The sequence below is a fragment of the Hydractinia symbiolongicarpus genome, chromosome 1, assembly GCF_029227915.1.
Source record: "Hydractinia symbiolongicarpus strain clone_291-10 chromosome 1, HSymV2.1, whole genome shotgun sequence".
Lineage (NCBI taxonomy): Eukaryota > Metazoa > Cnidaria > Hydrozoa > Anthoathecata > Hydractiniidae > Hydractinia > Hydractinia symbiolongicarpus.
In genome coordinates this window covers 11591509-11654276 of record NC_079875.1, presented here as the reverse complement: position 1 = coordinate 11654276, position 62768 = coordinate 11591509, and the positions used below count along the sequence as shown (strand labels likewise).

Here is a 62768-nt window from a genome sequence, read left to right as displayed (position 1 = left end):
GCCAGGCAGACCATGCAACTTTTAGTTAAAGTATTGCTCCTAATTTTAAACTTGTGTGGTGGTAATAGTTGTTTACATACGCGACATCATCTGATATCCATTTAGTATTTCGTCCCGAGCACTTGACTCCTTCCATAACTCATGCTTGTATACTCTGTTTGGGCTTCGGCACGATACTTACCGGCAACCATCCGTTGGAGACGGCCATTTCACGACTTGCTCTCCCCGAAGTATGCAACCATTTTGAGGATGGCTTCGGTGTCCATTTTTGTAGAGGGCCTTGTTATATTCAAAAAATATTTACCCATAGGCAAAGGTGAAACCAAGGTCTACAATTGTCTCATAGAGCATATCTGAAATTTCTTTTTCCTTTGGTGTAGCGTTGCTTGTGGTCATTATTACTACCGCATTTTATCATCATTTTATCATCATCGGAGATCCTTCTCCCGATGATGGGAGAAGGATCTCCCGAAACGTCGCCTACTAAACTATCATGTTCAAGAAATGATAAACTTCCACAGTAATATGAATACTGAACAGACAAACCGAAATTATATCTTCAATAATAATCTTTATTAGTAGTCGTTTATAACGAAAAAGAATGTAAGCGATCAGGATATAGGGTAGCATTACAGCGATATACAAACACACTTCCATTTTATTCCCTTAAACCACAAGCGGAGAGATATGTGCACCATCGTCATGTACAACTCGCTTGTCATAAAACGCCGAGAACCCGAGCTTGTTTTTCTCTTATGTGATCATACCCTGCTCATGTACCCGAAAACCTACGTTTTTGTCCACGTCTAAACCACCCCTCAGCGCACCCAGGTATCTACTAATTTTGTCTCTTTGACATGCCCTTACATGAAATTTCGTACCCTTTTTTCCTTCAACGAAGTAGCACTTGGCTGTCAGGACAATCATCAGAAACCCAATAAATTCAAGTTTGAATAGTCCTCCTGTTCGACTCGAGTACTTACGACATCCCTCAACTCTTCTCCGGAGATGTCAAAATAGGCACTGTCAGTGTCCATGTAAATGTACTCAAAGTCTCGACGATCCACGTACTTGTCCAGAAAATCGTAGTAAAATTCGAGCATGTGAAGCTTAGCTAGTTGGTACACCGCAATACCACACTGGTAGGCTCTATCGATAGTACACTTGTGTTTTCCCCTTCTTACCTCATATACATCCCCAATCTCTTCAAGGTCCTCAAGGTACGGGCTTCGGAGAGCGGCATTTTCTCCTTTTCATCCCTCGTAAACGTAGTATTTGCGTGCCTCGCCAAATCTTCATTAATCTTGCCGTAGAACGAGTTGCCTTTCAGCTTGATCGCATCCGCCGCAATACGCTTGTCGGGGTCTTTATCAGCCTGTCGTCGTGCATCAGCAACCTCCTCTGGGAACCAGGCAAAGGGCTTATCCCGGGCGTACTTGAGGAACTGGTGAAAGGCAGTCACTTTCAGCCCATGGTTAATGTACCATTTTAGCACAGGGGTATACAGTAGGACTTTTTCAGCTCTCACCCAGAAGCTTACGTGTACCTGGAACACGCTTGCAGCGCGTATTTTTCAAGTACTCGTGCATGTGCTTGGGGATTTGCCCATCAGGTATCTCCTTGACGACAAACAGGGGATCCATATCACTAAACCTTTCGCGCAGATCCTCGGGTACCTCGATATCAACCTGGGCAAACCCAAACAACAATCCATCCATCACACCCCGCGCCAGTAGCTCTAACTTATGTGCCGATGTCGATGTGGCCACCACCTTAATCAACTGTTCCTTCCCATAAGGAAAGTCTTGCATCAAGGTACTCGGGTAGAGCATGTTTGCATCATACTCTAGAATGGTCTTGCACTTGTGGGTTTCCTTGTACACGTGAGATCTGATACCCGTTACGTCCCGTTCATGATATCTACAGAATACAATCGCGGGTTGCCTCCTGTTCGATCTCGTCGTGAAGCGTTGTCCCTTCCGAAATTTGTTCCCTTGCCTTGTTATAGTAGAAGGCAACGGTATCCCTCACATTCTGTAATCGAACGGCAAGAGCGTCGCAAGTTGCCGCTACTGGTGCCGACACGGTGCTATATAGTTTGCTGATTGCATTCTTAAACCAACTCTTTATTATATACAGATTTCAACAAAGTTCGAAGATTACAGAGCGGGTTGGGAATTCCCCTACTCATTTTTGTATGATAGTGACTCAACCTTGATATGCATGACTCAGCACCGCTTAGGGATTTTACCCCATTTGCGTATGATGTTATAGCGCATGCGTTGATGAACAGTGGATTTATGCTGATGATCAGCGCACTTTTGTGCAATGCAGCGTGACGAAAAAATCCTGATTATATTCCATCTCTACTCTAGCTATACTAGCCAACTCTGCTAAGAGTATTTCTCTAATTCTTGCGCATGATAAACTCTTTCCTTTTCTTAAAGATCCTGTGACTCATTGCTCCGCAAATAAATTCCTCTGATCTCTCGACCTTTTAACTTTGCAAGTTCTGAATAGTTACTTAGATTCTTAACTGGGCAAGATTTATTGCCAGTCTTACTAATAAAAACCCAATTTCCTTCCCTGTACACGTCCGTTTTATATTTTTCTTTAAAAATAGATTCATGTAGGAATAAAAAATTGATACATCACAACGTCTGAGGCCTGTTATCTCCATAGATCTCATACAACCTTGCATAGCCAGTTAAGCATACTACTGGTCCTCATTTGTTAATGTTTTACTCTAAAAGCTTTGTATGTTTCAGGGTCGGATCCAGGATTTTTATGTAACTAAGCAAAAAAATTTTTTGGGAGATAACCGCCCAGAATGCGCGTTAAAATACGCCAAATGGGCGGACCTAATAGTAACAAAATTTATCGCCTTGTTCAGGCTTTTTCCAGCGTTAAAAAGTACAATAAGTGACAATATACATAAAAAAATATACAGCTAAAATATATAAAACATGTAAACTATGTATAAATCAATCAGCAAGTATATGTATTTCAAAAAGCCTTTATCTCTTATTCTGTTCAGCAAACTCATCTATCATTTCATCAGAGATCACAGTGATTGACCTGTTAAACATGATAAGTGCTAGGCTGCTTAACCTTTCTTCCGACATCATGTTTCGCATCTGAGTCTTTGGACGCCTTATTCCAGAGATACTTTTCTCACAAGTGCATGAGGTTACAGGAATTGTAGCCAAAATTCTAAAACTTCACGGATTGATGGAAATGTGTACCTATTTGTGGTTTTAAGTAAAGAGGTGATATCTGTTGGTAGAGCACCTTGATAGTTTTTCCAAAATATCCCCCACATATCTAACTGGACATATGTTACTAAGGGCTGGAATATCACTCACAAACAATTCCAGAAATTCTTTACACTTAACCTTGGGTTAACCCGGGCTATGGTAACATTCACTCGCCCATGTTGAATCGCCGTCAAGAGGAATCGAACCCCGGTCTCCCGCACAGAGTACGAGAGCTATAACCACTAATCTACGGCGCCACAAAGAGGATTAAAAAAAAAAAATATTAGTAAGATTGGTAAGATTTTTTCTATCCATATTGTTATAGCTATATCACATATGTCAAGTAGTCTTGGCAGAGGGCACCACTACGATGACTTGGCTTGAAAATGGATGGATACGTTTTCCATCGTTTTCCATCCTTAAGCTCTGTTTCCACTCATCATACTGGCTCAATATTCTCTCAAAATCCAACCACCAGTGTATCTTGCTAGGTATAAAATAACAAATGAAGCACCACATGAACATGAACACTTCAGAATTATTTTGAGTGTATTTTTCTCTTGATTTATTTATTTGTGTGGTGGGGAGGTTTGAGTATAGAAAATAAAGCAGTAGCTACAAACTCATTTTGTTAAAAAAATATAGCCCCAGAAGTTTCATACAGAACAGGATCAGTGAAAAAACTTAGTGTACACACATTCTCAACTACTATAGTGAATAATAAAGAAGTATCTCATTCACTATAGCTATATAGCTATATAGATATTTTTGCAGAGAGAAACCTTTTAACATAATCTTCTCAAGCCAAAAAAAAATTCTGATATTTTAGCTTAGGGAATAAACTATACACACTATTACACACTGAGTACTTGAAATTTATAAGAAATAGTAAAAAAGACATCCAGAAACCTAAAAGTATCACACTACCTCTACCGTCCATCTTTGGCTGATTGGTTATAACCACGAACAACGTGGACTGTTTGCATTCATTTTGCTACGGTTGAGAAATTCTGTCTACCTTGCCTTTTTTTTTGCTTATTTGCTTATACGCGATAGCAAAGTAGTTTTTCATCACCGCATTCTCTCCATGCAAAAAAGCAAATATATCAACTTTGACACGCTTACTTGCTTATTCTTAAATAAGCGAGAAAGCAAAGTCTTTTCGTTTCGCTTGCTCAGAGGAGTTACTATCTACTTTGTTTGGGAGAGTGAATAAGCGCAATAAGCAAAAACACAACTTCCTTACCAGACTTCTTAAAAAATACAAGGAAAACTACACACGGGAAACGCGTGCGGGCTTTTTCTCTGCGTTTTTGAAAGTAAGCGCGCGCTTATCTTGCTTATACCTCCATCCGACCCTGTGTTTGTAAAAATAATTAGAAGCCGAAAAGATTTCAGTTACAACAGCATTTCGAGTTCGAACTTTCCGAGAAGATGAAAAGACCAAACAGCAAATGTAGAGAACTTCAAAGGGGCCATGTCTTCAAATATTCTCAAAATTATGCATGGGTCGACTAAACAGTTTTTTGTAATGCATCTGTAAAAAAATTAAGACGCGTAATTAATCTTTTGCTTAACATTAATTCAGAAAATTTCAGTTCTCTCTTGGTTAAAAGTTTTCTCTGGTAATAGAAGCGCATAATGTGAAATATGTCCTACTTTTAAAAATAGCCATTTTTTTGCACAAAACCTTAAATCGTGTGATTAGTAAAACTTCCTGTTAAAAAAAAGGGAAAATAGTTGAGAAAAAGCTGTCTTTTCGAAGTTATATTCAATAAAAATCTTCAACTCTACCACGTCCATGTACAAAACCCTATAAATAGAGACAACTAGCAGGCTAGCTTAGATGAAACATGACTCCCATTATGTATTTTCTTCATAAAAGTAACCAATAACTAAATTAATGTGATTATGGGTTTCCTTCAATAAATCCTGGTTCCCACTGGTTCCATAAGCATATCAATACAAGCACAAGTATAAGAAAATCCCCGTGTGAACTTTATCAACATAAGCTAAAGAACAATGTGAATAAGATATCAAAACTTTTTAATATTTGTATGTGTCTGTTATGCTTGCAGGATGCTTTCTGCCATGGAAACTAGAAGAACGGAAGCTTAAACGTATAGCCATTCCTCTTTCTCACGAAATAATCAAGAACTTTAACAAGTCGTTAAATAATTCTAAATAAATCCTCGTGTATTTATGAAATTAAATATCGTGAATTGATTAGAAAGTGATTCTACGAAAAAATATCAAAACTGCCTTTTAAGATAACATTCGCAATTAGCTAAAGAGAACTCATAAATTTACAGAAAATTTTGAGCGATTTTTTTAACAAGTCTCTGAATAATGTGTTTTATTACTCATTTTTAACCTTTTCTTTAACAATAGCAATGATAAAAGAGCCCAAAAGTCCCCTCTCATCTTTATGCTTATAATACTTTACTTATTTATATACTGCGCATGCGCATGTTGCTTATGTTTATGTTTATGTCACCAGTGGAAACCAGGCTAAACAATTTGTGGCAGCAAACACAAATCAACAAGCAGCAAAAAGTATATACTAGCTTTTCGGAGTCGATACGAGATAAAAAAAAACTATTTTTGTTTGCTTAAATATCCTTGTCAACAGTTCCAAAGTTATTTTTAGCCTTCTTTTATGCGTATATTAAGGAATTTTACACATTTGAAACGTTTACATTTATCTTATTCCAAAGTTTACGTTCCGCTGTTTTAACCCTTTTACGGGATCTGAAATGTCTGTTAACGTCATCCCCATCACTGCCAAGAAGTAAGCTGGTGATGCGCAAAGTGGTTGTTTAATTCCAATTTAATTTACACCGATTATACTCGCCCGTCATGATCGGAGACCTGATCGAAGACATTCTCAGAAAAAAATGGACACAAGGGCGCAATGATAAATATCCACCTACGTAATTATTCTCGTTCGTTTTTTCGAATATTAAATTCTTCGATGTGGATGAACAATCTGATAGCTAGACCAAATAAGCCAATATTTGGTGGCGAATTTGCCGGCAAAATGTATCCGAGCTTGCACAGGTCCGTTTCCTTTAATTTTACATTGTAACAACATTCACATCGCTAAAATGTAGGAACAGGTACTACTTTTAAGGGCTGAAATACATCGTTGTAAACTTTAATCAGTCTATAAAACTTAAGTCTCTTAAAAAAGTTTACCAATAAACCTGTTTTTAATACCAAAATAGAAAGCTTATAGTCATTATTTCAAATTCACTGCAATCACCTGTTAGGGAATTTGCTTAAGGCGATCCAACGACCATGCTAAAGTAGGAGTGTTTTCTACTCTTTGGCAAACGGGTTTCAATAAGTTATAATAGCAGAACTTGAGCGTTGATATTGCCTTCCCCGTTAAGATAAGTAAAATAAAATAAAAAAAAAACAAGGTAGCTATCGGGTATCAGGTATAGATATCAGGGTATCAAGTCTCGGCTCTGATTTCGGGTGTTGGTTAACTGGTCCGGGGCTTCACCTGCCTACAAAAAAAGTTAAAAGTTTTAAACTAGTCGAAAATATGATTTTTGTGATATATCAGATAATATATCAGAATTAATTCGACTTTAATTAACTAGCTACCTTCAAAAAGCCAAAGTAATGTTTTAGCTTCTTCAGTTCTAACGAAAAATTCTATAGCTGGGTAATATGGTACTAACGATATCGAACAAAATCATTACGGATAAAAAATATCACACGCCCGCAACTTTATGTTGCAAAATGTGTCTTGCATGCTTGAAGTAGCTAGATCTATAATAACTATTGTTTCTAATGTTTGAATGCTAAATTTTGTAAGGCAAATACAGAGAAAGTGGCATCCATGATTACCTTTTGCGTGAAAATTTATTGGCGAATGGCAAGAATTTTGCTGGAGACGTGATAATTACACTGATAAATAACATTGAATTCAACAGTAAGTGCACAATTAAATTTTTCATTCCAAGGAAATGGAAAACTATTAAACCAAAAGACTCCTCCGTAAATGGACAAGTGTAGAAACATGCACTAGCACCATTTTGGATATCTCCGATAAGGGTTAAACATGCAGAGCTGTCTGAAACATACAATGTTTATGCTTTTTATTCTTAAAGCTGTTTAATTAATGGCTTATAAATCGATTAGCTGGGCGCTACAAAACCGAGGTTGTGAATGCAAACAACCGAGGTTGCTTTTAGCCCACGTAGCACCGGGTAAATGGTCTATTAATGGCTTATAAACCGTTTAGCGGGGTGCTACGGGAAAATAGCGACCGAGCTTTTGACGTCATAGACCTCACTGCGTTCGGTCCATGTAAACAACCGATTGAGGAAATCACTATTTTTATGGCCATTATGTTGCTTTGACAAAACTTTTTAAAGGTATTGCTTCCATGTTTCGTAGCATACTTCGTTTTCAGATACTATTGGTCCAGTATAAATTGTTCTATTTCATCGTACCGCTATATGTTTAAATCAATTATTTAAAACTTGGATCTTATTTGGAGGTTTGACAGCGTTTAAATTTCACGAAAGTTTGTTTAAATCGATATGGGCCAAAAAAAAGTCAGATAAAAAAAAAGAAATCACACTGTCAGGTACTAATGAATCATAGAAACTAGCGCGGTTGATCTCTGCTATCTGCTGATCTGTACTATTATGTTACGTGATTAAATAGTTATAATCCTATAGAATGAGACGGCTAATTCTGTTAAATTTTTTTTAATCCACACCACATATAAAGCAAAACCATTGTTTGTGGCAACCACAGGCGGCAAACTTAAAAGTGCAATGAAATGACTTCTGTGTTCTCATTGAATGCATTAATGCATTATAGTTGTGCCGTAACATCTAGGCAGTTGCCAAATGAGACATACTTTTTTCGGCTAGATTGAAGGTTAATGTACACATCCATTTTGCCTGTCGCAGACAGTTGGACACATTCTTCGTATAATAATGACGAATGTGATTACCCCTTAAAACTGCAGTCAAGTCTTTGCATTATTGAACTTTCATTGATGTTTACTTATAAATTTTTTCTTATATTCAATTCTTTATATAAAGCAGAAGGAATGGGAGGGTCTTTGAACGTATATTTTCTACTACAAGAAAAATTTTCTGCAAAAGAGAGTGGGCAGGAATAGTACAGTAAGGAAAACATTCTGCTAGCCATTTCCACTTCATCTTAACCTTATTCGGCCCGGGGGGGAGGAGAGGGGGGATTCCGCCCCCCTTGACGGATTTTTTTAATAACTCCTTATTGCTATGTTATATGGCTATGAACCTTACTGAGTTTCAATATTTATCTATTAGACACCTAAATGCCAAATTTTTAGGTCCCATACCTTTCAGAGGCTTTGATATTGGCCATTACTCGAAACTACCCCTAGAAATCTCTATGAAATCCTTGAAATGGAGAAAATTTAATAACTTCTGTTAGGATTATCCTTACAACTTGAAACTTGCAACTCAACTTTGTTCTATTAGGTAGATTCATTTTGCATAATTTGGACACCCCCCAGTCATAGTATGTTCGAAAAACCCCGGACCGAGTAAGGTTAAGCACTTTTAATACCGAACGTAATACAATACGGCATAATAAGTAACCTGATTGGCTAATTAAACGTGAAAAGTTAGATAGCGTCTGTGTGTGTTTTCTACAACAGCGTCTATAAAACATGCCCTAAAACAACATTTTTAATTGGTTACAAAAGATTATGTATCTATGACTTGACTCATAATACATATCAAAGCAATCAAAGCCCCACCCTAAAAACTGCAGTAATAAGCTATTTTCTTGTACATCGAACGTAGCAAAGTGCATCTGACAGATTTATACTTCCTAATTTCGCATGAATATTCAAATAGACAGTAACGTAATCCAGAAAATAAATCAATTCAATTTTATATAATTAACTTATTAAATTAGTAGTAATTGGCGAATTAACATATATCTTAAGATATACCTCCTTTGACTAACATTATAAGAGATAAACACATTAGGAAAAGATATCTGCAAGTACTTCTTACCATGATGGCGAACTTTTTCGTCAAGGCTTTGATGTTTGCAGCAATATTCACAAAAGTGTTAGCGTTACCACTTTCCGATTTTTTTCAATATGGAGGAGAAGGTGATACAGCAATAATTGATAGAGAAAATAACATACAACTTTTGTCCATAGATGATGGTGTTCTGCAAATTATAACACCTCACATTCCGTTTTTTGACAGAATTAATAACACTAATGTTCAGGTAAGAGCATTGTCCATCTACATTATCCACTTGTCTTTTTATGCATGATTTAACGTAAGTCTTCTTGGAATCACAAACATTTGATCCCTTCATTTGTGTCTTGCATACATAATAAAAGATATTACAAAAAGCCAGAAAAACTCACGAAATAAGTTTGGAAATATAAAATATATGTTATTGTTATTCATTTTCAATTTTTTACTATAAATAGACTTGTTACTTTCAATCAAAAGGGGAGGATGAAACAAAAGCGAAAATCTAAAGAGATAAATGAAGTCAAAAAGATATTTAAATAACTTAGTTTATTCGTTACTCCTGTTATGTAAAGCTCTAAAAGGTGAACAAGGAAATGTATAGGACTTTAAAAGTTAAGTGCCATGTTAAGCGCTTAAGTTCAGGAAACTCGTGTCGCATATTCAGTAAAAGCATTTCAGATGCATTTTGTGTTCCGAAAAAAAATTGCCCACTTCTTCCCTTTAAAGCTGAAAAAAGAACACATGCTAAAGAATAATCGTCTAACTTCCGATAAGAGTTCAGAAATTAATTGTGAGTAACACCAAGATGAGCGCTACAGGTAAACCATGCACCACATCTGTGTGAAGTGTTTACAGCGTCGAATTTATGTCCTTTCTTATAAAATCATTTCTCCTCGCGAATTTGTTTCAAAAAAACCCACATGTAACAGCTCGGTTCAGCTAACAAGTCACCCAGGAATTTAATAATACATACTAATTTTTCCGTAAAATATTCCTATTAGTCATACAGCTACGGTATATCTTTGGTTAAAAGAAAAACACAGGCTACAGCCTATAAGTTGTTGTCAAACTTATTGTCAGTTTAAGTAAAAACACAACATACAATCTGTCATTGCTAATTTAATTGTCAGTAAAAAAATAATTAAAAGTATTTACACCCACGTAAAGGAACAAACTACCTTTCTATCTTAACGTAACACCATCTGTACTTGCCTACGTTTAGTTTATAGCTATACTTAGCTAGCTAGCCACAACCCAAACTGTAGCTCAGGTAAGGTTAGATAGGTAAATCATACCCCCATGGGTGAATATAACGCAAAGAAAACAGCGTTCTGCTAGGTTAAACAGCACTCCCACCAAACTGAATGAAAACCAAGTGAAAACAGCATAAATATATACAAAACTAGCTGGAGTCTGTTTCTCACGACGTAGTCTGCAGCTATAGCCACAGTTGCTTGTAGTCTTAGAACTGATTTGTTTCGTCGCGTAGAGTATTTCGAAAAAGAGTCAAGATAAGGGGACTTTCATGCAGTAGAATGACTTTGCGAGTAAGAAAATATGTTCAACTGTAAAAACATAAGTAGAATCACACAGTGACAAAAAAAATATTGGAAATATTTTCTAAGTTTTTTACGTTCTCAATTACATAAAATATACAAGAATCTATATTATAATACCCGTATACGTCTTTCCGTCTGTCACGCATAATGGTAGGTTAGTTGCGCAAGTATAAAAAGGACGAGCAAACCCGTGGATTTTCCCACGGGCTAACGACTAGTTAATAAATAAATATCTTTCGAGAACAAGTGCGATAACTTGTGTATAATATAAACCAAGCATAAATCATTGTATTTGATCATAATAACTAGTTATTCAAACCCGTGGAAGAATCCATTTAAATTAGTGTGCTGTTAACAATTTAATTAAGAAGGCTGAAATAAACATTTTAAACGAAATCGCGTGGGGGAATCCACTCAAAAGCATTTAAAATGTATTGTATGCTTCTTATCACAGAATGATTTGTTGTCAATTTCATTTAAAAGAGACGAAAAAAACTATAATAAGGCCGAATCTCCACTGGACGATATTCGCGACGATTTTTGTGACGAAAAGTAGAAACCAATTAAACTTTTCGTCATGACGAAAATCGCGACCAATCAAATTCGAGTATTTATGACGATCGTCATGGAAATCGTCCCGTGGAGATTCGCCCTAACAAAGTTGTAACCCTTTTAAAATCGGAATTTTTTTTTACACAATTAGTTACGGAATGTTATTTTCAGACTATATATCCATATTTTTTCTATTATAACACACTTGTTATGATTTTTTAGCTTAAATACTATTACCTTTCACCCAAAAAATTTGACCTCAACAATTTCTCTTTAAATTAAAATTCATGTGGAATTATTTATTCTGCCGAATATAGATTAAGTCTACGCGCTTGCAAAATTGTACAGAAAGAAATGACGTAATTATTAAAGAGAAACGTTATTAACAACAAATATGGTGCATTATGTAGAAATTTAGACGATCTTCATTATGCTACACTGCACGAGCTTTAACTTTCGATAGCATTTTCGTTTTACTTTAAAATTTTCAGACAACATTGGTGAACCATGCAGCCATGATATTGTGTGCGGAAATTTTTTTATTCGGAATATGTTCTTTTAACAACGCTCGATGCATATCAGGGGATGCTAACAAAGAATCTTTTGAAAAAAACAAAGGGCTATTATTAAAAAAATATGAATAAACAAAAAAACTCCGCACATTGTTTTAACAGGGCTAACCCGAGGTTCATTTAAAAGCAAAAGCTGATGAAAAATAACGAGATTGTAAAAAGTTGGAGTTCGTAGAAGCTGATTTTTTTCTTGTTTTTAAAAGTTCATTGTCCTTCTTATCACAAAAAGATTTTGCTGATAACTTCATTAAAAAGGCTGAAAAAATGTGTTAATTGTTGTTGACGTCAGCAGGAATTTTGGAACATCGAGTGCCCCAAAGTGGATTATTTTGTAGTGCGGCGTGTTAGGAAATGCAAATATCACATTATGTGTGCCTACGTGTGTGCAAAAGTAGCTGCTGTACAGCCTGCCGGGTGCAAAGCATTCACCGTGTGAAGCTGTCCATATATGAAAAAAAGGGCGAAAAATGTCCTTTGTGTCAATATTTTGGTCTAGGATTGCAGTTATCAAAATATACTATCCAAGTTCAAGTGTTCAAGTGTGTTTATATCTGACTTAATTTTACAGGAGAAGGGATGATGGATTAACACGTTTCTTTGCCATTGTAATAGATGGCTTGCGTTGTGACGTCATTTGTTTACATTTTCTCGGACCTTGTGGAAGCTGGCAGGATAAAAAACAGCGAGCGCCGGCGCACGTATAGGGCTTCACATCTCCCAAGGTTTACAAAAAAATACGTTCGCCGAAATTAACCGGCCTGCTTGTCGTTGCTGCTGAAATAACTAGGACGCCATGTGGTGAGATTCAAGTTATTTTCTTTCGCTTGATAAAGATGAGAAAACTTCGTATATTATAAAGCTCACCCTAGCCAATGATGATGTATTACCAGATCCTTATACCTTAAAAAAGACTGGCAAAACGATCCAAAGTATTTACCAGATATAACATTTGGAGATATCCGTATGTACTTAGTGAAAAGTCCTAAAAGTGGTATCACTCACGAGTGGATGAAGGCTTTTAAATCATTGGATTCATACAACTTTTTTATGTGGTCATGTACAAGACGTCTAATATCATAACATTGATGCAAAAAGCGAATTTTGTTACATTAAAACAAAGTTTTGTTTGCCTTTGCTATATTGTTAGCTTTTTATTTTTTATGACTTTCTCCCCTTAATGCTCTACTTGCATTTTAAAGTTTTTACCAAGTCAAAGACTAGGCCAAAAACAAAAACTATATGAAGTATGGGTTGCATTACATAAGAAGGGTGGCTGGGTCCTTACTGCAAACTGCACATGCATGGCCGGGAAGCAAGTTATTAAGCATTGTGTATATAACTTATTAGGCAACCTAGCTCTAATACACTACATTTTGTTTAGACTTGGTTCAGCATGCAGGCGTGTTGGGGCTCTATTATTTAAGCTACAAGCCGGTGCATTATTAGGAATAAACAAAATTGCATGTACAAGTGAACTTTGCGCTTGGAAACGCTTTAGACGATTCGCAGAACCAGCTCTTATGACTGAGATAGACTTTAGCAGACCAAAGCAGAAGCAAACAGTACCCAAAGAAAAAAAAGTTGTGTCGGATAGAATGAAGAAGCCTTTTTCTTTTAGGGATCCCACACATTTAAATAATGAGTTTCATAAACAAAAATTAAAAGAACTTTATACAGTAAATCCAGATGCAATTCTTACTAGCCTATACGACAATGATCCAGAAGATTTTACAGTTACCAATAGTGAAACTGACACTGCTGACGAAACCGAATTAAATAGTATTCCTGAACCTTTGACAAGCCTTTTTAAGCCACAATTAATTAATAATAATCCTGAAGAAATTCAATCAGAGTGCAGAGAGCTTTATTATGAATACAAAAATGGCTACTGTGACAGTCAGTGCAAAAATTTAACGAAAGTTACAAGAGAACAGCGCTTGTCAACAGCATGGCAAATTCATAGAGCAGGTAGAATCACAACATCTGTCTCAAAAAGAGCATATAGTTTAAACCTAAATAATGAAAATTCTAAAAAAAAATTTACAGAAACAATCATGCAATATTCTACAAATATAACTGTATGAGCACAACAATACGGTATTGACATAAAAGCAACTGCTAGAAAAAAGTTTGTTGAGGTGTTCACAAAAAATCATGAAAACGTTATTGTAAAAGAAACTGGTTTACATGTGTCAGAAGAATACCCATTTATGGGAGCATCACCTGATGCTCTTGTTTTGTGTAAATGTCACGGCTTAGGCGTTTTAGAAATAAAATGTCCTTATAAATACAGCTCAGGTTTTGATGATGTTGAGTGTGATAAAACATTCCCTATTGATTCGGATGGCAACATGAAAACAAATCATCAGTATTATTTCCAAATCCAACAGCAAATGATTGTTACAAACACAAAATTTGATTACTTTTTTGTGTGAAGTGATAAAAATTATAAACTATCCAATGTTCATCAAGACACAGAATTTTGTAAAAAATTAATATCAAAAATTGAGCATGTTTTTTTCACAATGATTTTGCCAGAAATTGTGACACGAAGCATGGATCAAGAAACTGACAAGACAGAAAAGCTGTATTGTATTTGCAAAAGACCAAGCTTCCTACCAATGATTGCATGCGATGGCAAAAATTGTGCAATAGAATGGTATCATTATTGCTGTGTAAATTTACTCCGTGCACCTTCTGGAAAATGGTTTTGCGAAACATGCAAAAACAAAAAAACATTACAATAAAGAACCTATTGTGCAACAACACTTTTGTTAATGTTTACTAACACACATATAACTGACATAACATAATCTATTAAGTCAATTTCCGATATTGGAATAATTGACTGCAGGATACGAAACTTTCGAAGTCTTCCAATAACACGTTCTAAATGTATACGAACATTGGAAATTTTCCGGGATATCACCACATTACTTGCACTCATTTGTGCTTTTCCACGTGCAAATTTAGGTATTTTCAAGTAAGCACCCCTAGTAGCAAGATCTTGTGCTATCGTAAAACCACGATCGTCCAGTATACAATCACCATGCTGCAACTTATCAAGAAATCCACTTTGTGTTGTTATTTCCTTATCAGAAATTCGACCACCATAACCACGTGACAAAAAGCTAACTGCCCCAGCTGGTGTTATTCTGATAAGATATTTCATTGTGCAAGTATTTTTGTAGTTGGACCATGTTTGTGCACATGCATTTAGGTTATATGATCGTTCAGCAAAAATTTCAGTGCAATCAATTATGCATGTACAATTCTGAAAATTTTTTTTAAAGCTGTTTGGCAAATGACGTCGCAAGGCTTCTCTATCATGTCATATTATTAAATGGCATGTCTCTCTAGATATGATAGGGATCCATCTACGATATATTCGAGAAGCTACTGTCTCGCTCAAGCCAAAACGATAAGCTAAATCTTTGTTTAATAGACCTAGTTTTAGCTTCATAAGCACCAGCAACAAATGATCATTATGAGAAAGTTTCTCGCTAAAATATCTCACTTTTCTAACAAATAACGATAAAAACCATTCAAATAAACCAGGCGTGGTAATCTCAGTATACAAATTCAACATATTTTCAGCAACCACAGTATCATAAGAAAATTTGGTGCTTGAAGCATTTTCTAAAGGTTGAACCACATCATTCTTAAGTTCTAATAATTCCACCCTAGCTGTAGATAACTCTTTTTGAATGCCTTCTTTTTCCTTTTTGAGACTAAAAATTTCTTGCTGCAATTTTTCCAATGTAACTTCAGTCTGTGAAGATTTTGTGCACAGCTCTGCATCATTTTCAACATTGTCTACACCTGTATCAAAGTCAGCATCAGTGTCAGTGTGACTAGATGTAGAAGACATCCTTTCGCTCAAATCTGTGTAGCTTTTGCTGCTGAAACACTTCTTTTTTGTACGCAAACTTTAATGGCACATAATCTGGATGGTGTGGGTCTTTAGATTTTTCTCCTGGAATATAAAAAAAATTTGCTAAGACTTTTTTGTGGCACATTTAGTTATTATAGATACTAAATAGCTAGCTAGGTTAGCTAGCATTAAAGAGTTTAATTTTATATATCTAGCAGCTACATCTAAATAACTAGCTAGCTATATGGATAACATTACTTTTGTTGTTAAAAATTATGTTTTATATAAAAAGGTATTTTTATTTACCAGATATAAAATGTTCACTGCAAATTCTTGAGTTATCTATTTGTTTTTCTGTCCATTTTTCTCTCTTTATTGCTTGTACCCAAAGTTGACGAAGTTTCTTGCTTTCTTCATTGTGACCGAATGGTATGCGATAAAATTTTAATTTTCCACCTTTTTTTCTTTTATTGGAGCAGCCTACTGCACAACAAGAATCAGGCATTTTTTCAAGTATAAGTACAATCACAACCAGAACCTCTTGTTTTCACTGGCGCTACTATCCTGCCACCTAGTGCGCATGCGTTCGGTTCCATAAACACGCAATCCATTTAATAAATGGATTGCGTGTTTATGGAACCGTTCCGACTTTCTCGTGAAATAAAGAATGCTGGCATTAGCAAAAGTCAATTTTTTATTAACTCATGGTTTGTAATTGTCATGTGACAGGCACCATAACACTTGATACGCAAATGTTATGGTATATATCACTCCTTAAAAAAATAGAAGATGTCAGCATGAAAATAATACTTGTATGCTTTCATACATCTTTAAATCAATTTTTCTTCGTAACAGTACTGGTACATAAGATTAGCACATAACAGTATTCTAATAGATGTTAGAAAGAGTGAACCATCTAGATACTGTTGAACTAGTTGATAATACTTACCATACAATGTTTCTTCTCAGATTTCCACAAACGGCTATATTGCATTTGGAAAATCAATATACAACGTATATACGTCGCGGGAATTCCCTCTAAACGGTGTTGCCATGATAGCACCATTTTGGAATGACCTTATGTTCATAGAAACATCTGGAAAGTTTTACTATCAGGTACATAAAACAGGACCAGCTCTGGAAAAAGCTTCACGAGAAATCTTACAAAGAAGAGGAATAGCGATTCAACCACATTTCGTGCTTGTTGTTACATGGTTTAAAACAAATATTTATAGGAACAGCCGAGTAAGTTTATTTATATTTGTTTTTTCTTTCAGACTTGCATTGCATTCATTTACGCAGTTAGCAACTGCCATCAGACAATTTTTAAAACTATTCGTAATTTAAAATCTGGAATAGCATCCAATAAGGTTCTTTAGAAAATAGAGCTTTACCCATAACCTTTTCTCCCTTAAGTTTTGAAAAGATCTTTTGTAGTATGGATACATGTAAATGTGTAAGATCTTTGTACGAATATACTACATCATAACACACATGTTATGCTTGCAACAGAAGGTACATCATAGAGGAAATGGTTGTCATAGTAAGGTTCTTCGAAAGGTTTACGTCTACCACCGTCCTGTTTTATTTACAGAACGTTGAATTGTAAGGCGCCAGTGTTACTTTGAAGAGAAAATTACGAGTGTAAAATACCATAGAACGACAGAACTTGAAAAAAGTTCACTTAGCACCTAACTTGGTATAATGTTTGTAATAAAAAGTTTTCTTTTACAGGCAAAAGTGACTTTCCAACTTGCATTGGCATGTGACGCAACAGAAACTTATGCATTCTTTCTGTACAATCAATTGGACTATTTATCCAGAACAACATCGGTAAGACATTTGTTCTTTTAGTTTGTTTTGTTTCTCTTTATACTGCGCTTGTTTTTGTTTCTTTTTCTCGTTTGTTAATTTTTGGGTTAGAGTTAGGGTTAGTATTAGGGTTAGGGTTAGGGTGTGTTAACGAGCGCGAGCAGTACTTTGCATCGGTTTGCAAAATGGGATCGAAATGTTTTGTTTTTTTATTTCTAATTTAATCAAAAAAATAGAAACTTTAAATTTTCCCTCTTATCGAATGAGCCAGCCGAAAATTTTCTACGATACAAAGAAAGTTTCTATTTAATGCTCTACATTTTTACTTTCCACTAACACGCCCGAAGTTTTTCTCATTTTTATATTTGTTTGCGTATCTTTTCTCTAACAGTTCAGCATTACAATGTCAACAATATCTTGCTACGGTTTTTTTTTTAAAAGAAACGCACACAAAAAAACCCATTTCATCAATTTTACTTCATGCTTTTTTTCGTGTTAATTCGACCTTTTTCCTAAAAACGTTTTAATCAGCATAAAACGTTTTGTCGTAATTCTCTATCGTGGAGATGTCGTAAAGAATTGGCATCTAAAATTACCTCGTTAAAAAAAAGATTTCATTTATAAAGAGTCATATTTCTTGAAAATATAGATCCTTATTTATCCGGCTCCTTATCTACATTTGTCACTCCCCCCTCCCCCCACACACGCACACAAATCAGGACATGCTAATACACAAGAAATTGGAAAATAACAATTAAAAAAATTTTTTCCAAAAAAAAAATAAGATTTGAATCATTACAGTTTTCATAAAAAAATGGGAAGCAAATTAACTTGTTATTAAATTTAAGCTTTTTTGTCAACTAAACTTTGCATAGCTATTACGGGGTCTAAGCAGCAACTGAATGATTTTCTTCATTTCATTTCCAACTCTCGTAATCGATCTTGCGTGAAACTATGCAACTGTTGGTGAAACCATCAATTAGATATGATTCTAATTTAGCCAACAAAATATTTACCGATTTAAACAAAGTATTGTTTTATCAGATGTCGTCTCTCAGTAAAGACACGATAAATGCAACAAAATTTTTAAAAGCAGGGAATAACTATTTTAAGACCTAATTCGGTTGATTAAATTATTATTTTACATATATATTATCCAAAACAGTAAACAGGTGTCGTAAAGTATCGATATACAAATTTTAAGTCGTGACAATTCAATATTTAAAAAAATTTTAATTTGTGTTATTTCAAACAGGTTGGGTGGAATGATGGAAACATTACCGAATCAAATTTTTTCAGACATCCATTGCACCGCATGGCAAATGTGAGCAAATTAGTAGATACATCAAATGTTGGTCTGGATGGAATGTGGATGTATAGAATGGGAGAACCTGGAGGCAAGAAATTTGTCTTTATCAAGATATAATAAGCTTTAGAATGTCAAATGTGGACACATTAAAAAAAGGTGGCATTAACCCTTTTTTAACCGTTCAAATAGATAAACTTTTCAGTCAGTGTGTTACCTATCTGAGTTTTCATAGTTTTTTCCTGAAAATATTGGCGTTCAGGCACTTAGAGGGTGTTTTGGTTCATTCTTTAATTTGCTGAGTCAGCAGATATACTTAATTATAAATATGCAATGAAGAAGAAAAGAAGTACCTTTCTTGAGCTTTAACTTTTTATAACCTTTTCCTTTATGCACCATCTTTGTTGTTATTAACATTTCTCTTTAATAATTACGTCATTTCTTTCTGCATTATTTTACATGCGCGTAGCACTAAAGCTATATTCAACAGAATTCGACATTTTAACTAACAGATGAATTAATGATGCTGAATATTCTTGGCGAAAGATAACTGTATTACATACTATAGCTATAAAATAACCTTTCGTAAATAAAAAAAGAGCAGAATATACCACAATCAATGCATTTTTAATTTATTTACATCGCAATAATAGTTAGAAGCGAAAGCATAGTTTATGATTAAAATAGCTGTAGTTATAACATAACTAGCAACAAGTCAACCCCCCCCCCCCTACCCAAAAAATAAAAAACACATATACAAACACAAATACAGCGTGACAGAACCAAACAGCGAAATTAGTAACTTTGAGGTAGAAAACTTCAATACTTTCTTTCAGGGAATTTCCCAAGAATTCATCGTTATCCTGTCGTTAAAGTAACTACACAAGATAATCGCTTAGTTTTCAATTGCACTCTTGGTGACGATGTGCTCGATCCTAGAGGTGTATATGAAATCACGTGGTACAACGGAAATACAAAGATTAACAAAACTGACATTCTCTCCGATGGCACGAAAACATCTTTGTTGATGAATGAGAACGTGTTTCAAAGTTTATACCAACTTGGAGCAGAGGTAAGTGACATGTTCATCCGAAAAAGATATACCTTGTTCCTTGCAAAATGATTTTTAAACCTGTGAATTGCTCTTAAGGTGGTGATACACGATCCAAATAATTGAATTCGATTTGTCGAAATTATATTGAGCATTAAAATAAAGTCAAAACTTGACAGGTGATAGACGAGAACAGGTTTTTGATATTTTTCTTTTAATAAAATGTCTTCAGAGGGTGTAGACGAAGTTGAACTCGCTGCTGTTGCAGTTATTATTTCAGCACTTAAAAATTTAACAAAACGTTAGAGACGTCGTTTGTGAACGAAAAAATGGCTGCAGAAAAGACATACTTTTGTGGTGTGTGATAATTTATTACACAAATATCGGTTAAAGCGAGAAAATTGTTTAAATTTTTTTCTCTTTTCCTTTCTTCTCACTCTCTTTTATCTTTTTTTTGAAGACATGGTGTTTTAAACGTCCTCTAGTAATGTTTATTTTTCATATAGAAACTCACATTTTTCTGAACACACATTTGATGTACAAATTTTAGGCATTTTGATTGGTTAAAAATCTTCGATTGATCGAAAAAGTTAAAACCGATCCGACGTTTTACAAAATTGAATTCGAAAAGTCTGAACATGCCGAAAACATACGATTTTTACATGATACACGATCCAACTTGTCGAATTCGACAAATCGAATTAGATCAATCGGATCGTGTATCACCACTTTCAGTATAATAAAATAAATAAATATAAAAAGTTAAGGAAAAACAATCAAAGTACGCAAAGACAAAAACAACAACAAATTAATCTGTAAATTAATGCACAAAATAATAAGAACGTTTTTCTGTTGCTTGACGCGGTACGATGGCCCCTACAGCTCATTTCTCTTCCAATTTAAAAGCACTTCTCTTCTATGAACCAAAGTGTTCTATTGTCTGTATTCTCACACTTCTTTTCTGTATTTTGACGCTTCTCTTTTTTACTTCAAACCTCCTTGGCCAGAAGTTTGCTTTGCTAACATGTACTCAATGTAGCGACAGCTTTATATTGTAGCAGGTTCCTGTGCATTTGCATGAATAAAATAGTTCATGAATCAATACAGTTCATTATTAACTGATAGATATTTTTAACCGGTTTATTCGGGAAATCCGCTGCACTGATTGGCTAAAAAGCCTTCACTACGAGCTTTATACAGCATAGTATAACTTTTAAACTCATAGCAACTAAAATGGTTACTATAAATATAAACAAACAAACAAGTTCGTCAGAGAATTTATAACAAAGCTAGCTACATACGGTCTCAAAAATCAGCCTACAGTAAATCCGACACTTGGCATCACTCCACCAGAAAAACAGCAAGGGATGTTGATAATTTTAAATCCACTTGTGTGCTAGACTGACGGAGAATAAACTTTGGTTCAAAAAACGTTTAAAAAAATTATATATACGGATATTCGAATGTTTTGTTTTGTTTTTGTATATATATTTGAAAAATTGATATAATGAAATTCAAAACGAACGTTTTCTTTCTTTATCAAAACCTGGTTTTTACAACCTTATCAAAAGTAAATCTTTAGAACATAATCCTGGCTTCCACAAACCCAAACAAAATAGCTATCAGTTAATAAATACAAGATAAACTGTTTTATCTATCTCTTCTGAGAAATATTACCCTCAGTAAGCGCAAGCTCGGTCTATAATTTTGACCTCGGGTAATATTTCTTGGCATAGATAGACAAAACGGTTTATATGGTATTCGTAACAGAGTAATTATTTTTACTTATCAATAAACACAATGGCAAAATAGCTGCCCAGGGTTCTTAAAATCATAGTATTGTCCACCAAGCAAATACATGTTTTTCTTTTATAAGAATGTGCTTCATAAGAATATCAGGCTGGAATTTTATGTTGAGAATAATAGGACTTTTGTTTGTAACAATAGAAAAATAAGAATAATAACAAATCTGGTTAAAATTTTTGTATTCTTATTACCAAAGTGTGTAAAGATTAACGAATGCTTTCAACAAAAGTACCACAACATGTTTTTATCTACTTAAGTGTAATGGTTCACTAATATACATACAAAATTTTTTTGGCGAGTTATCAGCTAATAAGGGGTTATTTCTTTCATACAAGATTCAGTTATGAATACTCCAAGTGCTCCATTTACCATTTATTTGTGATTTGGGGCAGTTAGAATCAAATCCGGATAAACTCCTCGAGGAGCAGTTCACTTAGAGCATTTAAAGCACTTAAAACTAATAATTTTACTTACTATGGTCAAAGTCTTCTTGCTCCGAAAATCCATTTCTTTAGGCATATTTTTCTCCAGTGATACTCGTGCAGTGAGAAACCATTTTGAATACTCTTAATAAATTGAAAAAGCGCAGGATACGGAACTTAATTTTGCGCAAAAATTAGCAAATAATTCGCTTCAAATGTAAACAAGACTTCATTAAAAGTGAAAGTGATGCCATTTACCACTCATGCTGTCAATGGAGATGATTACGAAGGATACGGTTTATATTTGCAGAATATATATGGGGAAATAATGAAGCAGAAAAACTATCTACGATAGATGAAAGCGCCATACGTCAGTCGCTGTCTCCACTAAAAAAAATAATGAAAATGACATATAAATTAAATGGTGTAGATAAGAAAAGTAAAAAAAAATAAAAAAATAAAAATAAAATAAAACAGGTGAAATGGATGACCAAAGTGTGCCATTAACTGTGCCAGGCAAAGCATTTGCTACAGAAAGATGACAGCAGACTGCCAGACTCCAGACAAAATACAAAAAAAACAAATTGATTCATCCTTTGATAATGATGAAGACAATAAAGGTGGTCGGTATAACAGCTTAGTTTTCTTTTACTACAGACTGGTGAGGCTAAGAATTTACAGACACAAGCCCTGATTCTGCATCACCACTAAAATTTCGATAAAAAGAAGTTGAAAATAGAATACTATGACAAGTTGTGAAGTTATATCTCTAAAATTTTAGAAATTAACAATAATTTTAAAAAAATCATTCAATTCTGTACATTCTATTAAATCGTTATAAAACTTAGAATTTTCTTTATCAGAATGCTATTTTTAAACGGCACAGTTCGAAGACAATTTTGGAGTATTCCAATTCACCTTAAAACAAATTAAGCACATTCCAAGAAAGGAAATTCTTATTTATTTAGATATCTTGCAAAGTTCGAACATGGTACTCAAACACATCTTATACGAAAAGTCGCTTTTTTGAAAGTAACAAGTTCTTTGCTGGAATTAAGGTAAGCTACCTTTTTTTTGGCACATTTTTTTATTTTTAACTGCTATTGCAACTTGAATTGCTCTATTGCCTATTAAATTTACAATCTATTGTGTCCCAAGTCTGCATAAAATGGAAGGTCAAATCCTTCAAGAGTCATTGGAGGTGTAACCATAACTGATAATTCCATAATCAACATGAAGAAAGCCACTGTTTCAGTGATAAGTTATATATATATCAATAAATCGATCAATACACAACAAAAAACTTCAGTAATCAAAGGCAACCAACGTTTTAGTTTTCTAATTCTAGGTTGAGCCTCGGCAATTCGTACTAACTGAGTCTTCAGATGCAGCAAAAGTGAACGTGACTTCTACTATTCCCATTATGTGCGCTGATGGTAGTGCAAACTGTGAATTGACCATTTCTTTTTCATACCAAGGATTAGAAGTTTTTCTCAGTACCTGTATGGTCACATTTAAACCAAATTTACCCACTCTGCAAGAGTTGTTGATTTTTCCTACTCAAGATTTTGTTGATGATGGTGAAGTTAATGTTACAATTACACCAGTTGTTAATAGACCCACAAACATGTTTGATTGGCTTAATCATGCACCTTCTCTCCCAATCAAAGTAGGTTTTCTTACTTTCTAATTTTACCACTTTGATTTTTATTCAATTATAAATTCAAGTCAGTACTTTGCAATTTACCCTTTTATGTGTTTGATTAAGAATGAAGTTGTATACCCACCTAGATTTCGTACATAGTAAACGCCCGAAATACATCATTTTTTTAATATTTTTATTGCATGGGTTGTAAGATAGACAGAAAAGCAATTCCTTTTGTGTTATCAATAAAACTGTTAAACTTGACATTGTTTTGTTTCTATCCTATGTAAATGTTTTTATCAATGAATGTATTGTAGGAGTTAGATATTATAATTATTTTGAATGCTTCTTAAATTCTTTTTTTTTGTGCTTGTTTACGTTTTAAGCTACCATTTTTCTTGACGACGGAAAATACTGCAAAATATTGTTCCGTCGTCAAGAGCGCTAAGCCAATCAGAATGCTCAAAAAACCCGTATTGCCCGCTTGAAAAATCCAGACGGTTAACAAATTACAAGATTAGTGTCTGATGTAGTTCTTATCCCATGATTCCTGTTGAAAGCAGTATTAACAGTCAGGTCAAAAGAAAAAACTTTATCGTTTTTCAAGACTAAGCCGTGGAGCTTCTTTCATTCTTATTTTTGTTTTTATTTCAAAAAGTCAGTATTCCTTTTTATCTTCGCCAAACATTAAAAACTGGCCACAAAATTATGAAAAAAATGTCGAATTTCTAATAAATATAGCACTAATTCTAGTAACAAATTCCGGTAACAAAATTTGTTAATATAAATTGGTTCAGCTTGTCCTTAAAGGTGATATATAAAACATTTAGAGCAGTTTACTTTATATTTTATTTCTCTTTCCCTCAGATTACAACGACAAGCGTTACGACAGCTTCTTGTTCATCTTCTGGTGACCCCTACATCTCCACGTTTGATAGTAGATGGTATTTCTTTTATAACATTGGAGATTTCGTGTTAGCACAAAGTGGTAAAAATAACTTCAAGGTAAGAATAGTTTTAGAGAAATTACATACCTGGGAGGATTCTCCTTATTACTTATCTGCGCACTGACAGTCATTGGTCGTCTGCTGAAAGAAATTTCGACAATAAAAGGATACACTACATTTAATCACACAACTTTTTGATTTTAATCTTTAATAAGTACTTAAGTTAATGTAGCCACAATTTTAAAACATACATATTTGTTATTTTAGATCCACATTAGAACATTTGATTGTTTACAAGGAGTGACATGCAACTGCGCTGTAGCTGCCCAAGAAAAAGATGATATTGTTGCAATTGATATGTGCAATTCTGCTGCACCCAAATTTAGATTTCCAACTGGGCACCCTCCGTCTCCAGGAACAAGTTTAAAAGAAATAAATCCGTCTAGATTTCAGGTTTGTTTGTAACATCAATTTCATCAACAGACTAAATTTATGATATATTTTTTACTTGCTCTTGAAAAGTAATGAATACTCATTCGTCATGTGGTAACGCTTAAGAAATTTCAAGAATTAATTTCCTTTGACCTGGTGCAAGTTTTCAATTAAATTTCCTAGACAGGAAATCTTTGTTACTGGAACATTGCTCAAAGAAAATCTGACGAATTGCATAGTTTTAAACGTTTTTAACATACGCATCAACTTCAGATCTTAAGGACACATTTTAAAAGTCAAGAGTGGATTTTTCATTTGTTGGAAATAAATTTCATTATTCTATAGGAAATTTTTTTATCTTTTAGGAAACAAATGAAGATATATTTTAGATAAACTGAGTGTGTATTAAAAGGGGTTACCGTATCCTTTAAGGGTTTTTTTACAACTTAATTTGTACACCAGGACAATAAACCTGTTCACATGGTGGGAGAAATGATTTTAAGCGATAAAATGCTTTCGCAAACACAATTTAGTTGTTTATGGTGAACTATGATAAAAATAGGTTGGTCTATCTAACAGGACATGCATTAGAAGTTGGAAATAAATGCCGCCTTTATTATAAATACCATTGCTTTTTACTGCATTTCTAAACGTGTTATATTAAATGTTATTAAAAAGGTACCAATCATCAATTCTGATAAGAAAATGTTCTTTTTTATAACAAAATGATAATTTTGTTTCTGATTCTGGCCTCTAATAAATCCCTTCTTATATTCGAAAGTCAACAACATTCTTGGGCAAACTTTAAAAATTGTCATAAAGAATATATTTATACCAACTATTCTTATATGTTATAGATAGAATTTCCATCTGGAACAACAATCACTTTCCAAGTCCATCGACGCCTGCACCGTCCATCTTTTGCCAATGTCTATGTTCAAATATCTTCTATATATTATCAAAACACTGTAGGATTATGTGGAAGATTCGATGGCAACCGAAACAACGATATGACATCAAAAGAAGGAACAGTTTATCAACAAACGTATCCTGCTAGTCCTGTTTTTGTAAACAGCTGGAAGTAAGAACATTTTTTTAAATATTAATTTTAATCCTTGAGAGATTTTGCCAGCATATGTGAGTTATTTTCAAATTTATGCTCTCTTTATTTCTTATTTGTTTTATCTATTTTTTAAAAATCGTTTCCCAGACCAACGAATAATGTATTTGAATAATTAATAGCAAGTCTATATGCCAATTACATAGATATCCATGGACGTTTAAATTCAAATCACGATTTCAAAGTTAACAAAAGAAAACATGCTTAAAATGGTGGTGTTACCTAGAATACTATTTTAGGCTATTTCATATATGACAATTACATTAATTTGAAATGGGCTAGGAAATAAAATGTCTTAGTTTCCCGACCTTAGAAATGAGTTTTTCTACACAATCACATTAATTCTCTTATAATTTCGTTTGTCGATGTGATTTTTCAAGTTTCCACAGTGTCTAATTAATTTTAGTTTAGTCTTTAAGAGTAAATATATTTTCTCTATTCAACTTTTTCCTTTCCCCCTCCTAAGCGTTAAGACATTGTCCTAAACCAAAATATCTAATACAATATAAACTGTTTTGTCTATTAGTTTCTATTAATTTCGGAATTTAAGAACACTATAAGGTCAGAAGAAAAGAAGAAAGAAAAATAAAAAAAATAAAAATATCTTTATTTTAACATAGGCAGTTCGCAACTTACCATCAAAAGAAAAGACGTTTTAACATAAATACATACATTAAGAGCACACAAAGCTTAACATCGTTGCTCCATTAAACCTTTTCCCATTCCACAAAGTCAGTATCATGTATTATTAACTGACGGCTATTATAACCAGTTTAGACGGGAAATCCGCTGCACTGATTAGCTACAAAAGCCTTCAGCATGAGCTTTATATAGCACGGTAAAACTTTTAAACTCATAGCAACCAAAATGATTACTTTAAATGTAAACAAACAACTTCGCCAGAGAATTAGTAACACAGCTACCTACATACAGTCTCAAAAATTAACTTACAGTAAATACAAAACCTCGCATCACTCCGTCAGCAAAACAGCAAGAAATGTTGATAATTGTGAATCCACTGCATTTTTAATATCAACTTTCATTACAACAATGAGCAACAAGCAAAACGGCGTTGAATTTGTGTGATAAGACTCTTCTTCTATATATGAATATTCAAATGTTTTGTTTTCTTTTTGTACATGTAATTAAAAAATTGACAATGGACTTCCAATCGAAAGTTTTCTTTCTTTATCAAAACCTGGTTTTTTGTCACAAGTAAATCTTTAGAAAATAATCCGGGTTTCTAAAAACTGCAAATAGTCTGACTATATGAGATAGGAGCATTTAAATGGTATTTCAAAAATTATAGGTTACGGAATAAAGCCAGTTTGTTTTTCCAAAAAAGCGGGAGGAAGACATGCGATCCACCAACACAATTAAAACAAACTGACGTGTGCATCTGTCATACGAGAGCTAATGTAGTGGCTTCGATCTGTGCCGTTGGGAGATTTGCTTTAAAACCAACCTTCTCGTCTGCAACTACTTTTAAAACAATCGTTTCTGCCGGTAAGCGTCATTCTTAAGAAACCTTGTTAAATTTTTGCTAGCTATATACTGTAGACACGTAGAAAAATTTATGAGGAACATTTTAGAATAAAACTCCATAAAAGTACTCTCCATTCCATGTTGTGACTTTCATCTTGCTTTTAACGGTTTTGCCTTATATTCTTATTGTAAAATTCTAGCGTTCTCCGATTGTAACCGTCGAAGGCGTCGAAGACGCCGGGCTATATCAAACACTATCATTATTCCTGATGAAGGAGATGATACTATATACGAATATGATCCACCAGATCGATCGTTTGTGCCTTCAACATGGCCAACAAGCAGCGGAAAAACACAAGCTCAAGTTGAATCATTTTGCAATAACTCTATTTTAAATTCAACGTCAGGAAAAGGGTGTTCGGTAACACTGGGAGCGGATTTTGACATTGCAACATTTCGTCAAGAATGTGTATCAGATATTCAGGTAAGGGTTGTTGTAACACAAAATTCTTACCTATTGTTTAATACACTAAAAGTCCTTATAAATTTGATGTCGTCATTTGTTACACGCTGTTCGTATAGTACTCTAGTAGTTTAACGAAATGACCTGTCAGGATAGACAATTTTGGATTGTTATGGAAATCATAGTTCAATAGATATATCAATGCTGGTTGAAATTGAGTATTATTAACATACACCAATTTCTTACATTATCCGTTAAAAGAAGAGCTGATTTGAAAAACGGCCGCTTGTGTACCTGCAAAGTCTGAATAATAATTGCGTACTTTCATTTATTTTGAATCTTGCATCAAAGATATTTTGAATAATTGCTCTTCTTTCAGACCTTTCAATATGTAAATTGAATTTACCTACAGATTTCAGATTCTTATGACTATATCCAATCCATCATTGACTCGATGACATCATCGTGTACAGAAACTGTACTGAAGGGTGTTAGCAAATATTGGGTGAGGAACAACAATGGAACATTGACACCACCAGCTGCTTTTGCTGACAGCATTTGTCCAAACGATTGCAGCGGAAAAGGGCAATGCAGGAACAGTACTTGTTCATGCAATGATGGATTTGAGGGAGAAGACTGTTCTATAGAGACAAGTAGGTTTTAATATCATAGTGGTGTCTTCAACCAGTAAATAAGATTAGTGAAGCCATTGCATTGCCCATAAAACTTTAAGGCCAAATAACTTATATACGGTTGGAAATAACTGACTTCGAGTCTTGCATGTGTACGCTAATTTTCTATTATTAATTTTGCATAAAGATCCACTGTGTCGAAAATACAAGAAATTAGAATTCATAGACTTGACCAACCTAATATATTATAGAAAGGTTGCATTTTTTTAGAGAACGTTCACTTTTACTAGTTTCAATTTGGTAGGCAGTCTCGCTTTTTTTGGATATTGTGTTCAAAATGGGGGTCCCATCATTTGCACCTTGTCAATAATCCATAGGAAAAAAGGCATCCATTTGTGTGACAACGTTGTATTCAGAAGTGCAAAAAAGTGAATTTTAGTAAGATAAAACTTACCCAGTGCTCATATTACTTGGGCTTCCATTTTGTTTTAAAAAACTACTCCAAAGTAAAATGACTGAGACGGGTGTATGAAATGATAAAGCAACTTTCGCGATTTTGCGATTTTGCGATACTAACTAAGCCGTTTTGGAACCGACGGGTTAATAATGTCATCACAAAACCATTCGCAGAAAGTACTTGAAACATCAATATTTGGGTTTAGTGTAAAAAATCGATTTAATCGAAAATGACATCTTTATTTCTTCTTGTAAGGAACTTTTAATTGTACCTACCTATTGTGTGAATAACCATCTTTTTCTTATGAACTATAAGAAACAATCTTTTGTTTTCCTTATAATCAGATACACCTCCGACCGTAGTTCCTAGTGTGGAACTTTGTGATGGTAGGAATAAAAGCTGCTTAACAGTCAGTGTTATGGGTAGCAATATCCGGACATCAAATCCTGTATTCTGCAAGTTTACTCCAAAGGTAAAATAAACGTTTGCACGTTGTTAAGGATCCAGTTAAAAATCCTTTCTGTCTGTGTTTTTTCCCAATGTAACTATATTTGTATTATAGAGTCCTGGAAGCACCTCCATCACAAATGGAGCTGTGGTCGTCTCTTTCGCTGAGGTATTGTGCACTCTTCCATCTCCTCCTCTTATTTTGGTCGGTGACCCCTCCAACACTATTGGCAAGTCTACAAATGCATTCTACGTACAGCTCTCAAACGATGGGACACAATTCAGTAGGAATAAAAAGGCATTTGTAATTTACGACCCAAAATGTATTCAATGTAATTCAACCTCTGCTGCTTGTGAAGTGAAGGTAAATTACTTTGGATCTCAGAATTGCAAAACGCTTCAAATCGACTTTCAATCTATGCTACGGAGAAGTTTAGTTGTGTTTAACTGATAAGGGTTCTCATTTTCTGCTTCATGAATTTAGAGATCAATGTGCAGAATCAATGGATATTGTCTTGCGGAAGGTGAATCGAATCCATCACGTTCTGTTGAAGAATGTGTACCTTCAATTGATCAGTATAACTTCTCAGTAAGACAAGGTACGTATGTATTTTAATATTTCGTGAAGTGAAATATGGAACAGCTGCCTGTCCACACATGCCTGCTTGTAGGCTGGTAGCAGCATATAATAATTGTCTTTAATTTACCATTAAATTTTACTAACATGTGACCTAAACTTATATTAATTCAAAGTATTTCCATATATTATCAAAATTTTAATGTTGTTTTAAATACTTAAACCATGCCCTGCCCAGACAAAGTTTAATTTTTATGATTTCTTGCCACAGACGCCTACGTATTCACACCAAAGTTTTATGGTCAAGATGGCGACACCAAAAATTTATTTTTCACCTAACTGCTGTTTTAGGGCAAATTTAGTTCCAGTATTAAAGTTTGTTTTTTATAAAGCACAACAGTGAATAAAAAAGCATGCTCAACATGTTGGTGACATGAAAATGTGCCCTTCTTGGCCAAAATTAGTGCAAAAAATTACCTTAAAATTTGGGGTTTTTTATCGCCTAAAAATACTATTTTAGGCCTAATGGGTTAGTATTTTATTTTACGTACCCGGTATTTTGCATTAAATGTTGGCCCGAAGTTAAGATTAATCTTTTTTAGGTGGTTCTGTTCTAGACTTTTGGCCTTGGGATTTCTTTCTTCTTGCTACATTATAATAATTCTCTTGCTTCTTTGTTCATATGAGGGTCGTAATCAAAGGCGTGATTTGTAGATAATTCTAACACTAAAAACTCATACCAAAATGATCAAAATTGTCCTTAATTACACTTCTATAGTAATCATTACCCTTTTAAAATCATTGGTCATATTGTGACATCGCAAGCTGAATAATGTCATGCAATCATACACCGAGGGAACAAGATGGAGGGGATGTCCTACACACGTTTTCACTAGAAGATGAACGGACATAACAATAGGGGACTTTATGTTGAATAAAAACTGAATCGCTCTCTTGTTCATTTCAACTTTCATTACAATGGGCTAACAAAGATTTTTTGCTAAGTTTTTTCAGAATCCTCAGGAAAGGAGCTGATGTTATATTTCTAGGAAAGATTAAGCCTTGGAAGACACGTTTTGTAACACAACACAAAAGTAACTCGTCAATATTGACCACCAGTATCTGTCTCCTTTATACCAACACTCTTTTTCAGATAGCTGTCAATGGTCTGATTGGTCCGGATGGACACGATGTTCGACGACATGTGCCCAAGGTCATATGAGGAGGAGTAGAACATCTATAAATCAATCATGTGATGGACTTAGTCAAGAGTCAAGAGCTTGTCTTCTTCCACCATGTCCAGGTAATTCACTTAACATTTTCACGATTTTATTGTTATCTAAAGGATACATTTTCCTGATATTTATGTAAACTGCTTGTTGTGCCTTTAAATATGATGAAACATGATGCTAATGCCACATAGTCCCAGAGCAATACATATGGTTAATAAAGACATGAAACATTTACACGAAAAAACTTAAAATTTTAAAATATTAGTCTTAGTACTTAAAAAACTCGTCCTTTGGATAAACTGGCTGTTACCTTACATCTGGGCAGAAACCTGAAGCTATTCTAGCTTTCCTTTCCATTTTAACAAGGTGAATAGAATCTAAATACCAGTTTAGATCTTTTCTGATACTTCATACTTGTTGGTTTAAATTTAAAAAATAAATGAGGTATATGTACTTTCACGAATTTTTACAGGCACATCTGATTGTTTTAAGATAAACCCGCGTTCTAAGTATTGTGTGGCAAGAGTAGCTTAGTGTTCCTCAAAGCATCTTTTTTACTCTCAAGCCTGTAAAGTATAGCCTTACATATGGTTAATAAAGACATGAAACATTTACACGAAAAAACTTAAAATTTTAAAATATCAGTCTTAGTACTTAAAAAACTCGTCCTTTGGATAAACTGGCTGTTACCTTACATCTGGGCAGAAACCTGAAGCTATTCTAGCTTTCCTTTCCATTTTAACAAGGTGAATAGAATCTAAGGACCAGTTTAGATATTTTCTGATACTTCATACTTGTTGGTTTAAATTTGAAAATTACATTTGAAAAATAAATGAGGTATATGTACTTTCACGAATTTTTACAGGCACATCTGATTGTTTTAAGATAAACCCGCGTTCTAAGTATTGTGTGGCAAGAGTAGCTTAGTGTTCCTCAAAGCATCTTTTTTACTCTCAAGCCTGGAAAGTATAGCCTTCTGTCATTTGAAATCTTTTTATGTAGGTAGATGATGACAATCGCAAAATTAAATCTTTAAATTTTATTAAACTTCTTCACTCAACAGTTTTTATTTTAAAATCATGTCTTTCACACTAGTGGAAGTACCAACTGTATTTTATGGAGTCACAGATGTTATTTTTAGATTATATAATTTTGTCCTTCACATTCGCTGTTAAAACTAGCCTATAAAACTACTTTTTGTCTCTTCCATATATACTCTTTTAGATAATTGTCATTGGTCTGGTTGGTCAGCATGGACAGACTGTTCAACGACATGTGCTCATGGATACAAACGTAGAACTCGAACAGCGATGATTCAGTCATGTAATGGTCTTGTTTTCAACACTAAAACTTGCTTTCTGGGACCATGTCCAGGTGATTATAATATTCCCATTTTGGTATAATAATTGGTGGAAGACGGTTTTAAATAAACCAGAAAAAGACAAATCACGTGAGATTATGGCAAAAAGGGCGACTACTTATACCTATGTACAAGCTGCTTATACCACAGATTTTATTGTTCTTATTATTTACCATTGAAAATGTTTCTTTAACCGCCTTTGTGACAGCAAGCTTTTTTGTTTTAAACAAGCATATTTCCTAATCACCCAAGCTAATATTTCAGTGTTGAATAATCAATTAATTCGCTAACAAATATTAGAAACTGGTGTTATGTCATCTTGGACCAGCTGGACAACTTGCCAAGGAACATGTGGTGAGGGATATCGCAGCAAAAAAAGAATCTGTTCAAATAAAAATTGCCAAGGCAACTTAACAGATATAGAAACTTGTAATGATGGCTGCCGACTTTCAGATTGTCCAAGTTAGTTACTTTTTGGCTTTTTATCGTAGAAAGATCCTTTTTCTTGTTCTATTTTTTATTAAAAGATGGTAATTTGGTCGTAGTCATATGAACTTTGTAATATTTTAAATACATTTATACAATTTGACAATTTTAGTTTCGTTACTAGGTTTAGTCAATGATTTCGACTGTAATTTTGAGACTCCGTGTTGGGTATCAGATCAAACTGGTCACTGGGTAGTTAGCACCCACACTCCGTCTCCAAGTACTGGACCAGATGTAGATCATACCTTCCCATCAGGTATGCTTATGTGATACGTATGATAGGTAAAATAAGCCTTAAAAGTAAATATATTACAGAAAATATAAAAAAACCAAATACGACATTAATATAAAAAATGATCACTATTTGCGGGTTACAAACCTATTCCTACCAGGTTTTTATGCATCTCATCACTAACACCATCCTTAGCAATTTGCGATGAAACCTTTCGTGTCTATCGTTCTTCTATTTATGTATGAATTTATGTATTTATGTAAGTTTAACACCATCAATTTTATTACGGGGGTCAAACATTGCACTACCTTTGCATGATCAGTTAATTGGAGTAATTATTTATATAATTAATTTTTGAGCATGATAAATGCTATGTTTGTAATCTGCAAATGATCTCTAACAGCATAGTATATAATTAGAAAAGGTTCTTATCATTCCTGTAAAAAAATTTATCCCGAAACAATAGATTTATACTTTCTAATTCATATAGTAAAAGTGAACACAATATCACAAATTGATTAACTTAGTGATAAAACAAGGGAGGGAGAGAGAAAACAATTAAACGTTTTTAGTTGCTTGAGAATGACTCTAATCTTTTATGTTATACTTTTAGGTTGTGGTCATTTCATTTATTACGAAGCTAGTGGCAAACCTACTGGACATGTAGCCTATCTAACCTCGTCCTCATTTGTGCCAATGCAAACCAAATATTGTTTTTCATTCTATGTGTCAATGTACACCCGTTTTCTCCAATATATGGGTTCCTTACATGTCTACATGGTCAATAGTGCCACACTGCAGCAAACCCTTCTTTGGGAAAACATCGGAGTGCTGACAAATAATGCTTCACATTGGGAGAATGTTAATATAGATGTTGATGTTGCTGTTGGAGGTGCAAATATGTCTGTAAGTAATCTAATCGGGTGAAAATTTCCATTACATACCCAAAAACGTATTTCTCACATTGTTGTTCAATTCGGTGAAGCTCCGCTCGATATAAACCACTTGCTAATTTGATAAATTTAACCAAGATTTGAAATTACTGTTTTGCATATATTGCAGAAACATGCATCACCTTTTCAATGTCCGATGGTTGCGTAAAATTTTTTATAGGACCTAAAAAGTATAAAGTCGTCCTTTGAGAGAGTTAGGCGTTTAATATAGTATTCACATTTCTCGGTTCTTTGTATAGTTGAAATAAATTCCATTTGATAAAACGTTTACATGAATTTTAATAGTAACATTTTATACATAGTTCCTGTTCAAAGCAGTTAGGGGCAATGGCTATAATTCTGATATAGCAATCGATGATGGCACATTGGTGGCTGGCCAGTGCTAGTAGGTATCTCTTTGTTGCACTGATTCTTAAGAAACTTGTGTGGGCATGAGAAAATCTCATAACTGTAGTTGAAGAAATCTATGTCCTCTGTATTTTTCTCACTTTAATAGCAACATAAAGGGAAGGGTTAAAGGGTCAACATGTATTCATGCATTGTCATGACAACAACTACAAAATGTTTCCATGAAGGGACAAATCTTTTTAGAATTATACAGCTGTTAAGAAACACATTGATGAACTTTTCCTTTATTTGCGTTCAATTTTTTTAAGACATCAACAAGTAATAAAATGCCGTATTAATCGGCGCTAAAAATAAACAAGACAACAAAGTTAAATTAAATTAAAAACTTCAAGTTCTTCAAGATCGTCAACACACATGTTTTCAGAGATAATTTTGTGTCGAAAATCTTATTATCTAGGTTTAGTATTTTCTGATTAAAAATTTGTGGAGAGAGTAGCTAACTAGCTTAGCTACGTTTTCATTTTATGGCCAGATATTTTTAGTGTTTCCCCCAACCTAGCTAGATTTCACAGCCACTTTTCACAAAGTTCCTAAAATTTCTTATTAAAAAGTTCTATAATCTGTTTTATCCTTTTTTTCAGTTTGTAAAAAATCATTTTTCGCGAAATGACCGAAATGTTTTTTGGTGGAAATGCTTTAATACACGATAATGCATACCTTGAAGCTTTTTTATATCAAATTGTGACTAACAAGCGTGTTGGAATGTTGCCATATTTGCTATATTAAATGCAAATTTATTCCGTTTCGAGACCTTTATTTTCTTTGTTATGAGTCTTTAAAATGAGATTGGGGTAAAAGCTAGTTGGTTCAACCATAGTAGCCATCGATACTCATGGTAGTCTTCCCTTGAGACAATTTCGGAAAACTTCAAAATGTAATAACTTGTGTAAAAAGGAAAATATTCGCTTTAAACTTTCTATTGGATGCCTTTAGAACAAACTGACGGAATTGAAATAAAAATAATTGCATTGGCTATACTATCTGAGTTTTATATTTTAGGCTTTTTAAAGGAGGTCTATCAGATTTTTTCAAGAAAATTATAAATTCTGACCACGCCATATCAATCGGCAAACTATTTTTATGCAAAACAGTTCTTGTTTAGTTTAGATATTGTGATGAGAAAATCACACATAAAATGTAACATTTATCATATTTTAGGAGAAACAATTAAGGTGGACCTATCTTGAATTAATGATGCCACCCCAACATCAAACGTTCCTGGATTTACTAATTATCTGACTAATTTATCTACGTTTTTGCTTAATATTCTGTTTTTGTATGATACTAGCAAACATTTCTAAATTATCTATATAACTGGAATGTCTATTTAGGATTTCTGCTTTATTTTTTCAATGTCACTATATATATAAATATCATTTATTTAGTATTTTCAATGTACAATCTTGGACATAAATTAGTGGACAAGTATTAAATTTTAACTCCCCCAAGCTCAGTGTTGGAGCCAAAACAGTGATTGACCCTCAAAATTCAACCTTGAAGTTGGGGGGAAGGGGGGGGGGGATTAAAAAGTCCATACATATTTTGTCCAAGATTGTAAATCTTCCATGACTATACAACTTGAACTACTTTATGCCAATGTGCAAGGACGCTTAACAGCACCCAGCTGAACTGCAAAACATTCTTCCACAAGCACTTTCTTCCTATTAAGTAGTGCTTTAATACAATGTTTTTAATACAATGGTTTTAAAACTAGACTCTAATAACTCTTGATCGTCACTTGTTGAGAAATGTACTTTATTATTATTTCATTCACTTGATTTATATAACTTTTGTAGAATTTGATTTGTATAATTAGAATTTTGCAGATATTTGTGTAATCTTTGCGAATTTTGTATAGAAATGATCTTTCTAGAATTCTGTTTGTTTTCCTTGATATAAATATTTAACAATTATAAACACCTGATTTCAGAAACAGCAACCTTACCCATCCATGATTTTTTACGCTTTTTTTACACGAGCCATTTTATGCAAATTGACATATTAGATATTGGCCCATAAAGAATATTTTGATTTTTACACGTTTAGGCTTGTTGTCATTACATGGCTGCAACTATTACAAAAGCGACGGTACAAATTTGATCAAAGTTATGACAATAACGATGTCTTAAAGTATGCCGTCGTAACTTGCGTAACGGAATCTGTTGTTTATGTTGTAAATTGCAAGAAATACGAGATTTGAAGTAAAAGTGACAAAGTAAAAGTAATAAAATTGCTAACTTTGATGGACAAGTTCATGTGGTAATTTTTAAACCACCATAACTACTGGAGGGCGTTTAAAGGTCGTCCGTTTCGAGGTCGCAGACTTGAACCCCTTGGGGAGCTTACAACGACCCCACCCCTTCCCGCGTAGTTGTACTTGTCCTTCAATACCATATTCGAAGCTATTTTACACCACTCAAAAAACAAACATAAATCCACCGCTGCACAGATAGACCGCTAGACCTCTGAAGGACTAGGTTGTTGTAAAAAGTGCTCTATGTGTTTTAGAAAGACAACAAATCGGCTATACGCTTTTTTTAAAGAATATTTAGGTTCTACCCAGGCTGATTACTATTCTCATTTCTTTATCATTCTAAAATGTACTCATTTTTAACCTGAAATCTAAGTCTGATATTCCTGTAAAGCATATTCTTATATAAGAACAGCGTGTACACAACGGTACCAAACATGGAACATCATCCTGCCACCAATTACAACTCAAATTTTGGGTAGTTAATTTTTCTTTAGCCATACAAACGGGTGTGTATTCTAAGGGTTGAAATGTGTTGGCACTCTATGAAAGGAAAATTTCTGATACACGCAACCAATCTTTTAAATGGTTTAGCTTACAAACGAAATAGCGAATGCTATATATTTAAATCGGCTTTGTTGCGACGGGCTGATAATGGAAATCAACCTTAATAGACACTTTAAACTGTTAAAAGAAGCAGTGTAATTTCAACCTTAATAGACAATTAACTGTCAATGAAAGTAGTGTAATTCCAACCTTAATAAACAATTAACTGTTAATGAAGGCAGTGTAACTCCCATGGGAGAAATTTTAAACGTCAAAATGTTGTGTTTTGAAAAATTAAGCAGGATAAAAAAATATGAGAGGTGCGAACGCACGCATGAAAATATTTTTTTCATCCGAAGTGTTTATTGGATGTTTTTAAGGTTTGTGAACTTGTTTATGTTTTTTTTTCAAGCACAATAGCACATGTTTCAATTTTTTTGTTTTTACTTATAATTCTGAAAATAAAAACACTACACGCAGCATATCTCCTTTGATAAACGCCGTCCTTCTAATAAGCGCCCTCTGTGATAAACGCCCCATCTAATAAACGCCCTCAAAATGACTTACTTTCCAGGTTGTCTACACGCTTTTTTCATATAAGAATATGTTTTTTTTGTTTTTACATGCATATTCTTAACTTCTTGCCAAAAATTATCTTGAAATATTCTTAGTAAATTCTTCACTCAGTTAAGATTGAAAGATCTGAGAATTCAAACTGGTGGAAAAATCACCCCTAAAAGCAGGCGCAAACCGATCAAACATTTCATCAAACATTTTGATTCTATATTTGATGGAATGTTCGAAGAAAATTTGAATGTTGCGTATTTTGATAAAACATTGTTAATGCAGTTTGATAGATCATTCATTCTCATCTTCAAAATGGATGGTAATGCATCATTGGCAATGTTGCTCGTTTTAGACCAGTTAGTAGATTCGGACGACGGAAAAACACACGGGGAAACAAAGGAATAGATGAAAAGAAGAAGGCAAAATGGATTTTATAATAACATTGTTCAAGATCTAAAAGTGGGGACCGATTCGGTTTCAAGGAGATGTTACGAATGGACCTGTCAGACTTCGAATTTATCTTAGAAAAAATCTCTCATGTAATATCTCCAAAGAAAATCAATTGAGGCCACCAACCAATTCTAGCTTTTTTCAGTCACTCTTAATAAACAGATCAAAAACAGATTAAAATTCAAAAGTTTGATGTTCGAAAAAGGAATAAAAACGTTCGAAAGTCGAAATGTTTGATAAAAAACACCAAACCGATCAAACATCAAATTTTACCATTTTGATAAAAATAAATGTTTGATGAAAATATATTCTGGAACATATTTCATCAAACACGATTTTTTACTTATCTTTTAAAAAACGGGAAAATAATGTATATAAGGCTCAAACATTTCATCAAACATCATAAAATGTCGATGCTTAATGAAATATTTAATTGGTTTGCGCAGGCCTTACGGTGGTGTTGTTAAAACAGTGAAATTTAACTGATAAACAGACAGCTAGATTTTGTTGAAAAAAGTACTTCAAATGAAATCTGAGAATAAACATTTTTGCAGAAGATGCAAGTTAACAAAGAAAAAAAACGTTTACAATATTCTAAATAAGCATATTACTAAGATATTTACAATTTTTTTTAATTTCATCTTCTATATTCTTATAAAAAAAGCGTGTAGATTGGTTCGTTTCACACTTTTTTTATCCTCTTCCTGTCAAACTTCAGGGAAGTTTTTTTTCATCAGTCCATTGCTATTCAGTCCAAGCCATTTTGTTACAAAAATTAGTTCATTTAATGTTTTCTTATCTTTTTAAGCACTTCTATATATATTATTCATTTCCAATTTTCTTTTAGATGTTGATCAATCGAAACTCGTCTTTGGAACGCTGGTTATGCGATATTATAAATAATAGAGTTATATGTGCATATTATGAAAGCAGAATGTTCTCGAGTAGCTTCCATTCGATTAAGCTATATCCTTCGTTGATTATATATCTCATCCACCATAACTTCATTGCTACAAAGATTTTGTTTTGTCTAAATGCAACTCGAGAACTTTCTTGTAAAGGTATGTGGTTATGAGTACTTGTGGAATGCATAGGTTTGCGTGCGCGTCAGGTAGCGTCACTTTTGATCATGCTTTGGGGTATTTTTTTGAGTTAAAAGGTTTGGGCGACGGTGTCGGTGGCTGTGTTTTGTACAATAGTTTGGGCGACTAAGACAAATTATTTCTGGGGATATACAGCCGTTGTGTGGAAGGTATAGGTAGGCTAGGTAGGTTTTAATGAGTGGAAGGTTTTCAAAGAAATTCGACCTTATGACATTCGTATAAATTTTGAGTAAAAAATGTATAGAACAATTTTGCTCCGCTATACAAAAAAGAAAATAAAAGCGATTGTTTTTAGCCTTCAAATTATTCGATTCGACATTCACTGCATTGCTTTCAGACATAAGAATTTTAGTTCCATTTTATTAACTTGATTGATCTTCTGTATGTGTCCTTGTGTAGAGGCGTTTCATACTTTGGGTTTGATAAGAATGTCGTGAAATTATATTTTAAAAGATAAAAAGGTGAAATTGATAATAGGCATAAATAATATTTGGCAAACTCATTTGGTATCCCTTGTCATAAATATTCCAAAGATTTGTCAAAATTCATGGTACCAACTCGGGCAAAAATGGCTCAGTTTAACTTAAGACTACAGTTTAGTTCTACAACCTTTTTCATGAGCAACTGAAAAAAAATTCACTTCCCGATTGATTCTTCTCCGACTAACTCATTTCTTGACAAATAATTTATTTTCGACGAACACGCTGATGGTTTCTGAATCAACTGGGACAAATAATTGAAAAAAAACAAGACGTATGATATACGTATACAAACTCGCCAATAAAGTTTACAAAAAGCCGTCTATCAGATTGTGATGTGTTTAGATACGACATATTTTTCTATTCAGATAGGCAATAATATTTGTTACGCACTATGCAGTTAATCTTCAAAATTGATTTGTGAGATCTTCTTGAACAGAAAATTCCTCGAACGTGAAGCCCAGAAGAGGAATGCAGAAAGTTGATGGTCGATAAAAGTCTTCGTTTCTCTCTTACGTAATGTTGTGGAAATTTTTGCAGACTACTTTCCAGGCATTTGGGAGACCTTAAGTCTGCCTACATTCACTTTTGTAAACTTTAGTGGAGACACTTTTACTTTACTAATTAGTTAAATAATGATTTTGAACACTTATCTTATATAACAGCAAAAAAAAAGTAAAAATAATTACCAAGATGAGATTCGAACACACGACCACTCCCGTGTCGGTGCTCAGAGAGGCAAAAATTTTCATTCTTCTGGGACACATTTGCGTTTTGCTCACGAGCTTGTAATAATAAATGACTGATTAAAAACAAGAAAAAAAAAAAGAAATTGAAAAAAAAAGTGAAAAACTGCAATCTCCAATTTTAATTGTTTTTGTGAAAATTAGCTCCAATATCGGATTGAAAAGGCAAGATTTTTATAGTTCAACTGTACTTGATAATAAAACGGCATTTTGTGGGTACATAACTTTATTGGTATTTAATAAGCATCTTTATGACAGTTAATAGAACTTCGAAACAGTCTCGTCATTTTATTTTATCCTCGGGGAGTTACATCAAAACGAGCCCAGGAACGTGCCATTTCTGATTTTGTTTGCATTTCAAGGGATGTGTTTTTGTCTTGTGGGTTCAAACTAAATAAAGCGCTAAAATGATAAGGTTATTTGGTATTATGTATAAATCGTTTTTTTATACGTCCAAGCAACATATTATTTTCCTACACATTGAAAACTTCAATGTTTCTGTGCTGTAACAGATCACCAAGCGTAAATCCGTGATATTTTATCTCTAAAAATTGATAACATGCAACAAACTTCAAGCTTACTTCAAAACTGTTTTGGGAAATTACTGAGTGAATAAAATGTGTGTATCGCTTTTATTTCTCTATTAAATTATGTCCATTTACGAATGTCACAAAGCTGTCTCTCAATTCACAAGTTTTAAAGATCTATTTTCAACAGAAGGAGCTATTTTTTTATTAAGGCAAAGGTTCAATTTTTTATTCTTGTTTCTAAATTATTTTTCAAATGCAAAGATTACAAGTTTTGTTTTAGCTTCACGGTTTTTCCCTCCCAAGTTATTGTAAGGGAGGGTTTTTTAACCCAGCTGCAAAAACAAATCATAAGCTTTGCTCACTCGTTTTATTCTGGAAACGTAAAATTTGAAATACTAAAGAAAGCAAAAGTTTCAGGTCTGTCAGGAAGCAGGATATAAGGCCATAAAATCTCCCCAAACGGGTTACCAAACTTTTCCCAAGCGAACTTCTTATTTTTTTTCTGTAGAAGTCAGGCACGATTTTTGTTTTGATAACAGGAGTGTTGAAAACGGGGTGGCAGTTTAGGAAGCTAGTGTGCATGTATTGCCGGTCGCCGTGTGAATCCTTCCAACAGACTTGGCTTGAACTATGTTCCACGGCATGATCTTCTGTGACGCTAATTTTTTTAAAAACGTAGAAAATTCTCTTATCGCACGTGTAACTTTGAAGCAGAGCGTGGATAGGGCGTAAGCATCTCGCGCGAACAAATTCCACAATGTACTCAAACCACATGTCTTCCTTCAATGCACGGTGTAACTTGTTGATGTGCGACACATTTGAAAGAAAGGAACATGTTCTAACTGGATTATGGAATGACTTAAATTCATTCTTACAACAACAAACACATTTTCTCTGTTGTTGTGAATGGATTCAAATTATTTCAAATATTCAGTTAGAAAATGTTTCCTTCCTTCAAATGTTTCGCATGTCAACAAGTTACACTGTGCATTGAGGGAAATTTTAGGATTTTTTTTTGATTCTTAATAAAAAAAACGACATAAAAATTGAGTAAGACCCCCGCCTTTTTTATTTTTCTTGTTGTCAACTCGGCACTTTATTTATAGTTGCGTTTAAGTTGTGGAACCCAACTGTTTCCTATGTTTCTGCTTACTCATACAGAGCGACTAAGACTATTTGTATTTCGAATGAAGGCTGCTTAGAGTAACTGAGACTATATGAGATTATTTCGATCGAACGCTGTTTAGAGTAATGAAACTATTTAGAACGAAGGCTTCTTTGAGTAATTGAGACTATTTATTTAGACTGATTTGCATTTTAGACGAAGACTCATCAGATATTCACACCTTATTTTTTTATCAAATCTAATTCGATCAGAGAAATGTTTTTATCACCAGTGGCGGGTTTGAACCACCGAATCAGTGATCACTCGTTCAGAGTGCAACGCGCTAACCAACTGCGCCACTGATCCCCTGTCAAGTACAGCGCAAAAGCTTATGCCTTTTAAGAATCTGTTCTACGAAATAATTTTTCAGTTCAATATGATATAAATTCAATGAGATATTGCATACATTAACGCGATAACAAATCGTGCCGCTTAGTTTAATAAAACTTTAGAAAAATAATAATACTATACATTGCCTTCGCAATCAACGTCGGTTCCGAATCGCTACGTTCGATGTCAGATACTGCACTGCATTGACGCGCTAGCCGACTTTGACATTGGTGCATATACTTCATGTGCAAATATTGAACATATTTTTATAGTAAGGGTTCACACGACATGTATTGCTACTTTTAATTTGTACATAATTGTTATAACTACGTGATAGCCAAAGTATTGTTATAAGAACACAAAAATATATTTTTTTATTCAATCGTTTAATCTTACTTAGACAGTTAACAAACACAATAATAACCGATTACCCCGTGCTGCACCGAGAATATCGCAAGCTCAGTCAGTCGGCACTTAGACCTCGGGCGATATTTTAATAAATTGAGTTAAAAATAAATAAATGTTTATTTTGTCTAAGAAAGGATAAAACAGCTATAGCATTGAGCCAAGTGGGATTCGAACCCACGTCGGAAATGTCTCCCGCTCTACCAACTGAGCTACTGGCTCCAGTTAAAGTATTGGCTGACTATTTAATATAATTATGCGCATATTCTTAAATATTCGAGCATGCGTATTTAAAGACAACAAGAATTTTGGCGAAATAGTTATGGGGAAGAAAGTCACTAATATTGATGGAGGTCGTTTACAGTACAGCTGGACAAATAGATTTCCTCAGATTAATGTGTATTTTTTCCCCTGAATGTCGACCCTCGAAATGGCGGAAAAAAATCTAATACAAACTAAAACGCTTACAAGCACATATATAAATTGAATATTAGGAATAGGATTTTTTTACTAACCGACAACGCCTTTACTAATTGTTTATAATGGTGAAATCTAAAATTCCACAAAACACTGACAGTCATGTGTATTAATTTCGAGACCACTGTTGATCCTTTTTTTGTAAATTCCTAGAATAATTTTTCTAATTACCTTTGTAGAGAATAAAGAAAGGGCTAAAGTAACTGTGTCTCCAATACAAGGTGTTGTGAGAATGCATTAGTAGCTTTGAGATCCTACTGAAGTTCTTATTTGTTTCTCCAATAACCTATCCAAGCCTGATTTCTAATTTTACTTTCTTATAACTATGAGAGATAGAGAAATGCATGTTTTAGCGCAGTCGCGTGCACGTCCACGGCAACTCACAGCAAGTCACAACAATCACCTAATATTCAAATCCGGTACCATCCAAGACCTAGTCCATATTTTCCCTTCCCTTTCATGTTGAGTGCCGACATTACTTCATTATTCATGATTCTATAATAAAAGTGGAATAAAAGTAAAACACTCGACATCTTAAGAGCCTTTAAATTATACTTGCGAGCTCATTAGGTCGCGGGGCCGCATTCTGTAAACTATTCATTCATTTAAATAATTCTTGGACCTCGTGCACGATTTTTTGATGGAGAAGATGAAACTGTGAACTATACAACAAAGGTTAGTACATTTAAATTCACTAAGGGGTACAAGAAAAAGTGCTGCATGCTAGCTAGCTACATGATTAATGTTCAGACAGTTAAGCTTTGTCTTTTGGATATGATTTGACTCACTTTAACTGAAAATTATTCACATTTTCGCGAATTTTTCAGTGCGATATTTTAAACAAATCTTTTTTACTAAATGCTCCTTTGTAATTTCAACTTACTTGCTGTCGACATGAAAAGGGATCGTTTCTGAAACTTCCACCTGCATTCTGTGATCCGGATGGTGTTTGTCTTACTGGACTGACTTACTTCCTTTTTAAACTATTTGGTGGTGTATGTGTTGGTGTTGGTGTATGTGTTGGTGTTGTGTCATGATGTTGTATCAATGGTCTGACTTCTGGTGACATGATGGATGAGTCAGTAAGCACATAAAAAAGGTATCCAATATCAATGTTGCATTAAGGGTATAAAAAAGTACGAGAATGAAAGCGTGCAAAATAAAAAAGTGCGAAAAGAAAGTGAAAAGTGTTATCCCATGAAAACACTAAAATCGCACTTCCTAAAAATGTTGCCGATTAATACTAATTAATTTCGCCCCAATCTAAAAAAATTGAGGAACTAAATTTAATCCCACACTTTTTTTTATTTTCACACTTTATACCCTTAAGGTATATAATATACCTTATGTACTAATCTTTGTGCATATTAAATTCCACATATTTGTGCTTAAAGAATGTACATGTAAAAATAAGAAATCTGTTTTGAACATTTTTTTAAAAAATTATGTGAGCACTTATTACCAGAGTCTTGAGAACCTCTTCTATATGTCGATATGTTATTGGTGGTTCACTTGGTATTGGTTTCTCTAAAAGTTTTCAATAAACGTCGGTTTTACGGTCGTTGAAACAACGTCTTTTTTTCGACGTTGTATCAACGTTGATATCACGTTGGTTGAAACAACGTTCTGGAAACGACGCTGAAAAGACGTCGATGATGCGACGTTGTATTCATGTCGGAGGGCAACGTTGAAAAGACATTGAATTTACGTTGTTTGCATTGACGTTGCACACTCAACGTTGATTAGACGTTGAATTTTTGGTTGCGACGTCGCGACCAGAATTCAACGTCTAATCAACATTGAAAAGACGTCGTGTGTCCACTGGGTGCTATCAGCAACTCCCCACCTAAATAATGCTGTATAACATACATTATCTTTACTCCTGATCTTTTTCCTATTGAGTTTTGCTATGAAAGTCGATAGACCATGCAAATGCAGAGAAATGATTTTTGGATAGTCCTGTTACTTTTGCCTGTATTTAAATAAAAACAGCATATTGTAAGCAATTCTTAAGAAAAGACTACTTTTATATACAGTGGCATCTCCTTAAAGCGGACATGCTCTAAGCATGCACCTCTTTATGACGGAGGAATCCGGACAGTTTTAAGCGGCAACCTTCTTAAAGCGGGCACCTTGATTTAACGAACTCAAGGCACTAAATGTAACAGAAACTTGGCAATATTTTTGAAAGTTTTGTGCATCATCGGTATCAATATTATGTTTCACTAAAACAACAGTAGAATGAAATCCAAATCAAAAAGTTAGAATCACAGAGACATTGGTAGAACATACAGTAGAACAAAAATAAACCAAACCTTGAACTTTCATATATCATCTTGTCAATAAGGTTTTCATCAGCCATATTATCTTATAGGAAATGCTTACGCAATGAAAAGAAGTGTAAGAACCTTTGTTCTCTAAGATATAATTCGATAGGTTTAAGGAGACGTTGTATTGAGTTTGCTGTAGTTGATAAAATTTTCCGTACCGATCCATTCCGATACAAAGTGAAAGTTACAATCATTTCAACATATAAGACCTTTTGTAGGCTCCTTAAAACATTTTCTTGGTGCCTTTCACACTGTTTGTTCACCAGAGGGTTATAAAGTGTTGTTCTACATATAGGGACATGCTTTAAATGTAGCAAATCTTTCAGTACACTCGACATAAATTCATCTACAAGTAGAAGGAAATACTTATTAGGAGTGTTGGATGGTAAAGGGCCTTTTAAATCGAGGCTCAGCCGCTCAAATGGCGACATTGAAAATCAAAGTAAGTCATTTTTTATTCCATCTTACATATGATGATGACACTTTGTACAATTAAACTGGTGTAACGCAATAGAATTTGTGGGGAATAATGCTGTTTTCACTTATACTATCAGGCTTGGTTTAGTTTGTTTTGGTAGACTAGTTGCGATAGCATGGTTAGTACTCCGAACACAGAAAATTCTTGCCACCTTTCGCCAAATACTTCAATTTCCCAGTGGTAAGAAAAATTATGCTGTGCTTCCAGACTGTACAGATACATCAAAAACCAACTGTGTTGCAAAGTGCAAAGTGGAACCTGTATTTACGTCATTAAATGCTAAAAATACTTATGCTCAAGCTCATATTCTGTTTTGTCTGCAAGGTGTTGATGAAGGATGTGATGATAATTTTAAAGCCAACCATTTTTGTAATTCTGGTTACAACAATTCAGCTTTCCCTAGTTAAGCCTACTTTAGCATATAGCAGACTGTCCATGTCTGGAATAGCTAACATTACGTTATTAGGCATTTCCTAGACATGCTGACGAGCCCTGATATTGGGCGAAACAGTCTTAAAATATTTGAATTTAAACTGTTGTTTTTAATTTTCATACACTTTTTTGAAACCCTTTAAAGGATGGTTTGTTATTTTCTTGTCCATTTAAAACTTTAGAGCAAAAAACGTCTCTAACAAAGCTAATAATTTGGACATTATTTAGGCCGTTTTTAATGCGTAGAAGCTTAAAATAGCGAAAGTTTCCCCCCCCCATGACTCCCAGCTGTTTTGAGCGGAGAAAATTGCTGCGCTTTTTTTTGCTTCGCAAAAAATGTGACTGACATGTTAAAAATGTTGGATCCGCCCCTGAGTGTTTCCAATGACGCATGGATTCAATCATGAAATATGCTTCTTTTATAGCAGATAAATAATTCACTTCCATTTAAACTTCGTGAAAAAGAAACAACTGGTCTGCCTTCTTGTGTCAATGTGGCTACAATAGCAAAGGCGCATGCATCAGCCTCGACAAGAAAACGTAAATCATCGTCTATAGAAGATACAACAGAGTTTTCAATGTCTCCTTTTACTACTTCAAATGCTTCTTTGACTGGCAGTAAAAATAAAAATGGTGCGTTAGTTGTCCACGGTTTAATGTTCACGGTCAAGTTCGGGATCTATTTAAAATAATTAGTTCATAAAATGTGTTGAAGATTGTAATGATAGTAGCTTAATATAGTGGAAGAAATAAACCAATGTATGTATATAAGACCTTTTTAAGACTCTTTAGATGGTGATTTACTCTTTCAGTTAAGGGCGTTAAAGTAATAAGAAAAGAAAGCTCCACGGCTACAGATTCAACACCTCAATAGAAAGTAAATCGGACGTTTATTAGCTAATTTCTTCTATCAACTTTTAATGCTGCGTAATAATATACTTGACCTTAAGCAAAGTGTCCGAGTGATATTGTATGTAGCGGTTCAAAATTATGCGGTACTATTTTTTTAAACCCCTGACCACTGAGAGTAGAAACGATGTCAATTTCTACCCTGAATAATTAATGGTCCATATTAGGTCGTATTGATCGAATAAATACAAAACTTGCGAGGGTACGTATCATCAATCAAAACACCAGAAATACCATTTATTTCATGGTATAACCCGAAAAATCAACCTAGCATCAAAGTCAATAGAGATTAAACCGAATGACCAGAATACTAGACTTCACCAGGACATTCAGAATCATCAGAACATATGATTTCACTAGAATGTTCACAAGAAACATTGATTACAGAAACAGAAAATCGGTTCCAGCACCAGAACTATCAGAGCATATGATTTCAACGGAATGTTCACCAGAACAATGAATTTCAACACCAGAATCACCGAAACATTTCATTTCATTAGGTAATTCACCAAAATTATCAATTTTAAGATTCATTACAAAAACGTGTCAGCTTTTTTATTCCAAAACGGATCAAGTATTACAAAGCGAGTCGCTTTTATTACAAAATGCTAAACACATATGCAAATGTCAAAAATGTTTTGCAGCAAAGTTGTGCAAGAACTTACACTGCCAGGTGTTAACATATTAATGTTGGTAATTTATTAAGCAATTTTATGTTGATATACATACATTTTTTGTCTTGCTAGGCTGTTTAGCATAAATAGCAGTAGTCGAAACTCCTGTGTTTTAACGTATGATTCTTATGACACGATGTTATAAGGAATCCAGGTTCAAATCCTGGCAGGAGTCGTTACATATTTTTGTACCTTCGTTTGCGGTTTTTATCGTTAGTAATCCCGTGAAGAGCAGTTTTCAAAAGTAGACTGCACACCTTCTCTTTGAAAATTATTTTTTTTTGTCTAGTCCAATGTAAGCTTAAGCCTGTTTTTTAGAACGACTTGCGGTAATTCGATAAAACAAAATTAAGGTATCCTGTTCCATAAACAATATTGAATGCTTTAAATGAGATGCGAACAAAAAAACTTTTTGTGGCAGCCACAAAATAAATTTTAGGCGAGGTAGCAAAAATAAGGAACGTCCCAAAATCTAATAAAATAACTACTATAACGACACACAAATAACTATGTTTCATAAATAAATACCCATATTCCTTCCTAGCAACATTTTTACAAAATTTTTATGGCTATGTGGGTAAAAATAAACATTAAAAATAAGAAAGACCATTAACTCAAGATAACCAAGAATATTTTACATACAATCGTAGTGCCAGCATTTTATAACCTTCGTTAATACTTATTCGTATTTTGGTTCGCTTTTTCACAACATACATCCAACTTCGAACGATGAAGTTTGTTGTGATGAGATGGCGCCAAATTTGATAAATACACAGACCGGAAACTTTTAACAACAAATCGAACATGCAATATGGCGTTTTCAGCTTTGTTTACAAATCTTTATTTTATTTATCTTTACTCGTGAATTACTAAGTTTAGTAATGAAAATAAAAATAATTTCGTCGTGTTATTCAACTAATAGCATATTTTCCATTTTGATCTTTAACTTTTGTATTATTTTTTAGAAAACAGTGTGATCATCGAAGCGTGGCCATCACTGCAGCGAAAGATCTAATATTGTTTCTGAATAACCACCAGTTTGACAATTGCGTAAAAATACTGAGCCATAAAATGAATGCTTTAGCATTTAAGGATAAAAGTAAAAACTTGTATTTTGTAATAAATTTCTAATGAAGAGATTTTCAGGGTATAATGTGAGTATAATAACGTGTTGTTGTGCTCCAAAGTTTTAAGCCACAAATTCACCTTTTTTAAACGAGCAGCTTTTATTTATTACCCCCCTTAATATAAAAACAGCAAATCTTTTAGCAAAACCATTTAATGCTAACTAAATATTACAAATGCTAAACAATTGTCAAGATTTTACGAAAGAAAGACCAGCGGATCTTGGATTTGAAATTATCTCAGGCATCATGAATTTTCAATCAGCAGCCGTGCCACGGCTGTTCGCCTCTCCTTAAAAGCGATCAAACTGGATGTGAAAAAATTATTACAAACAAAACAAAAATTTATTCTTTGCGAAAATAGAAAAAAGACACGCTTTTACAACAAAAGAAATAAAACTCTAAGAAAAGGAAAGATAAGAATTTGTTTACCAAAAACATTACTTTTTTCATTTTTACTTTTTGGGGGAGCGGTGGGTATTCTGGTTGTCTTTTTGAACCATAATACAGTGCACTCTCCATAATTCAAAACCCTTTAACTTGAATCGCTCCTAATACGAACGAATTCGTAAGCACCGTGAAAATTTCCTAATAAACTCTCATAATCAACTCGAAAATGTCCTTAAGTCGAACAATATTTTTTGTCCGTTGAAAGCATATTAGGCTATTTTCGCTCTTCATAACTCGAACAATATGAAAATTGCAGAATTTCAAACTTTTTTTCTGAATCGAAAATTTTCTACGTGTGTTCGGCAGCTTAGATCATTCGAACGAAGTCATTCGAACGCGCCGTTCGAGCGCAAGTGGTGTGTTTACAAATATTCTTGTTTTGAAGTTCTCATTGTCATGAAAAAAAGGGCGTCTGTGGTACTTAGCAAAATTTCTAAACTCTCTATTAACCCTAACGATTTCTGATTCCCCGTGAGAGTTCGAGTTATGGAGAGTCCACTGCATTACCGAATATGCGACAGTGTCGCTATACAGCAGAACTCCTAGAATCTCTGCAAGAACGAGATGCGACTTATTTTTCGCAAATACAATATTTTTTTTATTTTTTTTATTTTTTTTAATTAGCGGATTATTAATTATTTATATATCTAATTATTTAATTATTTCTCCAGGTCCATTAGCTGGAGAGCCTCATGGAGCAGCTTTTATTTGACAAGAAACAAGACTCTAGAAACCTTAGTCCACGAACTGAGTAACTTATGGTCAATTCTGCTTAGTTTAAGGGGGACAGAAAAAGCCCAAATTTACATAACAGCACATTTTATTTAAAAAAAAATTTCTTTGTGGGACATGGTCTCCTCTTAATGGAAAAGAATTCCCATCCGTGTTATGCAGATACATGGAAACTCACATCTCGTCATTATTATCTTTAAACCACAAGAGTACGAAATCAAGAAACTTGAAAAAGCAGTCAACGCCTTTCTACGAAGTCCGAAGAGAGGTTTTGAAAAAACTAGTATCAACCACCTCGAAAGTAAAGATTCCAAATTCGTTCTCACTAAGGAACTATCGCCATCGGGAAAGAAATGGTTATCCGATTTTTTAGCGTCCCAATATGACGAGGTAAAATCCTGGTCGAGAAGATAACATTTATGTCAGAACAATTATTGGTAAGCGGAAATACTTACAAAAACATATAACAGATATAGTGAATTGTATTTATCAGCACCAGTTAGCAGAATCATGTCGTACTGAATTTCAAAAAAAAAATTAATTCAAATAGTTTACTCCTTTCTCAAAAAGAGTTAGAATTTCAATTTCAAAACGTAAAATATCGAATTCGATCTATGCTTGCCAAGTTTACAAATTGCCAAGATTTTTCATTTTCTAAGTATCTCCACTACAGTACGCTTTGAGCAACATTTTGGTATTACGGAGTTTCATACCGCGCAGGTCTGGGCACTAGCGAAGCGCGTGTAGGGACAAAATGTTAAGTCCCCCGCAAAGCGTAAAGAATTTGCTGGGGAAAGCATGCAGCACGCAGAGAATTGTCACCTTTTTCTTTGTATTTTCATTTTTAAACTGGTGCGATATATTGATCTTACAATTATTTAATGGAAGGATACTCAGTACTAACATAAGAGCGTATATTATGAATGCTCGAGATGTTACCTTGTTATTAATTGCTTCAAGTTGTGGGTACACTTATCATGAAATCATGAAAAGTTGGCAGTAAAAAGAGAAAGAAACCTTATTTTTGGTAGCTAGTTACATCACAAGTTTTAATATTGTCTTAAAAATATCACAGTGCTGATCAAAGAGGAATTGCTAGCATGTCATGCAAGATTTATATAGCTACTAGCATAGCAAAAATAATGTAGTTCATTATGCATATACCTATAATATTACAATTATTATATTAAAATTCCAAAAGTTCTTATTTTGTGTTTGCTAGAAACTTTATTTAACTAACCAGGGCTGGGCTACCTATATTTTATACACTAAATTAAAAATTGTTAAAGCTGGCTGTATCTGTCTCGATGTAGTTTTTCTGAGAGGGGTCACTGGGTCACTCATATATCGTAGCCTTATTCGTACAGTAATCAAATATATAGGTGGGCAAGTGCCCACATGCTAAAAATAAGATCATAAAAACTCATTTCAAATATCACTCAACTTCAAGAAACATCAAACAGTGCAGTTCGAACACCAACTTAACCTAAAAAATTGCTACGCCTCAATTGTGCATTGGAATAATTTTAATTAATATACTGTGGTAAAATAAACAAATAAATGGAAAACAACTTTTTAAACAGATTTCGCGACTTTAACTGTTTTCGTCAAAAAATTTCAGTTTCCAATTTGGCAGAATTGTGCAAAATATGTGCAAAATGTTTTTCTTATGTCAATGTACAAAAATTACTATAGCTATCACAAAATTGGAAAGAGTACCTTGCCAAAATTTATTCTTGCATTTTATCAAAATTGAGAACAAAAAAATTAACAGTAATACAGTGTAAAATGCCTTTCTAGCTAGTTATGCGATATAATATATATAATAATAATTTCTAACAAAAAGTGAAATCCAGTCATTAGTATTATTGAAGTGTGTATTTTATTTTCAATCGATTTCATCTGTGCTCTTTTATATATAGCTAGTTAGCTATACTTTGCAAATAAATCCTTTATTAAATGCTCTACAATGTTAATGCTTGTCAAACTTGCAGATCCATATAGCTACCTAGCTAATAGCTTACTTTAGAAAAACTTCCTTTAACCCTATTCGGTCCGGTGTTTTTCGAACATACTATGACCGGGGGGGGGGGGGGGAATCCGTCCACCCCTCCCCATAATAACTTTTGATAGGGTCGTTCAAATTGAATCAAACTTGGAACGCTTATAGCACGTCATAAAATAAACAAAATGACAGCAATAAATTTTTGCTTGCGTCAACACATTTTCTGTGACGTCATCAGAAGCTTCAAATTTGTTAAAAATGCCACTATCTGCTTAAGGTTTAATTACTTTTGTTCCAGAGCGAATTTTTGGATTCCGTTTGAACTTTCTGAAAGGTAAATAAAAGTTATTTAACATATTTTCCGGTTTTTACGTGGATCGCATAAAAATTGCGCGAAAATGCCGTTTTTTGCGAAGCAATTGAGCTTCGCGAGCAAAGCGAGCGAAGCGACATTGTGGAGCACGTTTGCTATGCGAAGTATACCAAGAGAATTATTAAGATTCTCAAAATTTCGATAGAAAAAAGATCATATAAAATCAGCGTAAGGAGATATGACTGATATTTTTTCACGAAAAGGTAGGTTATTTTTTTGTCTAATAGAACAAATAAGTTTGGACCGAGTAGCTGCAATAAAATTTAGCTAAATATACCAATAAATAGGCTTTGTACCCCCCTACCCCCCCGTCTTTCGTACCCCCCTCCCCCATTATTTCCCGATTTTCCGTTTGCCGGAAGCGAAAGACTAGGAAGTACACTCAAGCAATCAGAAAACGGCTAGCGGCTAATTTGAATTATCGTGTATTTTACAGACCTAACACAAATACATAGTTTATACAGTCCTGATAATAATTGGCTTAGCTGGCGCTATTTCTCTTAATATTTCGAGTTGGAAAGCTTGTATATATACCATTTCTTTGCAGGCACATTATATTAATTTGAACGTTTATAATGCGCGAAAGCGTGTTATATTTATGGCTTCGTTTAAAAGAAGGTTTTAAAGTACCAAGTTATCAGCTTGAATTGGCATGTTTGTGGTATCCTTTTCATACAGCATAAGAAAAGTGAGTTGCGAAGGTATGGGTGATTTGAAAGTTATTTTTATGTTTTTTCCTTGGTTTGATAGAGCTAGCTAACTAAATTAATTTTTGGTGCCTGTGGCCACCATGGAAAATATTTTTTGCTGTCATCCTTCAATCGAATCATCATTAGCTAGCTATCTCTAGCTATGCTAGTCAGAAGAAGAAAATTCAATCCAAAAAGTATTAACAAAAATCTTTCTTTTCAAATTTTATTATACAATTTTTAAATATTTCCTAAAACTCAAGTTGCTTCTTTGTTTTGTTGCATCGTGGAAGTAAATTTAAGTCACCAATCCAAAACTAACAGGGGAAAATATACCTCTTCATTCTTTAAGGTAATTTGGTCATTTGTGGTTAAAAACTTTTGTACTGTTGCTAAGGGTCTTTTTACTGATATATGTTCTAAATCTGAACTATTTTATCAAACGGTACCTTCACCTGGAAGTTCTACTTTGTTTACCTACTTTCGCATGTTGTTAAATTCTTCAACACTCAAACCTCGCAATAAATTTTTCAAGTGAGCTATGTACGACGTGTGAAGTCACGAATGACCGATTGGACTTTTGTTCGATAATGGTGGCGACCGTTAATGTAAATATTGTTTTTGGGAGATTAAGTTTGGACATATATAAAAATATTTCACCATTTTCTTTACAACTCTATGTTTTTGCATTGTGTTTCATGAGCTTACAATAATGTGGTGTAGCTAAGTTATGATACGTAAAAACTACTCTTGAATGACCCTTTAAGAATGTGAAACCACATAATAGACCTTAATCAAATTTCGTGTATTTCGTAACTTTTGTGTTCAATTGTAGATTAGTATGCATGTCAACTGGCCAAAAAAGCCAAAAGTATGAGGGCAAGCTTAGGCAGATTTTAAATACAATTTGTACTTTCTAAATAAAAAACAGTGCTTTCAATTCTGTTATCTTGGCCACAAAAAGTAGTGATCTATATTTTATGTGGTTAGCCTCATTAATTCCAATAAATTTACCCTGTCAATTTTTTTCCAGGAGGGACAACATAGACAGTTCTGGAGTGTTAAAAAGCTTCCATTTGAACTACAGAAACCCTTTAAATTTCTGTTCAAAAAGCAACAACTGTTATGTGGGATTGAACCCATATGAATATGAAGTGAACGCTCTACGGACTGAACTACCAATCCCCAAAAAAAGACAACCCTCAAAGTAAACAGAGTTGCATGACTTTATTAATTATATCAAGCATATTGTATCTAGTAAACACTTTTTGAGCACTCTGTCCCAAAAAATGATATATATTTGTAGTTTAGAAATTTAGCTCTAAATGTTGCCCCTCAAAGGCACTGGATTTTAATATATTTAGAGACTTTACTATATATATAATATAATATACTATATAAAAATGTTTTCTGTTTCTTTTTAGATTGCGTACAATGAGAGCGAGTTATCTTTCAATACGTGAGATAAAAAGAAGAAAGCGAAACCTCACACCGCGTTGTTATTGTTTTTTGTTGTTTTGTAAATCTTGATAAAGTTAATAAATTGTTTTTGTTTCTGAGTGAGTTTTCGAAATTCATTGCAGCAGATTCTGTGGCTTCAAGAAATCGGTTTTCATAACTAGTGCCGTTACTTTTACGTGATAAAAAACTCACTAGAACATGTTCTCATCTCCGAAGTCGTTAACGCGAAAGTCTCTATTATTATGTGCACTCCGAGTGTTATTTTCCGGTTGAAAGAGTGTACCTTACGACGCGCATCCCCTTAATTCGTGCAATTTTCGCACACTACGGATTGTACAACTCGATGTATTGCATTTCTTTCAGAATAAGGGTTTTAACTTTATAAAAGAAAATTTTTGGCGCTAAAAACTTTTTCAATGTTGAATTTACGTCGGTCAACAGTGACAACATTGTGATTATTATTATTTAATTTTATAATTCTGTGGAAAGAGGTTTTACGAAATTTCTCAGTAGTCGTTTCTGTTTAGTTTCGCGCGATCTAAATTTCTCGTACCTTCTGAAAAGAAATATTCCGCATATATATATTGTATTCTTGACAAAAAATCACTACTTTGCGCAACGAGTTGTTGTTGTATTGCGGTGAGTTTATTTTACAACCTCGTCCCCAGGGTTTTCTACGTCTACGATATTCAGTTTTAGTGATTTCCCAGATATCAGCTGCAGTAAGATGTAAGCACCTCGCCGTATTATATCAAAGAGAAACAAAAACACTAGGGACAACTATTGGCTAGTTTCAATTTTGCTTGCAACTTGCGTAATGCTTCGCAACCTTTTTTTTAATTTCTAGTTCCGATTTTTGGGTCAAATCCGACAAAATCGGGAAATCGGATTAATTACGTGTTCAAATTATGCAAAATGATTCTTCTTAATAAAAAAAAGTTGTGTTGCAAGTTTCAAGTTCTAAGGATAATCCTAACAGAAGTTACTAAATTTTCCCCATTATAAGGATTTCATAGAGCTTTTAGAGGTAGTTTCGAGTAATAGGCAATATCAAAGCCTCTGAAAAGAATCCAAAAAATTTGGCATGCAGCCGTCTAATAGATAAATATTAAAACTCAGTAAGTTTCATAGCCATATAACATAGCAATAGGGAATTATTAAAAAAAACCGTCAGGGGGGGGGGGGGGGGGGGGGGCGGACCGAATAGGGTTAAGTCTTTCTAGCTAGCTGTAATTTTTGTTCCCAAAGTGGAATGATAATAATAGAATAGTGGTTCTTTTTAACCATTACTTTATTCCTCACAACACAAAATGTATGTAATATGTAGCTTGGTACAGCTATAGCTAGCTGCTAAAATCAACATCAACAATGTCTTCTCTTGTCTCTCGTTAACAGTTAGTAATTTAAGTATTCCTCGATTCCAACATCTTACCCATGTCAACATACTACAAAGAGGGCTAGGAACACCATTTAAACGTGTCATTAAAAGGTAAAACGTCAGTTAAAAGCAAAAAATTAGTTGAAGAAACATCAGGCAGGATTTTGCATTTCTGCCTCTCTTTGCAGCACTAACCACAACAGTTGTAAAAAACTGACCATGAAAATTATTTGGGCTATCGAGAAAAAAGAAAAGCCAAAAATTTGTCCCTACAAAGCGTTCCGCTAGTGCCCAGACCTGCGCGGTATGAAACTCCGTAATACGCCTTCAACCAATTTATTGCGTAGGCACATTCTTCTAAGCAATGCCCTTTAGAAAAATTTTTGATTTACATTGGAATAGTACTCTGGAAATAATTTCTCCGTGACAGAAATTCATTGCTCTCGCTGATGTAGTCATCATAGATAAGCTTTTGTCTAAAAAAGGAGACTTTCTCATTTTAAAAATGACCACGTACCTTGATTGTTGACTATTTCCGTGAGGTGAAAAAAAAAGAAAAATCAATTCGAGAATTTCCCTTTTTTTTGCAACTTGAACAATTTAAGGTTTTTAGCATGAAATTAGCTTTGCAAATCTGTTGGCACTTTTTCCCAATTCTGACTGTTTTGGACTGTTTATAAGACAGCCTTTAATTTAAATAAAAAATTCACCGAAAAGTTATCTTTGCAAAAATCAATAAATAGTTATATGCAGCAAGAACTAAGGTATTTTTTTAACCGGTGCAAAAGTATGTCCTGAAAATAGTTGAAGGGGTGGTCTGGAAGTGCCATGTCCATACGGTCAACGGACCACTAGATGGCAGCCAATCTAGATATGTCAATTTCAGATTATTTAAGAAGAATCTCCCTCATCCAAGACTGTTATTTGTTGCTGATTTGACGAGGTATAGGCGCATGCGCTATGCTCTGGGCATAAATACTGCAATTTGTGTCCACTTATAAAAATTCTACTTAGAATTTGACGTTGACCGCGAAGATAACACCAAAGTTCAATGAAACAAGTGCTGACAAAAAATCTGATAAAATTCTGAATTGCAAAATAATATAAATAGCTACCGTTGATTCAAAAGTTTAAAATTTAGCACTTGCAGTACCATCTTTAAAATAAAATTCTGGCTCATTTCGTCAATAAACAGCAATCCCGAAACATTTCGCGGGATATGAGTGCCGTTTTAGGAAATTTAATTTTTTAAGCAAGGGGTATTTTTTTAAATATTTTTACGGCTGTATTGAAACGTTTTTTTAAGATAATTTCTCCACTCTGTTTTGTAAACTTCAGCTCTAACATTCCAAAAACTTTCTTTACTACACCTTTGATTGACAAAACATTCTGTAAATAAAATTCTTTTTGTTGGCCATGATTTTAATTAGATTTGCAGAAAGAAACTAATTAAAGGCAACTTCTTTACATCAGAATCCCTGCGAAGCCGTCAATTTACTTTTTTCAATTCTTAACATCTTGGGGGGAAACACATGCATAAGTTGCGCAAGTATTTTTACGGCGAGTTGTTGCGCTAGAAATACGAGAAAATTGAAGTTTGAGTGACGGCCGTGTCATTGAAGTTTGTATTTTATCTGATAACATTTACCCCGGAAAACTACGACGCGTTGAGACATTACAGGGAGCTCCGTCTAACCTCGTCCACAGGGATCTCGTTGTCCCAAATTGTCAGAAACAAAAGAGCCCTGGGGACAAAGTTGAACTCCACTATGAAAAGGGCTTGAAAGATATGATTGGTGATTGCTCAGTATTTTGCGCAGTCCTTCTGAAATTTCTGTAATATAGTCGCCCGAATAGCTTGTAACATATTAATGGGAGTTCTTTGAAATGCATGCCATAATAGATTTCAGACATTATCATGGATACACCATATATTAAATTAATGAAACTCTTTAGGGGCACATCGTAAAGAAAACCAGATCAGGACGCTATTATTTTTACTTCAAACCGTCAACCATATAAAACCTATTTTATGTACATTGGTAACGTCGACCTAAGATTTAGATCTTCTTTTAATGTTAGCTCTCCACCATAGTGGTCCTTACATTTTTTGAACTAAACTCTGTTCAGGATGAGTGGGGTGGGGCGCAAAACTCTACTTCCAGGGTTTCGGGCTGTACTTAACGTCATAAATTTTCACAGATATTATTTTTGAAGAATCGAGCCAACACTCATCTTTCTGACGCGTTTAGCTTTTCTTCATCGTAATAATCAAGGTTTTTATTAACACTTTCTTATAATAATACTACCCATATTTCTGTCCGTTCCTTCAAAATGGTAGCACCGCGTTTTTAATTAAAATTAACAGCAGGGTAATTATATTAATTCATGGTAACAGGCGAAGAAGATCGCACCAAAAAACAATGTGATAAATACATGGAATGTACGAAAAAAATCTCAAGGATTTTTTCATAGACTAGCGACTAGTTTCTAAAATTATTCTTTTATAGACGGTAATGGCCTAGGGATAATTGTCCTTCCAATAAATTTATAAAATATAAGAACAGTCTTACAGATTTTTCATAATTTTCAAAACCAACAATGCAATTTTATAATACTTTATTCGGAGACTCGCGAATTTTTTTGGATAAATTTTCGCGAATCTCTAAATTAAAAAAAACTCTGCAAAATAAACTTTTGCGAAATCTGAAAGTGGAAAGTTTTGGCGAGATAAACTTTCGCAATTCGTGATTTTTTATGTTCTTATAAAAAAGTGGCCTATACTTCTTATGATGGAAAATTTTTTCTTAACGATGTAATTTTCTTTCTAATATTATATAAAAACTTCTATTTACAAACTGGCTTAATCGTCAAAATCACAAAAACAGATCAAACACATTTCTAGGCTCGTCTTCTTCTGGCTCCCACGCATTTTTTTCATTCCCTTTTTGCCAGTAACTTGGCTATAAGCCATACATATAAGTTTTTACTTCACTACGACAGGGTAAACAGTTTCTTTTATTTCCGCTGAAATCGTGGGGAAGTTACTTTTAAAGAATATATTGCACCCCAAACACTATAATATTTATCTGCTTCACTTGATTTATCACATACTGCATACCTGTATTAAAGCGATCCAAATGTATGTGTGGCACAGTTCATTTGTGTTTTGTCTTTCCGTCTTTGCGCAAAATCATACCGCAACTAGCGAAGGATGGCGAAACTGTGAATTTATCTACGGGACGGCAGTTAGTCTCTTCTAGCTAGTATAAAACGGTTGCACTGCAGCTTTTATTTCTTTGAAATTTACACACTTTTTTAGGAAACAAATCGAAAACTGCATTAATTTAGGACGCATTTTTATCGGCGATTCTGTTTATGAGTACAGCAAGAAGTTCTCACCAATTTGATTGGGGATGTAGCTAGCTATGCTATTATCTAATATTTGAATGCAGCTTAAATACAGTTGGCTGTAAATTTTTTCAAGTAACCTGATGCTAAATGCCGTTGGGTAGCTGCAAATTTCATAAATACTTATTCCACAAAATATAATTGCTCAGTTATCAGCCGAAGCTGTTATTTTTTTTAAACCAATAAGAGAGTATTATGGCTTATAGAGCGCACTAATGTAAGCAGTGTATATAGATGTGCGCCATGGTTTACCTGTAACAAGTTCTACACACGGTTAATTTTTTAACTTCCGCAAATTCTGCAAAATAACAAAAGCTGTTTGACTGTTTTTAACGGGGTTATGACGGGGTAACAACAGATTGTAACCTATGTTTTTATTTCCGGTAAAGTTGTGGGAAACATTTACATATATATTAGATCTGAATCACTTCACTGGACGTACCGTATATATGTACTACAGCGCTCCACCTACTTGCGCAGCACATCTTAACAGTACGTAAGCGCTCAACCTGATGTTCAACGTCGAAGAGGTTTTATCGGTTGGCTAACCTCATCGCAGAGAGAGAAATGTGACAAATTTGAGGTTCAGTGACTATAATTTTTCCTGACTAACTTTAAGCCGAAAAAAATCCACCGAAACTTTTCTACCTGTCTATTTTTCTGTGAAATGTCACAATTTTGTTTCAGCAAATCAAAAAGTTTTTATATTAACTAATGAACTTTGATGATTACAGAAGCGGGAACGATAAAATGAATAAAACAGCGACGAAGAGGATGACATCACAATAGCAATTATTAGTCGGGGGAAGCGAGTAATTCTATGCAATATTGACTAAAATTTACCTCGACCACTTATATTTCCTGTCACAAATTTACCTTAGTTTTTTCCCCGGTAGAAGAGTTCATATTATTAATAGCTGTATTCTGGAATCATAATAGCAATTATTAGTCGGGGTAAGCGACTAATTCTATGCACTAGGGACTTTCCCTCGACTACCTTTTTTCTTGGCAAACATTTACCTCAGTTTTTCCCCGATAAAATAGTCTATGTTATTAATAGCCGTATTCTATTTACGGACACGGGAAATACAAAGTCTAAAATACGGGTGCATAAGTGATTTATCCAAAAGCTTTCAATTAATCGCAGTATTTCATAAAAAAATCGTCGCAAAAATTGTTTAGCGTAGACCGGATTAAATGCGTATATGCTATTGCGCATGATTTAAGTTTACACGCTCTTTCTACTTATAAGCAGCATTTTGTAGGAAAGATGAAGCTTAAGCGTGCGTTTATATAGGCAACACAAAATGTTAGCTGAGGTTTAATGTTTTAGGCTTTTGTATTGTTGTTGCTTAGAGAATGCTCCGTGAAGGTTTTGAGCCTGTTATAACGTAAAAGTAAAGTGAGAATGACGAGTATGAAGAGTATCTATTTTTATTTATATTTTCAGTTAAAATAATCAGGTTTATTTATTGGTCCTTAAATTCAGGGTTTTAGCTTCTATGTTTTAGACAGCTCTTTAGAAGACCCAGAACAGCTGATCGTTGAGAAAATATGTAAATGTTATAACAGGAATAGATTTTTTTGTGGGTTAATGATACGTATTTTGTGTGAACGGCTGCATGCAGCTTTATTCATTAACCATGCAAAGTGTTACGTTATTCTGTTCTGATTGATGAGCCGGTGGAGAATCCACCGGTTAACGACTAGGCACTATAAATAATGTTCATATTCTGTTTATTAAAAATAGTTTCCTTTCGGGTAATCTGAAGAGTAAATACTTTGCCGACGGGATAGCCTGTTTTTCTAATGCTTAATGACTAGTCTATTTAATAAGAGCAGTAATCTGTGTGTTCTAAATGCCTTCCCCCAATCAGATGTATGTTGGGCCCTGCGAAGTATTTTAACTACTTCGACAGGCACAAAATCCCAATACGGGAAATATGTATGATTCAGCCTAATTTAGACAATTTTGACATGCAAGATGCGTGTATTAACCCAATCACCAAACCACTTTTCATTATAAATCCTAAAATCCAACTTCAGCAAAGCAAATCTTTGATAATTTTAAAAACTTTCTAATTGGCAACTTTTTGAGGAAACACCCATGGCAAACTTGTTGCAGAAGGTCGTCAAGGAAAAATTCTTCTGTATTTCGTAACACTTGTT

General features: G+C 34.1%; 1 protein-coding gene across 3 annotated transcripts; it reads left to right on the top strand.

The window, feature by feature from the left end:
• Nucleotides 1–9266: 9266 nt before the first annotated feature.
• Nucleotides 9267–36979, top strand: LOC130638810 (von Willebrand factor D and EGF domain-containing protein-like). Of its 3 annotated transcripts, none has more exons than XM_057447032.1 (23): nt 9267–9518; nt 16801–17076; nt 17566–17664; nt 18899–19040; nt 19786–20021; nt 23197–23286; nt 23577–23897; nt 24741–24878; nt 25088–25273; nt 26110–26333; nt 27682–27878; nt 28058–28341; nt 28733–28973; nt 29754–29881; nt 29972–30220; nt 30341–30455; nt 31587–31736; nt 32890–33039; nt 33326–33487; nt 33636–33767; nt 34357–34649; nt 34999–35081; nt 36263–36979. In XM_057447032.1, coding segments are annotated over exons 1-23 (4119 nt in total). In that variant the 5' UTR covers nt 9267–9296; the 3' UTR covers nt 36264–36979. The 3 variants fall into 3 exon arrangements, with proteins under 3 accessions (XP_057303015.1, XP_057303014.1, XP_057303016.1); XM_057447031.1 differs by lacking the exon at nt 36263–36979 and adding an exon at nt 35686–36195; XM_057447033.1 differs by lacking the exons at nt 9267–9518; nt 36263–36979 and adding exons at nt 12698–12755; nt 35686–36192.
• Nucleotides 36980–62768: the final 25789 nt, after the last annotated feature.

Excerpts from the sequence above, each read along its gene's own strand:
- LOC130638810 (XM_057447031.1), top strand. The coding sequence starts at position 9,297 with ATGATGGCGAACTTTTTCGTCAAGGCTTTGATGTTTGCAGCAATATTC. Across the intron at positions 19,041-19,785 it reads TAGAATGGGAGAACCTGGAG|GGAATTTCCCAAGAATTCAT; the intron begins GCAAGAAATTTG and ends ACTTTCTTTCAG. Across the intron at positions 25,274-26,109 it reads TAAATCCGTCTAGATTTCAG|ATAGAATTTCCATCTGGAAC; the intron begins GTTTGTTTGTAA and ends TATATGTTATAG.